The sequence below is a fragment of the Rhamphochromis sp. 'chilingali' genome, assembly GCF_963969265.1.
Source record: "Rhamphochromis sp. 'chilingali' genome assembly, chromosome: 19".
In the NCBI taxonomy this organism is placed as follows: Eukaryota; Metazoa; Chordata; class Actinopteri; order Cichliformes; family Cichlidae; genus Rhamphochromis; species Rhamphochromis sp. 'chilingali'.
The window spans coordinates 11497206-11569294 of record NC_137946.1 but is presented as its reverse complement, the minus strand read 5'-3'; positions in this window follow the sequence as shown (position 1 = coordinate 11569294).

The following is a 72089-nucleotide window of genomic DNA, read 5'->3' as shown; positions in this document are numbered from 1 at the left end:
TCACTCAACCTTCAGAGGCTCAGCCAGCATCCACAGGTAGTTATGAGGTGTTTTTGTTTTTAGCCCAAAATGGACACAGAAATGAGTGCTGGAGGGTTTACCCGATTTCCTTCTTTGTCTGCTTAAGCCTGTGCGTCCCTTTCAGTAAGTGATTTGAATCCACCTGACATTCAGAAGGTCGTGGTAGAGCATATCGTACGAAGGCAAGATGTCAAACACATCCAGTCCCAGGTTAGACTCCGTACCTTCTCCGGTAAGGTTCCCAGACCTAACAACAAAACTGATTATGACACGTGGCGCACACAAATTAACCTGCTCCAAAATGACCCCAGCATGTCCCCGCTGCAAATATCCAGAAAGATCCATGAGAGCCTGCTCCCACCAGCAGCTGATATAGTTAAAATGTGTGACTCACAGGTGCTATAGCGTACGGCCACAGCTTCACTCTGAGCTCCATCTCCATAGAGTGCAGACAGTGATATCTGATACTCCTTAAGACACAGGACAACAGTTTATTGAGATGTTGTATTTTTTATTTCATAATATGTACTCCAACAACTCAATAGTTCTTCCCCACCTGCCTCAGGTCGCCTCCACTTAGGGAGATCCACTTAATGAGGTAAGAAACATCATCATCATCTGCAGCTTCCCAGCGCACCGTGATGTCACTGTCTGAGAAATTAGTTATCCTAAGGTCTGAAGGAGGAGGCACCTTCACTAGAAGAAAAGAATAATGTGTATGGGAATTTTTTAAAAATGGGAAAGCTACATCTTTATATCTTTCATTATTAATAACATTTACAGTACTGTGCAAAAGTCATGAGCCACACGCTGAAGTATTTCATTGGACATTATCTGTTTTTTCCAATCCTTTTTAATCCAGTTCTTGTACCTGACCATTTTCTGAGTAATGTTTTTTGTTTGTTTGTTTGTGTAAACACTTTGCACTGACCATTATTGGAGAATTAAAAAGCACCTAATTCAAGGAATATGTGTACACATAACAGAAAACTTGGGAAAGAACCAATTTGAAATCTTTAAGCACTTTGTTACTAGCGGCCTGTCACAAAAACACATTTTGTATAGTGTTTTTTTTTAATCTTGTTAATAAAATGTATACAAATGTGTGTGATTAATCACAATGTGTTAGTGTGTAATCACCCTGAGACATGCATGCCTGTCTGTAAGAGTCAGATCTAAAGCCACTTGTGATTTGGAGATGCAGCCTGCAGATTCTGTCCAGATTATCCCAGCTCTCTTCACTATATATCCAGGCTTCACTTATCAAATCTGTAAAATTCAAGGCTGGTCCTTAAAAGTTCCCAACAATGCAAAAACTGCATAGCCACACAAGTCCCAGCGTTTCCCACCGCAGCAGCTGTGAAACGAAAGAGGAGAAAGGATGAATGAGTGTTTGCTTATCGGCTCTCCGCTCTCCCCCAAGCTGGCGTTGTTCTTGGTAGCCATGACAACGGAGATAGTCCCAGCTTTGTAAATACAGGCCCCAACAGCCCAAAAAAGAAAAGAAAAAAAAAAAGGATTAGGATTCCCTGCGCAGACCAGGAATCCCCCTAGCAGACTGAAGACACAGATAGGACCTGAACTCAGTGAGTGTGTTCGAGCCGAGGCTCGAACCAGGGCCTGTCTGTGCTTCAAGTTGCCAGGGGCCGGCAAGTGTTCTGCGCCACCTGCCCGCCGTGGAAGCCGTACAAATTTGCTATATTTGACTTCTCTGAATATAAATTATTTTTGAAAAGGCAAAATAATAATTTTAATGTGAGGCAAAACATGTATGGTGCTCGATAAAGATGACACGCCGACTCACTTCTTCTTCTTTCTTTTTTTTGCAAAGTTTGTTTTCATATTAAACCAGTGTCAGTGACGTCATTCTATGCGACTACCACAGTAAAGGAAAAGCCTGGATCTGTACATCTTTTTCTTTTATTTTTGTTGTCTAAAACACAAAAATCGCGAAACAGTCAGCTCACAAAGTTGCAGGTTGGTGGCAATTTGGCAGAACAGCCAATGACTTAAAACATTTAAGTGCATATATCTTGCCACAAGACATGTGCGCTAAGCTAGCCAAATTAGTTTCTGTTAGCGAATCAAGTTCAAGCTCCTCACATATCATCATCCAGGGTACAGTCATATGCTCATGAGGAGATCCCACGCAGGTAACACTACGGCAGTGCAACAAGTTAAATATGCACACATTTTAAGCTATTTCCTAATATGTAACCATTATGATAAATGTTTGCCTGCAACCGACACAACCAACACAAATGTCATTGAAAAAAACAAAACCCTGTGATCACATGTTTCTGTTTTTCTAGAACAGAAGAAGCACAATTTAAAAAGCCAGTAGTAATAAATCTTTGTTGTTACTGCATGATTCGAATGAAGTACCTGAAGTCTGGCTGGAATAAGAAGTGGTCATCTGTGTACTGTGCTAGTGATCTGCATAATTCACCTCATCTGTTTGGATGGCAGAAGTCGGCTAACTACACAGCTAATTTCATCAGGCTGCTAATGAAACATCTAAAATGATAGATGGTTAACTACACAACGGAAGTAACAGCATTACAATCACTTGATTTAATTACATTTCCCCCCCAAACTTTTGATCCAAATTAGCAAAGTACTGCAGCCATCTGAACCTTCTAGGTGTTACATGTTACAGTGTTCCACTCTGGCCAGCTTTGAAAATGGAAAACTCTTTGCGTGGTTTACTCGGTTCTGTAAATAAGGCTCCTTTCATTTGTGAGACTGTATTCCACAGCCAGTTGTCTTCTCTCCCCTTTGGTCCGCCCTTACAAGGTGAAGGTGCTGCCCACCCATGATACCAGCAAGGTGCGTGCAAGTGGATCCGGCCTTAACACCACTGGAGCGCCCACCTCTCTGCCAGTGAAGGTCACCATTGATGCCAAAGATGCAGGTGAGGGACTGCTGGCAGTGCAGATCACTGTGAGTGCATGAACGTGGACCACACAATAATGTATTCAAAGCATTGATATTTAGGTAACAGTTTTTGTTTTCTCCTGAAGGACCCAGAGGGGAAGCCCAAGAAGCAGATATCTGTGACAGCCATGATGGGACCTACCTGGTGTTTTATGTGCCAGACATGACTGACAGATACACCACTCTCATTAAGTACGGAGGAGACAAGATCCCTTATTCACCCTACTGAATCACCGGAGATGCCAGCAAGTGCACTGTCACTGAATGTTGTCCAGTGGCCAGGTAGGACTCACTTCCTTGGTTGCTTATACACTTGTAGTTTTCTTTGAAAACGGCCCTTTAAGTCACTTGATCCATGACTTGAGCGAGCACTCTCCATTTGTTCATTTGATAGTTATTGTAGAAAAGATAAGAAATGATGCTTTAGTCTTTTTGTAAATTATAGTCAAACATACAATAAACTGAGGTATTCCCTTTGGTTAACAGAGCAATCCGATAATAAAAGTGGACAAAGCACATCGAGTTGCCACAAATATCTTTGTATATTACGCAGTGGGGCAAAAAATGAGGTGACCAAATACTTCTTTTCCACCATAATTTGCAAATCAGTTCTTTAAAACTCGGACAAGTTAGAGGTATACCTATGATGAAAATGACAGGCCTCTCTCATATTTTTAAGTGGGAGAACTTGCACAATTGGTGGCTGACTAAATACTTTTTTGCCCCACTGTATTTGATCCTGTCTCCCTCAATACTATTTAATATCTAAATGCTTGATTCATCATATTATAACAAATGTGCTGTTGTAGCTACTGACAGTGAGTTTGATTCCATTTTTTCCATCTACCAAAGAGAAATAATATCTCTTAGTGGCAGGTGGATCACACGTTGATTCTAACACTTTGCATATGACTGGGTAGGATGAGCATTTTATAAGCGCTTGTGTGGTTTTTGTTTATTTAAGGAAATACATCAGTTTCCCTTGTATTTTAAATTTGAGTGAAGATCCTAAATTGGCCCCCACTCTTCACTTTGAGAAAAGGCTAATCTGTCTTATCCCCACATGAGCACAGTCAGATATAATACAGGCTTTCACTCAGGAGCAGGAAGGCTAAAGGCTGTTTAATGTTTGATCTAACTGTGTCAGACATTTGCGTTCTCACGTGCATGGACAATATCTTGAAAACTTCAGAGCTGCAGTGCATGTGTAAAAGTGGTTAGAAAGCAGTGCTTTAACACAGGTTTTGTCTCTTTGCGTAGCTGCTCGGTCCATCCAGACTCCCCTCGATATACAACAGTGATGCCAGCAACTCAAATACAAGCTCTCTCCAAGTGATTCCTTCATCATCAACATCTGCATCCATGATCCATTAGCTCAACAGCAACATCTGTCAGCTGTGCATCCAACTCGGGGGAATCGCCTGCTGTGCTCAGCCAGTGGGCCGCAATTTCTGTGCCTTGTTGATGGCCTCGCTGTATCCTGTGCTGGAGAAAGCTGGTGAGGAGACACTGCTGGTGAGCCAGGCGGCGCTGAGCTCCATGTAGGACATCAGTAAGGCCTGTGGATACACTTCCCTCAAGGAACTGATCAATGAGAACTCTGACTACCTGCTTAATGACATATCACTCAACCTTCAGAGGCTCAGCCAGCATCCACAGGTAGTTATGAGGTGTTTTTGTTTTTAGCCCAGAATGGACACAGAAATGAGTGCTGGAGGGTTTACCCGATTTCCTTCTTTGTCTGCTTAAGCCTGTGCGTCCCTTTCAGTAAGTGATTTGAATCCACCTGACATTCAGAAGGTCGTGGTAGAGCATATCGTACGAAGGCAAGATGTCAAACACATCCAGTCCCAGGTTAGACTCCGTACCTTCTCCGGTAAGGTTCCCAGACCTAACAACAAAACTGATTATGACACGTGGCGCACACAAATTAACCTGCTCCAAAATGACCCCAGCATGTCCCCGCTGCAAATATCCAGAAAGATCCATGAGAGCCTGCTCCCACCAGCAGCTGATATAGTTAAAATGTGTGACTCACAGGTGCTATAGCGTACGGCCACAGCTTCACTCTGAGCTCCATCTCCATAGAGTGCAGACAGTGATATCTGATACTCCTTAAGACACAGGACAACAGTTTATTGAGATGTTGTATTTTTTATTTCATAATATGTACTCCAACAACTCAATAGTTCTTCCCCACCTGCCTCAGGTCGCCTCCACTTAGGGAGATCCACTTAATGAGGTAAGAAACATCATCATCATCTGCAGCTTCCCAGCGCACCGTGATGTCACTGTCTGAGAAATTAGTTATCCTAAGGTCTGAAGGAGGAGGCACCTTCACTAGAAGAAAAGAATAATGTGTATGGGAATTTTTTAAAAATGGGAAAGCTACATCTTTATATCTTTCATTATTAATAACATTTACAGTACTGTGCAAAAGTCATGAGCCACACGCTGAAGTATTTCATTGGACATTATCTGTTTTTTCCAATCCTTTTTAATCCAGTTCTTGTACCTGACCATTTTCTGAGTAATGTTTTTTGTTTGTTTGTTTGTGTAAACACTTTGCACTGACCATTATTGGAGAATTAAAAAGCACCTAATTCAAGGAATATGTGTACACATAACAGAAAACTTGGGAAAGAACCAATTTGAAATCTTTAAGCACTTTGTTACTAGCGGCCTGTCACAAAAACACATTTTGTATAGTGTTTTTTTTTAATCTTGTTAATAAAATGTATACAAATGTGTGTGATTAATCACAATGTGTTAGTGTGTAATCACCCTGAGACATGCATGCCTGTCTGTAAGAGTCAGATCTAAAGCCACTTGTGATTTGGAGATGCAGCCTGCAGATTCTGTCCAGATTATCCCAGCTCTCTTCACTATATATCCAGGCTTCACTTATCAAATCTGTAAAATTCAAGGCTGGTCCTTAAAAGTTCCCAACAATGCAAAAACTGCATAGCCACACAAGTCCCAGCGTTTCCCACCGCAGCAGCTGTGAAACGAAAGAGGAGAAAGGATGAATGAGTGTTTGCTTATCGGCTCTCCGCTCTCCCCCAAGCTGGCGTTGTTCTTGGTAGCCATGACAACGGAGATAGTCCCAGCTTTGTAAATACAGGCCCCAACAGCCCAAAAAAGAAAAGAAAAAAAAAAGGATTAGGATTCCCTGCGCAGACCAGGAATCCCCCTAGCAGACTGAAGACACAGATAGGACCTGAACTCAGTGAGTGTGTTCGAGCCGAGGCTCGAACCAGGGCCTGTCTGTGCTTCAAGTTGCCAGGGGCCGGCAAGTGTTCTGCGCCACCTGCCCGCCGTGGAAGCCGTACAAATTTGCTATATTTGACTTCTCTGAATATAAATTATTTTTGAAAAGGCAAAATAATAATTTTAATGTGAGGCAAAACATGTATGGTGCTCGATAAAGATGACACGCCGACTCACTTCTTCTTCTTTCTTTTTTTTGCAAAGTTTGTTTTCATATTAAACCAGTGTCAGTGACGTCATTCTATGCGACTACCACAGTAAAGGAAAAGCCTGGATCTGTACATCTTTTTCTTTTATTTTTGTTGTCTAAAACACAAAAATCGCGAAACAGTCAGCTCACAAAGTTGCAGGTTGGTGGCAATTTGGCAGAACAGCCAATGACTTAAAACATTTAAGTGCATATATCTTGCCACAAGACATGTGCGCTAAGCTAGCCAAATTAGTTTCTGTTAGCGAATCAAGTTCAAGCTCCTCACATATCATCATCCAGGGTACAGTCATATGCTCATGAGGAGATCCCACGCAGGTAACACTACGGCAGTGCAACAAGTTAAATATGCACACATTTTAAGCTATTTCCTAATATGTAACCATTATGATAAATGTTTGCCTGCAACCGACACAACCAACACAAATGTCATTGAAAAAAACAAAACCCTGTGATCACATGTTTCTGTTTTTCTAGAACAGAAGAAGCACAATTTAAAAAGCCAGTAGTAATAAATCTTTGTTGTTACTGCATGATTCGAATGAAGTACCTGAAGTCTGGCTGGAATAAGAAGTGGTAATCTGTGTACTGTGCTAGTGATCTGCATAATTCACCTCATCTGTTTGGATGGCAGAAGTCGGCTAACTACACAGCTAATTTCATCAGGCTGCTAATGAAACATCTAAAATGATAGATGGTTAACTACACAACGGAAGTAACAGCATTACAATCACTTGATTTAATTACATTTCCCCCCCAAACTTTTGATCCAAATTAGCAAAGTACTGCAGCCATCTGAACCTTCTAGGTGTTACATGTTACAGTGTTCCACTCTGGCCAGCTTTGAAAATGGAAAACTCTTTGCGTGGTTTACTCGGTTCTGTAAATAAGGCTCCTTTCATTTGTGAGACTGTATTCCACAGCCAGTTGTCTTCTCTCCCCTTTGGTCCGCCCTTACAAGGTGAAGGTGCTGCCCACCCATGATACCAGCAAGGTGCGTGCAAGTGGATCCGGCCTTAACACCACTGGAGCGCCCACCTCTCTGCCAGTGAAGGTCACCATTGATGCCAAAGATGCAGGTGAGGGACTGCTGGCAGTGCAGATCACTGTGAGTGCATGAACGTGGACCACACAATAATGTATTCAAAGCATTGATATTTAGGTAACAGTTTTTGTTTTCTCCTGAAGGACCCAGAGGGGAAGCCCAAGAAGCAGATATCTGTGACAGCTATGATGGGACCTACCTGGTGTTTTATGTGCCAGACATGACTGACAGATACACCACTCTCATTAAGTACGGAGGAGACAAGATCCCTTATTCACCCTACTGAATCACCGGAGATGCCAGCAAGTGCACTGTCACTGAATGTTGTCCAGTGGCCAGGTAGGACTCACTTCCTTGGTTGCTTATACACTTGTAGTTTTCTTTGAAAACGGCCCTTTAAGTCACTTGATCCATGACTTGAGCGAGCACTCTCCATTTGTTCATTTGATAGTTATTGTAGAAAAGATAAGAAATGATGCTTTAGTCTTTTTGTAAATTATAGTCAAACATACAATAAACTGAGGTATTCCCTTTGGTTAACAGAGCAATCCGATAATAAAAGTGGACAAAGCACATCGAGTTGCCACAAATATCTTTGTATATTACGCAGTGGGGCAAAAAATGAGGTGACCAAATACTTCTTTTCCACCATAATTTGCAAATCAGTTCTTTAAAACTCGGACAAGTTAGAGGTATACCTATGATGAAAATGACAGGCCTCTCTCATATTTTTAAGTGGGAGAACTTGCACAATTGGTGGCTGACTAAATACTTTTTTGCCCCACTGTATTTGATCCTGTCTCCCTCAATACTATTTAATATCTAAATGCTTGATTCATCATATTATAACAAATGTGCTGTTGTAGCTACTGACAGTGAGTTTGATTCCATTTTTTCCATCTACCAAAGAGAAATAATATCTCTTAGTGGCAGGTGGATCACACGTTGATTCTAACACTTTGCATATGACTGGGTAGGATGAGCATTTTATAAGCGCTTGTGTGGTTTTTGTTTATTTAAGGAAATACATCAGTTTCCCTTGTATTTTAAATTTGAGTGAAGATCCTAAATTGGCCCCCACTCTTCACTTTGAGAAAAGGCTAATCTGTCTTATCCCCACATGAGCACAGTCAGATATAATACAGGCTTTCACTCAGGAGCAGGAAGGCTAAAGGCTGTTTAATGTTTGATCTAACTGTGTCAGACATTTGCGTTCTCACGTGCATGGACAATATCTTGAAAACTTCAGAGCTGCAGTGCATGTGTAAAAGTGGTTAGAAAGCAGTGCTTTAACACAGGTTTTGTCTCTTTGCGTAGCTGCTCGGTCCATCCAGACTCCCCTCGATATACAACAGTGATGCCAGCAACTCAAATACAAGCTCTCTCCAAGTGATTCCTTCATCATCAACATCTGCATCCATGATCCATTAGCTCAACAGCAACATCTGTCAGCTGTGCATCCAACTCGGGGGAATCGCCTGCTGTGCTCAGCCAGTGGGCCGCAATTTCTGTGCCTTGTTGATGGCCTCGCTGTATCCTGTGCTGGAGAAAGCTGGTGAGGAGACACTGCTGGTGAGCCAGGCGGCGCTGAGCTCCATGTAGGACATCAGTAAGGCCTGTGGATACACTTCCCTCAAGGAACTGATCAATGAGAACTCTGACTACCTGCTTAATGACATATCACTCAACCTTCAGAGGCTCAGCCAGCATCCACAGGTAGTTATGAGGTGTTTTTGTTTTTAGCCCAAAATGGACACAGAAATGAGTGCTGGAGGGTTTACCCGATTTCCTTCTTTGTCTGCTTAAGCCTGTGCGTCCCTTTCAGTAAGTGATTTGAATCCACCTGACATTCAGAAGGTCGTGGTAGAGCATATCGTACGAAGGCAAGATGTCAAACACATCCAGTCCCAGGTTAGACTCCGTACCTTCTCCGGTAAGGTTCCCAGACCTAACAACAAAACTGATTATGACACGTGGCGCACACAAATTAACCTGCTCCAAAATGACCCCAGCATGTCCCCGCTGCAAATATCCAGAAAGATCCATGAGAGCCTGCTCCCACCAGCAGCTGATATAGTTAAAATGTGTGACTCACAGGTGCTATAGCGTACGGCCACAGCTTCACTCTGAGCTCCATCTCCATAGAGTGCAGACAGTGATATCTGATACTCCTTAAGACACAGGACAACAGTTTATTGAGATGTTGTATTTTTTATTTCATAATATGTACTCCAACAACTCAATAGTTCTTCCCCACCTGCCTCAGGTCGCCTCCACTTAGGGAGATCCACTTAATGAGGTAAGAAACATCATCATCATCTGCAGCTTCCCAGCGCACCGTGATGTCACTGTCTGAGAAATTAGTTATCCTAAGGTCTGAAGGAGGAGGCACCTTCACTAGAAGAAAAGAATAATGTGTATGGGAATTTTTTAAAAATGGGAAAGCTACATCTTTATATCTTTCATTATTAATAACATTTACAGTACTGTGCAAAAGTCATGAGCCACACGCTGAAGTATTTCATTGGACATTATCTGTTTTTTCCAATCCTTTTTAATCCAGTTCTTGTACCTGACCATTTTCTGAGTAATGTTTTTTGTTTGTTTGTTTGTGTAAACACTTTGCACTGACCATTATTGGAGAATTAAAAAGCACCTAATTCAAGGAATATGTGTACACATAACAGAAAACTTGGGAAAGAACCAATTTGAAATCTTTAAGCACTTTGTTACTAGCGGCCTGTCACAAAAACACATTTTGTATAGTGTTTTTTTTTAATCTTGTTAATAAAATGTATACAAATGTGTGTGATTAATCACAATGTGTTAGTGTGTAATCACCCTGAGACATGCATGCCTGTCTGTAAGAGTCAGATCTAAAGCCACTTGTGATTTGGAGATGCAGCCTGCAGATTCTGTCCAGATTATCCCAGCTCTCTTCACTATATATCCAGGCTTCACTTATCAAATCTGTAAAATTCAAGGCTGGTCCTTAAAAGTTCCCAACAATGCAAAAACTGCATAGCCACACAAGTCCCAGCGTTTCCCACCGCAGCAGCTGTGAAACGAAAGAGGAGAAAGGATGAATGAGTGTTTGCTTATCGGCTCTCCGCTCTCCCCCAAGCTGGCGTTGTTCTTGGTAGCCATGACAACGGAGATAGTCCCAGCTTTGTAAATACAGGCCCCAACAGCCCAAAAAAGAAAAGAAAAAAAAAAGGATTAGGATTCCCTGCGCAGACCAGGAATCCCCCTAGCAGACTGAAGACACAGATAGGACCTGAACTCAGTGAGTGTGTTCGAGCCGAGGCTCGAACCAGGGCCTGTCTGTGCTTCAAGTTGCCAGGGGCCGGCAAGTGTTCTGCGCCACCTGCCCGCCGTGGAAGCCGTACAAATTTGCTATATTTGACTTCTCTGAATATAAATTATTTTTGAAAAGGCAAAATAATAATTTTAATGTGAGGCAAAACATGTATGGTGCTCGATAAAGATGACACGCCGACTCACTTCTTCTTCTTTCTTTTTTTTGCAAAGTTTGTTTTCATATTAAACCAGTGTCAGTGACGTCATTCTATGCGACTACCACAGTAAAGGAAAAGCCTGGATCTGTACATCTTTTTCTTTTATTTTTGTTGTCTAAAACACAAAAATCGCGAAACAGTCAGCTCACAAAGTTGCAGGTTGGTGGCAATTTGGCAGAACAGCCAATGACTTAAAACATTTAAGTGCATATATCTTGCCACAAGACATGTGCGCTAAGCTAGCCAAATTAGTTTCTGTTAGCGAATCAAGTTCAAGCTCCTCACATATCATCATCCAGGGTACAGTCATATGCTCATGAGGAGATCCCACGCAGGTAACACTACGGCAGTGCAACAAGTTAAATATGCACACATTTTAAGCTATTTCCTAATATGTAACCATTATGATAAATGTTTGCCTGCAACCGACACAACCAACACAAATGTCATTGAAAAAAACAAAACCCTGTGATCACATGTTTCTGTTTTTCTAGAACAGAAGAAGCACAATTTAAAAAGCCAGTAGTAATAAATCTTTGTTGTTACTGCATGATTCGAATGAAGTACCTGAAGTCTGGCTGGAATAAGAAGTGGTAATCTGTGTACTGTGCTAGTGATCTGCATAATTCACCTCATCTGTTTGGATGGCAGAAGTCGGCTAACTACACAGCTAATTTCATCAGGCTGCTAATGAAACATCTAAAATGATAGATGGTTAACTACACAACGGAAGTAACAGCATTACAATCACTTGATTTAATTACATTTCCCCCCCAAACTTTTGATCCAAATTAGCAAAGTACTGCAGCCATCTGAACCTTCTAGGTGTTACATGTTACAGTGTTCCACTCTGGCCAGCTTTGAAAATGGAAAACTCTTTGCGTGGTTTACTCGGTTCTGTAAATAAGGCTCCTTTCATTTGTGAGACTGTATTCCACAGCCAGTTGTCTTCTCTCCCCTTTGGTCCGCCCTTACAAGGTGAAGGTGCTGCCCACCCATGATACCAGCAAGGTGCGTGCAAGTGGATCCGGCCTTAACACCACTGGAGCGCCCACCTCTCTGCCAGTGAAGGTCACCATTGATGCCAAAGATGCAGGTGAGGGACTGCTGGCAGTGCAGATCACTGTGAGTGCATGAACGTGGACCACACAATAATGTATTCAAAGCATTGATATTTAGGTAACAGTTTTTGTTTTCTCCTGAAGGACCCAGAGGGGAAGCCCAAGAAGCAGATATCTGTGACAGCCATGATGGGACCTACCTGGTGTTTTATGTGCCAGACATGACTGACAGATACACCACTCTCATTAAGTACGGAGGAGACAAGATCCCTTATTCACCCTACTGAATCACCGGAGATGCCAGCAAGTGCACTGTCACTGAATGTTGTCCAGTGGCCAGGTAGGACTCACTTCCTTGGTTGCTTATACACTTGTAGTTTTCTTTGAAAACGGCCCTTTAAGTCACTTGATCCATGACTTGAGCGAGCACTCTCCATTTGTTCATTTGATAGTTATTGTAGAAAAGATAAGAAATGATGCTTTAGTCTTTTTGTAAATTATAGTCAAACATACAATAAACTGAGGTATTCCCTTTGGTTAACAGAGCAATCCGATAATAAAAGTGGACAAAGCACATCGAGTTGCCACAAATATCTTTGTATATTACGCAGTGGGGCAAAAAATGAGGTGACCAAATACTTCTTTTCCACCATAATTTGCAAATCAGTTCTTTAAAACTCGGACAAGTTAGAGGTATACCTATGATGAAAATGACAGGCCTCTCTCATATTTTTAAGTGGGAGAACTTGCACAATTGGTGGCTGACTAAATACTTTTTTGCCCCACTGTATTTGATCCTGTCTCCCTCAATACTATTTAATATCTAAATGCTTGATTCATCATATTATAACAAATGTGCTGTTGTAGCTACTGACAGTGAGTTTGATTCCATTTTTTCCATCTACCAAAGAGAAATAATATCTCTTAGTGGCAGGTGGATCACACGTTGATTCTAACACTTTGCATATGACTGGGTAGGATGAGCATTTTATAAGCGCTTGTGTGGTTTTTGTTTATTTAAGGAAATACATCAGTTTCCCTTGTATTTTAAATTTGAGTGAAGATCCTAAATTGGCCCCCACTCTTCACTTTGAGAAAAGGCTAATCTGTCTTATCCCCACATGAGCACAGTCAGATATAATACAGGCTTTCACTCAGGAGCAGGAAGGCTAAAGGCTGTTTAATGTTTGATCTAACTGTGTCAGACATTTGCGTTCTCACGTGCATGGACAATATCTTGAAAACTTCAGAGCTGCAGTGCATGTGTAAAAGTGGTTAGAAAGCAGTGCTTTAACACAGGTTTTGTCTCTTTGCGTAGCTGCTCGGTCCATCCAGACTCCCCTCGATATACAACAGTGATGCCAGCAACTCAAATACAAGCTCTCTCCAAGTGATTCCTTCATCATCAACATCTGCATCCATGATCCATTAGCTCAACAGCAACATCTGTCAGCTGTGCATCCAACTCGGGGGAATCGCCTGCTGTGCTCAGCCAGTGGGCCGCAATTTCTGTGCCTTGTTGATGGCCTCGCTGTATCCTGTGCTGGAGAAAGCTGGTGAGGAGACACTGCTGGTGAGCCAGGCGGCGCTGAGCTCCATGTAGGACATCAGTAAGGCCTGTGGATACACTTCCCTCAAGGAACTGATCAATGAGAACTCTGACTACCTGCTTAATGACATATCACTCAACCTTCAGAGGCTCAGCCAGCATCCACAGGTAGTTATGAGGTGTTTTTGTTTTTAGCCCAAAATGGACACAGAAATGAGTGCTGGAGGGTTTACCCGATTTCCTTCTTTGTCTGCTTAAGCCTGTGCGTCCCTTTCAGTAAGTGATTTGAATCCACCTGACATTCAGAAGGTCGTGGTAGAGCATATCGTACGAAGGCAAGATGTCAAACACATCCAGTCCCAGGTTAGACTCCGTACCTTCTCCGGTAAGGTTCCCAGACCTAACAACAAAACTGATTATGACACGTGGCGCACACAAATTAACCTGCTCCAAAATGACCCCAGCATGTCCCCGCTGCAAATATCCAGAAAGATCCATGAGAGCCTGCTCCCACCAGCAGCTGATATAGTTAAAATGTGTGACTCACAGGTGCTATAGCGTACGGCCACAGCTTCACTCTGAGCTCCATCTCCATAGAGTGCAGACAGTGATATCTGATACTCCTTAAGACACAGGACAACAGTTTATTGAGATGTTGTATTTTTTATTTCATAATATGTACTCCAACAACTCAATAGTTCTTCCCCACCTGCCTCAGGTCGCCTCCACTTAGGGAGATCCACTTAATGAGGTAAGAAACATCATCATCATCTGCAGCTTCCCAGCGCACCGTGATGTCACTGTCTGAGAAATTAGTTATCCTAAGGTCTGAAGGAGGAGGCACCTTCACTAGAAGAAAAGAATAATGTGTATGGGAATTTTTTAAAAATGGGAAAGCTACATCTTTATATCTTTCATTATTAATAACATTTACAGTACTGTGCAAAAGTCATGAGCCACACGCTGAAGTATTTCATTGGACATTATCTGTTTTTTCCAATCCTTTTTAATCCAGTTCTTGTACCTGACCATTTTCTGAGTAATGTTTTTTGTTTGTTTGTTTGTGTAAACACTTTGCACTGACCATTATTGGAGAATTAAAAAGCACCTAATTCAAGGAATATGTGTACACATAACAGAAAACTTGGGAAAGAACCAATTTGAAATCTTTAAGCACTTTGTTACTAGCGGCCTGTCACAAAAACACATTTTGTATAGTGTTTTTTTTTAATCTTGTTAATAAAATGTATACAAATGTGTGTGATTAATCACAATGTGTTAGTGTGTAATCACCCTGAGACATGCATGCCTGTCTGTAAGAGTCAGATCTAAAGCCACTTGTGATTTGGAGATGCAGCCTGCAGATTCTGTCCAGATTATCCCAGCTCTCTTCACTATATATCCAGGCTTCACTTATCAAATCTGTAAAATTCAAGGCTGGTCCTTAAAAGTTCCCAACAATGCAAAAACTGCATAGCCACACAAGTCCCAGCGTTTCCCACCGCAGCAGCTGTGAAACGAAAGAGGAGAAAGGATGAATGAGTGTTTGCTTATCGGCTCTCCGCTCTCCCCCAAGCTGGCGTTGTTCTTGGTAGCCATGACAACGGAGATAGTCCCAGCTTTGTAAATACAGGCCCCAACAGCCCAAAAAAGAAAAGAAAAAAAAAAGGATTAGGATTCCCTGCGCAGACCAGGAATCCCCCTAGCAGACTGAAGACACAGATAGGACCTGAACTCAGTGAGTGTGTTCGAGCCGAGGCTCGAACCAGGGCCTGTCTGTGCTTCAAGTTGCCAGGGGCCGGCAAGTGTTCTGCGCCACCTGCCCGCCGTGGAAGCCGTACAAATTTGCTATATTTGACTTCTCTGAATATAAATTATTTTTGAAAAGGCAAAATAATAATTTTAATGTGAGGCAAAACATGTATGGTGCTCGATAAAGATGACACGCCGACTCACTTCTTCTTCTTTCTTTTTTTTGCAAAGTTTGTTTTCATATTAAACCAGTGTCAGTGACGTCATTCTATGCGACTACCACAGTAAAGGAAAAGCCTGGATCTGTACATCTTTTTCTTTTATTTTTGTTGTCTAAAACACAAAAATCGCGAAACAGTCAGCTCACAAAGTTGCAGGTTGGTGGCAATTTGGCAGAACAGCCAATGACTTAAAACATTTAAGTGCATATATCTTGCCACAAGACATGTGCGCTAAGCTAGCCAAATTAGTTTCTGTTAGCGAATCAAGTTCAAGCTCCTCACATATCATCATCCAGGGTACAGTCATATGCTCATGAGGAGATCCCACGCAGGTAACACTACGGCAGTGCAACAAGTTAAATATGCACACATTTTAAGCTATTTCCTAATATGTAACCATTATGATAAATGTTTGCCTGCAACCGACACAACCAACACAAATGTCATTGAAAAAAACAAAACCCTGTGATCACATGTTTCTGTTTTTCTAGAACAGAAGAAGCACAATTTAAAAAGCCAGTAGTAATAAATCTTTGTTGTTACTGCATGATTCGAATGAAGTACCTGAAGTCTGGCTGGAATAAGAAGTGGTAATCTGTGTACTGTGCTAGTGATCTGCATAATTCACCTCATCTGTTTGGATGGCAGAAGTCGGCTAACTACACAGCTAATTTCATCAGGCTGCTAATGAAACATCTAAAATGATAGATGGTTAACTACACAACGGAAGTAACAGCATTACAATCACTTGATTTAATTACATTTCCCCCCCAAACTTTTGATCCAAATTAGCAAAGTACTGCAGCCATCTGAACCTTCTAGGTGTTACATGTTACAGTGTTCCACTCTGGCCAGCTTTGAAAATGGAAAACTCTTTGCGTGGTTTACTCGGTTCTGTAAATAAGGCTCCTTTCATTTGTGAGACTGTATTCCACAGCCAGTTGTCTTCTCTCCCCTTTGGTCCGCCCTTACAAGGTGAAGGTGCTGCCCACCCATGATACCAGCAAGGTGCGTGCAAGTGGATCCGGCCTTAACACCACTGGAGCGCCCACCTCTCTGCCAGTGAAGGTCACCATTGATGCCAAAGATGCAGGTGAGGGACTGCTGGCAGTGCAGATCACTGTGAGTGCATGAACGTGGACCACACAATAATGTATTCAAAGCATTGATATTTAGGTAACAGTTTTTGTTTTCTCCTGAAGGACCCAGAGGGGAAGCCCAAGAAGCAGATATCTGTGACAGCCATGATGGGACCTACCTGGTGTTTTATGTGCCAGACATGACTGACAGATACACCACTCTCATTAAGTACGGAGGAGACAAGATCCCTTATTCACCCTACTGAATCACCGGAGATGCCAGCAAGTGCACTGTCACTGAATGTTGTCCAGTGGCCAGGTAGGACTCACTTCCTTGGTTGCTTATACACTTGTAGTTTTCTTTGAAAACGGCCCTTTAAGTCACTTGATCCATGACTTGAGCGAGCACTCTCCATTTGTTCATTTGATAGTTATTGTAGAAAAGATAAGAAATGATGCTTTAGTCTTTTTGTAAATTATAGTCAAACATACAATAAACTGAGGTATTCCCTTTGGTTAACAGAGCAATCCGATAATAAAAGTGGACAAAGCACATCGAGTTGCCACAAATATCTTTGTATATTACGCAGTGGGGCAAAAAATGAGGTGACCAAATACTTCTTTTCCACCATAATTTGCAAATCAGTTCTTTAAAACTCGGACAAGTTAGAGGTATACCTATGATGAAAATGACAGGCCTCTCTCATATTTTTAAGTGGGAGAACTTGCACAATTGGTGGCTGACTAAATACTTTTTTGCCCCACTGTATTTGATCCTGTCTCCCTCAATACTATTTAATATCTAAATGCTTGATTCATCATATTATAACAAATGTGCTGTTGTAGCTACTGACAGTGAGTTTGATTCCATTTTTTCCATCTACCAAAGAGAAATAATATCTCTTAGTGGCAGGTGGATCACACGTTGATTCTAACACTTTGCATATGACTGGGTAGGATGAGCATTTTATAAGCGCTTGTGTGGTTTTTGTTTATTTAAGGAAATACATCAGTTTCCCTTGTATTTTAAATTTGAGTGAAGATCCTAAATTGGCCCCCACTCTTCACTTTGAGAAAAGGCTAATCTGTCTTATCCCCACATGAGCACAGTCAGATATAATACAGGCTTTCACTCAGGAGCAGGAAGGCTAAAGGCTGTTTAATGTTTGATCTAACTGTGTCAGACATTTGCGTTCTCACGTGCATGGACAATATCTTGAAAACTTCAGAGCTGCAGTGCATGTGTAAAAGTGGTTAGAAAGCAGTGCTTTAACACAGGTTTTGTCTCTTTGCGTAGCTGCTCGGTCCATCCAGACTCCCCTCGATATACAACAGTGATGCCAGCAACTCAAATACAAGCTCTCTCCAAGTGATTCCTTCATCATCAACATCTGCATCCATGATCCATTAGCTCAACAGCAACATCTGTCAGCTGTGCATCCAACTCGGGGGAATCGCCTGCTGTGCTCAGCCAGTGGGCCGCAATTTCTGTGCCTTGTTGATGGCCTCGCTGTATCCTGTGCTGGAGAAAGCTGGTGAGGAGACACTGCTGGTGAGCCAGGCGGCGCTGAGCTCCATGTAGGACATCAGTAAGGCCTGTGGATACACTTCCCTCAAGGAACTGATCAATGAGAACTCTGACTACCTGCTTAATGACATATCACTCAACCTTCAGAGGCTCAGCCAGCATCCACAGGTAGTTATGAGGTGTTTTTGTTTTTAGCCCAAAATGGACACAGAAATGAGTGCTGGAGGGTTTACCCGATTTCCTTCTTTGTCTGCTTAAGCCTGTGCGTCCCTTTCAGTAAGTGATTTGAATCCACCTGACATTCAGAAGGTCGTGGTAGAGCATATCGTACGAAGGCAAGATGTCAAACACATCCAGTCCCAGGTTAGACTCCGTACCTTCTCCGGTAAGGTTCCCAGACCTAACAACAAAACTGATTATGACACGTGGCGCACACAAATTAACCTGCTCCAAAATGACCCCAGCATGTCCCCGCTGCAAATATCCAGAAAGATCCATGAGAGCCTGCTCCCACCAGCAGCTGATATAGTTAAAATGTGTGACTCACAGGTGCTATAGCGTACGGCCACAGCTTCACTCTGAGCTCCATCTCCATAGAGTGCAGACAGTGATATCTGATACTCCTTAAGACACAGGACAACAGTTTATTGAGATGTTGTATTTTTTATTTCATAATATGTACTCCAACAACTCAATAGTTCTTCCCCACCTGCCTCAGGTCGCCTCCACTTAGGGAGATCCACTTAATGAGGTAAGAAACATCATCATCATCTGCAGCTTCCCAGCGCACCGTGATGTCACTGTCTGAGAAATTAGTTATCCTAAGGTCTGAAGGAGGAGGCACCTTCACTAGAAGAAAAGAATAATGTGTATGGGAATTTTTTAAAAATGGGAAAGCTACATCTTTATATCTTTCATTATTAATAACATTTACAGTACTGTGCAAAAGTCATGAGCCACACGCTGAAGTATTTCATTGGACATTATCTGTTTTTTCCAATCCTTTTTAATCCAGTTCTTGTACCTGACCATTTTCTGAGTAATGTTTTTTGTTTGTTTGTTTGTGTAAACACTTTGCACTGACCATTATTGGAGAATTAAAAAGCACCTAATTCAAGGAATATGTGTACACATAACAGAAAACTTGGGAAAGAACCAATTTGAAATCTTTAAGCACTTTGTTACTAGCGGCCTGTCACAAAAACACATTTTGTATAGTGTTTTTTTTTAATCTTGTTAATAAAATGTATACAAATGTGTGTGATTAATCACAATGTGTTAGTGTGTAATCACCCTGAGACATGCATGCCTGTCTGTAAGAGTCAGATCTAAAGCCACTTGTGATTTGGAGATGCAGCCTGCAGATTCTGTCCAGATTATCCCAGCTCTCTTCACTATATATCCAGGCTTCACTTATCAAATCTGTAAAATTCAAGGCTGGTCCTTAAAAGTTCCCAACAATGCAAAAACTGCATAGCCACACAAGTCCCAGCGTTTCCCACCGCAGCAGCTGTGAAACGAAAGAGGAGAAAGGATGAATGAGTGTTTGCTTATCGGCTCTCCGCTCTCCCCCAAGCTGGCGTTGTTCTTGGTAGCCATGACAACGGAGATAGTCCCAGCTTTGTAAATACAGGCCCCAACAGCCCAAAAAAGAAAAGAAAAAAAAAAAGGATTAGGATTCCCTGCGCAGACCAGGAATCCCCCTAGCAGACTGAAGACACAGATAGGACCTGAACTCAGTGAGTGTGTTCGAGCCGAGGCTCGAACCAGGGCCTGTCTGTGCTTCAAGTTGCCAGGGGCCGGCAAGTGTTCTGCGCCACCTGCCGGCCGTGGAAGCCGTACAAATTTGCTATATTTGACTTCTCTGAATATAAATTATTTTTGAAAAGGCAAAATAATAATTTTAATGTGAGGCAAAACATGTATGGTGCTCGATAAAGATGACACGCCGACTCACTTCTTCTTCTTTCTTTTTTTTGCAAAGTTTGTTTTCATATTAAACCAGTGTCAGTGACGTCATTCTATGCGACTACCACAGTAAAGGAAAAGCCTGGATCTGTACATCTTTTTCTTTTATTTTTGTTGTCTAAAACACAAAAATCGCGAAACAGTCAGCTCACAAAGTTGCAGGTTGGTGGCAATTTGGCAGAACAGCCAATGACTTAAAACATTTAAGTGCATATATCTTGCCACAAGACATGTGCGCTAAGCTAGCCAAATTAGTTTCTGTTAGCGAATCAAGTTCAAGCTCCTCACATATCATCATCCAGGGTACAGTCATATGCTCATGAGGAGATCCCACGCAGGTAACACTACGGCAGTGCAACAAGTTAAATATGCACACATTTTAAGCTATTTCCTAATATGTAACCATTATGATAAATGTTTGCCTGCAACCGACACAACCAACACAAATGTCATTGAAAAAAACAAAACCCTGTGATCACATGTTTCTGTTTTTCTAGAACAGAAGAAGCACAATTTAAAAAGCCAGTAGTAATAAATCTTTGTTGTTACTGCATGATTCGAATGAAGTACCTGAAGTCTGGCTGGAATAAGAAGTGGTCATCTGTGTACTGTGCTAGTGATCTGCATAATTCACCTCATCTGTTTGGATGGCAGAAGTCGGCTAACTACACAGCTAATTTCATCAGGCTGCTAATGAAACATCTAAAATGATAGATGGTTAACTACACAACGGAAGTAACAGCATTACAATCACTTGATTTAATTACATTTCCCCCCCAAACTTTTGATCCAAATTAGCAAAGTACTGCAGCCATCTGAACCTTCTAGGTGTTACATGTTACAGTGTTCCACTCTGGCCAGCTTTGAAAATGGAAAACTCTTTGCGTGGTTTACTCGGTTCTGTAAATAAGGCTCCTTTCATTTGTGAGACTGTATTCCACAGCCAGTTGTCTTCTCTCCCCTTTGGTCCGCCCTTACAAGGTGAAGGTGCTGCCCACCCATGATACCAGCAAGGTGCGTGCAAGTGGATCCGGCCTTAACACCACTGGAGCGCCCACCTCTCTGCCAGTGAAGGTCACCATTGATGCCAAAGATGCAGGTGAGGGACTGCTGGCAGTGCAGATCACTGTGAGTGCATGAACGTGGACCACACAATAATGTATTCAAAGCATTGATATTTAGGTAACAGTTTTTGTTTTCTCCTGAAGGACCCAGAGGGGAAGCCCAAGAAGCAGATATCTGTGACAGCCATGATGGGACCTACCTGGTGTTTTATGTGCCAGACATGACTGACAGATACACCACTCTCATTAAGTACGGAGGAGACAAGATCCCTTATTCACCCTACTGAATCACCGGAGATGCCAGCAAGTGCACTGTCACTGAATGTTGTCCAGTGGCCAGGTAGGACTCACTTCCTTGGTTGCTTATACACTTGTAGTTTTCTTTGAAAACGGCCCTTTAAGTCACTTGATCCATGACTTGAGCGAGCACTCTCCATTTGTTCATTTGATAGTTATTGTAGAAAAGATAAGAAATGATGCTTTAGTCTTTTTGTAAATTATAGTCAAACATACAATAAACTGAGGTATTCCCTTTGGTTAACAGAGCAATCCGATAATAAAAGTGGACAAAGCACATCGAGTTGCCACAAATATCTTTGTATATTACGCAGTGGGGCAAAAAATGAGGTGACCAAATACTTCTTTTCCACCATAATTTGCAAATCAGTTCTTTAAAACTCGGACAAGTTAGAGGTATACCTATGATGAAAATGACAGGCCTCTCTCATATTTTTAAGTGGGAGAACTTGCACAATTGGTGGCTGACTAAATACTTTTTTGCCCCACTGTATTTGATCCTGTCTCCCTCAATACTATTTAATATCTAAATGCTTGATTCATCATATTATAACAAATGTGCTGTTGTAGCTACTGACAGTGAGTTTGATTCCATTTTTTCCATCTACCAAAGAGAAATAATATCTCTTAGTGGCAGGTGGATCACACGTTGATTCTAACACTTTGCATATGACTGGGTAGGATGAGCATTTTATAAGCGCTTGTGTGGTTTTTGTTTATTTAAGGAAATACATCAGTTTCCCTTGTATTTTAAATTTGAGTGAAGATCCTAAATTGGCCCCCACTCTTCACTTTGAGAAAAGGCTAATCTGTCTTATCCCCACATGAGCACAGTCAGATATAATACAGGCTTTCACTCAGGAGCAGGAAGGCTAAAGGCTGTTTAATGTTTGATCTAACTGTGTCAGACATTTGCGTTCTCACGTGCATGGACAATATCTTGAAAACTTCAGAGCTGCAGTGCATGTGTAAAAGTGGTTAGAAAGCAGTGCTTTAACACAGGTTTTGTCTCTTTGCGTAGCTGCTCGGTCCATCCAGACTCCCCTCGATATACAACAGTGATGCCAGCAACTCAAATACAAGCTCTCTCCAAGTGATTCCTTCATCATCAACATCTGCATCCATGATCCATTAGCTCAACAGCAACATCTGTCAGCTGTGCATCCAACTCGGGGGAATCGCCTGCTGTGCTCAGCCAGTGGGCCGCAATTTCTGTGCCTTGTTGATGGCCTCGCTGTATCCTGTGCTGGAGAAAGCTGGTGAGGAGACACTGCTGGTGAGCCAGGCGGCGCTGAGCTCCATGTAGGACATCAGTAAGGCCTGTGGATACACTTCCCTCAAGGAACTGATCAATGAGAACTCTGACTACCTGCTTAATGACATATCACTCAACCTTCAGAGGCTCAGCCAGCATCCACAGGTAGTTATGAGGTGTTTTTGTTTTTAGCCCAAAATGGACACAGAAATGAGTGCTGGAGGGTTTACCCGATTTCCTTCTTTGTCTGCTTAAGCCTGTGCGTCCCTTTCAGTAAGTGATTTGAATCCACCTGACATTCAGAAGGTCGTGGTAGAGCATATCGTACGAAGGCAAGATGTCAAACACATCCAGTCCCAGGTTAGACTCCGTACCTTCTCCGGTAAGGTTCCCAGACCTAACAACAAAACTGATTATGACACGTGGCGCACACAAATTAACCTGCTCCAAAATGACCCCAGCATGTCCCCGCTGCAAATATCCAGAAAGATCCATGAGAGCCTGCTCCCACCAGCAGCTGATATAGTTAAAATGTGTGACTCACAGGTGCTATAGCGTACGGCCACAGCTTCACTCTGAGCTCCATCTCCATAGAGTGCAGACAGTGATATCTGATACTCCTTAAGACACAGGACAACAGTTTATTGAGATGTTGTATTTTTTATTTCATAATATGTACTCCAACAACTCAATAGTTCTTCCCCACCTGCCTCAGGTCGCCTCCACTTAGGGAGATCCACTTAATGAGGTAAGAAACATCATCATCATCTGCAGCTTCCCAGCGCACCGTGATGTCACTGTCTGAGAAATTAGTTATCCTAAGGTCTGAAGGAGGAGGCACCTTCACTAGAAGAAAAGAATAATGTGTATGGGAATTTTTTAAAAATGGGAAAGCTACATCTTTATATCTTTCATTATTAATAACATTTACAGTACTGTGCAAAAGTCATGAGCCACACGCTGAAGTATTTCATTGGACATTATCTGTTTTTTCCAATCCTTTTTAATCCAGTTCTTGTACCTGACCATTTTCTGAGTAATGTTTTTTGTTTGTTTGTTTGTGTAAACACTTTGCACTGACCATTATTGGAGAATTAAAAAGCACCTAATTCAAGGAATATGTGTACACATAACAGAAAACTTGGGAAAGAACCAATTTGAAATCTTTAAGCACTTTGTTACTAGCGGCCTGTCACAAAAACACATTTTGTATAGTGTTTTTTTTTAATCTTGTTAATAAAATGTATACAAATGTGTGTGATTAATCACAATGTGTTAGTGTGTAATCACCCTGAGACATGCATGCCTGTCTGTAAGAGTCAGATCTAAAGCCACTTGTGATTTGGAGATGCAGCCTGCAGATTCTGTCCAGATTATCCCAGCTCTCTTCACTATATATCCAGGCTTCACTTATCAAATCTGTAAAATTCAAGGCTGGTCCTTAAAAGTTCCCAACAATGCAAAAACTGCATAGCCACACAAGTCCCAGCGTTTCCCACCGCAGCAGCTGTGAAACGAAAGAGGAGAAAGGATGAATGAGTGTTTGCTTATCGGCTCTCCGCTCTCCCCCAAGCTGGCGTTGTTCTTGGTAGCCATGACAACGGAGATAGTCCCAGCTTTGTAAATACAGGCCCCAACAGCCCAAAAAAGAAAAGAAAAAAAAAAAGGATTAGGATTCCCTGCGCAGACCAGGAATCCCCCTAGCAGACTGAAGACACAGATAGGACCTGAACTCAGTGAGTGTGTTCGAGCCGAGGCTCGAACCAGGGCCTGTCTGTGCTTCAAGTTGCCAGGGGCCGGCAAGTGTTCTGCGCCACCTGCCGGCCGTGGAAGCCGTACAAATTTGCTATATTTGACTTCTCTGAATATAAATTATTTTTGAAAAGGCAAAATAATAATTTTAATGTGAGGCAAAACATGTATGGTGCTCGATAAAGATGACACGCCGACTCACTTCTTCTTCTTTCTTTTTTTTGCAAAGTTTGTTTTCATATTAAACCAGTGTCAGTGACGTCATTCTATGCGACTACCACAGTAAAGGAAAAGCCTGGATCTGTACATCTTTTTCTTTTATTTTTGTTGTCTAAAACACAAAAATCGCGAAACAGTCAGCTCACAAAGTTGCAGGTTGGTGGCAATTTGGCAGAACAGCCAATGACTTAAAACATTTAAGTGCATATATCTTGCCACAAGACATGTGCGCTAAGCTAGCCAAATTAGTTTCTGTTAGCGAATCAAGTTCAAGCTCCTCACATATCATCATCCAGGGTACAGTCATATGCTCATGAGGAGATCCCACGCAGGTAACACTACGGCAGTGCAACAAGTTAAATATGCACACATTTTAAGCTATTCCCTAATATGTAACCATTATGATAAATGTTTGCCTGCAACCGACACAACCAACACAAATGTCATTGAAAAAAACAAAACCCTGTGATCACATGTTTCTGTTTTTCTAGAACAGAAGAAGCACAATTTAAAAAGCCAGTAGTAATAAATCTTTGTTGTTACTGCATGATTCGAATGAAGTACCTGAAGTCTGGCTGGAATAAGAAGTGGTCATCTGTGTACTGTGCTAGTGATCTGCATAATTCACCTCATCTGTTTGGATGGCAGAAGTCGGCTAACTACACAGCTAATTTCATCAGGCTGCTAATGAAACATCTAAAATGATAGATGGTTAACTACACAACGGAAGTAACAGCATTACAATCACTTGATTTAATTACATTTCCCCCCCAAACTTTTGATCCAAATTAGCAAAGTACTGCAGCCATCTGAACCTTCTAGGTGTTACATGTTACAGTGTTCCACTCTGGCCAGCTTTGAAAATGGAAAACTCTTTGCGTGGTTTACTCGGTTCTGTAAATAAGGCTCCTTTCATTTGTGAGACTGTATTCCACAGCCAGTTGTCTTCTCTCCCCTTTGGTCCGCCCTTACAAGGTGAAGGTGCTGCCCACCCATGATACCAGCAAGGTGCGTGCAAGTGGATCCGGCCTTAACACCACTGGAGCGCCCACCTCTCTGCCAGTGAAGGTCACCATTGATGCCAAAGATGCAGGTGAGGGACTGCTGGCAGTGCAGATCACTGTGAGTGCATGAACGTGGACCACACAATAATGTATTCAAAGCATTGATATTTAGGTAACAGTTTTTGTTTTCTCCTGAAGGACCCAGAGGGGAAGCCCAAGAAGCAGATATCTGTGACAGCCATGATGGGACCTACCTGGTGTTTTATGTGCCAGACATGACTGACAGATACACCACTCTCATTAAGTACGGAGGAGACAAGATCCCTTATTCACCCTACTGAATCACCGGAGATGCCAGCAAGTGCACTGTCACTGAATGTTGTCCAGTGGCCAGGTAGGACTCACTTCCTTGGTTGCTTATACACTTGTAGTTTTCTTTGAAAACGGCCCTTTAAGTCACTTGATCCATGACTTGAGCGAGCACTCTCCATTTGTTCATTTGATAGTTATTGTAGAAAAGATAAGAAATGATGCTTTAGTCTTTTTGTAAATTATAGTCAAACATACAATAAACTGAGGTATTCCCTTTGGTTAACAGAGCAATCCGATAATAAAAGTGGACAAAGCACATCGAGTTGCCACAAATATCTTTGTATATTACGCAGTGGGGCAAAAAATGAGGTGACCAAATACTTCTTTTCCACCATAATTTGCAAATCAGTTCTTTAAAACTCGGACAAGTTAGAGGTATACCTATGATGAAAATGACAGGCCTCTCTCATATTTTTAAGTGGGAGAACTTGCACAATTGGTGGCTGACTAAATACTTTTTTGCCCCACTGTATTTGATCCTGTCTCCCTCAATACTATTTAATATCTAAATGCTTGATTCATCATATTATAACAAATGTGCTGTTGTAGCTACTGACAGTGAGTTTGATTCCATTTTTTCCATCTACCAAAGAGAAATAATATCTCTTAGTGGCAGGTGGATCACACGTTGATTCTAACACTTTGCATATGACTGGGTAGGATGAGCATTTTATAAGCGCTTGTGTGGTTTTTGTTTATTTAAGGAAATACATCAGTTTCCCTTGTATTTTAAATTTGAGTGAAGATCCTAAATTGGCCCCCACTCTTCACTTTGAGAAAAGGCTAATCTGTCTTATCCCCACATGAGCACAGTCAGATATAATACAGGCTTTCACTCAGGAGCAGGAAGGCTAAAGGCTGTTTAATGTTTGATCTAACTGTGTCAGACATTTGCGTTCTCACGTGCATGGACAATATCTTGAAAACTTCAGAGCTGCAGTGCATGTGTAAAAGTGGTTAGAAAGCAGTGCTTTAACACAGGTTTTGTCTCTTTGCGTAGCTGCTCGGTCCATCCAGACTCCCCTCGATATACAACAGTGATGCCAGCAACTCAAATACAAGCTCTCTCCAAGTGATTCCTTCATCATCAACATCTGCATCCATGATCCATTAGCTCAACAGCAACATCTGTCAGCTGTGCATCCAACTCGGGGGAATCGCCTGCTGTGCTCAGCCAGTGGGCCGCAATTTCTGTGCCTTGTTGATGGCCTCGCTGTATCCTGTGCTGGAGAAAGCTGGTGAGGAGACACTGCTGGTGAGCCAGGCGGCGCTGAGCTCCATGTAGGACATCAGTAAGGCCTGTGGATACACTTCCCTCAAGGAACTGATCAATGAGAACTCTGACTACCTGCTTAATGACATATCACTCAACCTTCAGAGGCTCAGCCAGCATCCACAGGTAGTTATGAGGTGTTTTTGTTTTTAGCCCAAAATGGACACAGAAATGAGTGCTGGAGGGTTTACCCGATTTCCTTCTTTGTCTGCTTAAGCCTGTGCGTCCCTTTCAGTAAGTGATTTGAATCCACCTGACATTCAGAAGGTCGTGGTAGAGCATATCGTACGAAGGCAAGATGTCAAACACATCCAGTCCCAGGTTAGACTCCGTACCTTCTCCGGTAAGGTTCCCAGACCTAACAACAAAACTGATTATGACACGTGGCGCACACAAATTAACCTGCTCCAAAATGACCCCAGCATGTCCCCACTGCAAATATCCAGAAAGATCCATGAGAGCCTGCTCCCACCAGCAGCTGATATAGTTAAAATGTGTGACTCACAGGTGCTATAGCGTACGGCCACAGCTTCACTCTGAGCTCCATCTCCATAGAGTGCAGACAGTGATATCTGATACTCCTTAAGACACAGGACAACAGTTTATTGAGATGTTGTATTTTTTATTTCATAATATGTACTCCAACAACTCAATAGTTCTTCCCCACCTGCCTCAGGTCGCCTCCACTTAGGGAGATCCACTTAATGAGGTAAGAAACATCATCATCATCTGCAGCTTCCCAGCGCACCGTGATGTCACTGTCTGAGAAATTAGTTATCCTAAGGTCTGAAGGAGGAGGCACCTTCACTAGAAGAAAAGAATAATGTGTATGGGAATTTTTTAAAAATGGGAAAGCTACATCTTTATATCTTTCATTATTAATAACATTTACAGTACTGTGCAAAAGTCATGAGCCACACGCTGAAGTATTTCATTGGACATTATCTGTTTTTTCCAATCCTTTTTAATCCAGTTCTTGTACCTGACCATTTTCTGAGTAATGTTTTTTGTTTGTTTGTTTGTGTAAACACTTTGCACTGACCATTATTGGAGAATTAAAAAGCACCTAATTCAAGGAATATGTGTACACATAACAGAAAACTTGGGAAAGAACCAATTTGAAATCTTTAAGCACTTTGTTACTAGCGGCCTGTCACAAAAACACATTTTGTATAGTGTTTTTTTTTAATCTTGTTAATAAAATGTATACAAATGTGTGTGATTAATCACAATGTGTTAGTGTGTAATCACCCTGAGACATGCATGCCTGTCTGTAAGAGTCAGATCTAAAGCCACTTGTGATTTGGAGATGCAGCCTGCAGATTCTGTCCAGATTATCCCAGCTCTCTTCACTATATATCCAGGCTTCACTTATCAAATCTGTAAAATTCAAGGCTGGTCCTTAAAAGTTCCCAACAATGCAAAAACTGCATAGCCACACAAGTCCCAGCGTTTCCCACCGCAGCAGCTGTGAAACGAAAGAGGAGAAAGGATGAATGAGTGTTTGCTTATCGGCTCTCCGCTCTCCCCCAAGCTGGCGTTGTTCTTGGTAGCCATGACAACGGAGATAGTCCCAGCTTTGTAAATACAGGCCCCAACAGCCCAAAAAAGAAAAGAAAAAAAAAAAGGATTAGGATTCCCTGCGCAGACCAGGAATCCCCCTAGCAGACTGAAGACACAGATAGGACCTGAACTCAGTGAGTGTGTTCGAGCCGAGGCTCGAACCAGGGCCTGTCTGTGCTTCAAGTTGCCAGGGGCCGGCAAGTGTTCTGCGCCACCTGCCGGCCGTGGAAGCCGTACAAATTTGCTATATTTGACTTCTCTGAATATAAATTATTTTTGAAAAGGCAAAATAATAATTTTAATGTGAGGCAAAACATGTATGGTGCTCGATAAAGATGACACGCCGACTCACTTCTTCTTCTTTCTTTTTTTTGCAAAGTTTGTTTTCATATTAAACCAGTGTCAGTGACGTCATTCTATGCGACTACCACAGTAAAGGAAAAGCCTGGATCTGTACATCTTTTTCTTTTATTTTTGTTGTCTAAAACACAAAAATCGCGAAACAGTCAGCTCACAAAGTTGCAGGTTGGTGGCAATTTGGCAGAACAGCCAATGACTTAAAACATTTAAGTGCATATATCTTGCCACAAGACATGTGCGCTAAGCTAGCCAAATTAGTTTCTGTTAGCGAATCAAGTTCAAGCTCCTCACATATCATCATCCAGGGTACAGTCATATGCTCATGAGGAGATCCCACGCAGGTAACACTACGGCAGTGCAACAAGTTAAATATGCACACATTTTAAGCTATTTCCTAATATGTAACCATTATGATAAATGTTTGCCTGCAACCGACACAACCAACACAAATGTCATTGAAAAAAACAAAACCCTGTGATCACATGTTTCTGTTTTTCTAGAACAGAAGAAGCACAATTTAAAAAGCCAGTAGTAATAAATCTTTGTTGTTACTGCATGATTCGAATGAAGTACCTGAAGTCTGGCTGGAATAAGAAGTGGTAATCTGTGTACTGTGCTAGTGATCTGCATAATTCACCTCATCTGTTTGGATGGCAGAAGTCGGCTAACTACACAGCTAATTTCATCAGGCTGCTAATGAAACATCTAAAATGATAGATGGTTAACTACACAACGGAAGTAACAGCATTACAATCACTTGATTTAATTACATTTCCCCCCCAAACTTTTGATCCAAATTAGCAAAGTACTGCAGCCATCTGAACCTTCTAGGTGTTACATGTTACAGTGTTCCACTCTGGCCAGCTTTGAAAATGGAAAACTCTTTGCGTGGTTTACTCGGTTCTGTAAATAAGGCTCCTTTCATTTGTGAGACTGTATTCCACAGCCAGTTGTCTTCTCTCCCCTTTGGTCCGCCCTTACAAGGTGAAGGTGCTGCCCACCCATGATACCAGCAAGGTGCGTGCAAGTGGATCCGGCCTTAACACCACTGGAGCGCCCACCTCTCTGCCAGTGAAGGTCACCATTGATGCCAAAGATGCAGGTGAGGGACTGCTGGCAGTGCAGATCACTGTGAGTGCATGAACGTGGACCACACAATAATGTATTCAAAGCATTGATATTTAGGTAACAGTTTTTGTTTTCTCCTGAAGGACCCAGAGGGGAAGCCCAAGAAGCAGATATCTGTGACAGCCATGATGGGACCTACCTGGTGTTTTATGTGCCAGACATGACTGACAGATACACCACTCTCATTAAGTACGGAGGAGACAAGATCCCTTATTCACCCTACTGAATCACCGGAGATGCCAGCAAGTGCACTGTCACTGAATGTTGTCCAGTGGCCAGGTAGGACTCACTTCCTTGGTTGCTTATACACTTGTAGTTTTCTTTGAAAACGGCCCTTTAAGTCACTTGATCCATGACTTGAGCGAGCACTCTCCATTTGTTCATTTGATAGTTATTGTAGAAAAGATAAGAAATGATGCTTTAGTCTTTTTGTAAATTATAGTCAAACATACAATAAACTGAGGTATTCCCTTTGGTTAACAGCAATCCGATAATAAAAGTGGACAAAGCACATCGAGTTGCCACAAATATCTTTGTATATTACGCAGTGGGGCAAAAAATGAGGTGACCAAATACTTCTTTTCCACCATAATTTGCAAATCAGGCAAATCGGACAAGTTAGAGGTATACCTATGATGAAAATGACAGGCCTCTCTCATATTTTTAAGTGGGAGAACTTGCACAATTGGTGGCTGACTAAATACTTTTTTGCCCCACTGTATTTGATCCTGTCTCCCTCAATACTATTTAATATCTAAATGCTTGATTCATCATATTATAACAAATGTGCTGTTGTAGCTACTGACAGTGAGTTTGATTCCATTTTTTCCATCTACCAAAGAGAAATAATATCTCTTAGTGGCAGGTGGATCACACGTTGATTCTAACACTTTGCATATGACTGGGTAGGATGAGCATTTTATAAGCGCTTGTGTGGTTTTTGTTTATTTAAGGAAATACATCAGTTTCCCTTGTATTTTAAATTTGAGTGAAGATCCTAAATTGGCCCCCACTCTTCACTTTGAGAAAAGGCTAATCTGTCTTATCCCCACATGAGCACAGTCAGATATAATACAGGCTTTCACTCAGGAGCAGGAAGGCTAAAGGCTGTTTAATGTTTGATCTAACTGTGTCAGACATTTGCGTTCTCACGTGCATGGACAATATCTTGAAAACTTCAGAGCTGCAGTGCATGTGTAAAAGTGGTTAGAAAGCAGTGCTTTAACACAGGTTTTGTCTCTTTGCGTAGCTGCTCGGTCCATCCAGACTCCCCTCGATATACAACAGTGATGCCAGCAACTCAAATACAAGCTCTCTCCAAGTGATTCCTTCATCATCAACATCTGCATCCATGATCCATTAGCTCAACAGCAACATCTGTCAGCTGTGCATCCAACTCGGGGGAATCGCCTGCTGTGCTCAGCCAGTGGGCCGCAATTTCTGTGCCTTGTTGATGGCCTCGCTGTATCCTGTGCTGGAGAAAGCTGGTGAGGAGACACTGCTGGTGAGCCAGGCGGCGCTGAGCTCCATGTAGGACATCAGTAAGGCCTGTGGATACACTTCCCTCAAGGAACTGATCAATGAGAACTCTGACTACCTGCTTAATGACATATCACTCAACCTTCAGAGGCTCAGCCAGCATCCACAGGTAGTTATGAGGTGTTTTTGTTTTTAGCCCAAAATGGACACAGAAATGAGTGCTGGAGGGTTTACCCGATTTCCTTCTTTGTCTGCTTAAGCCTGTGCGTCCCTTTCAGTAAGTGATTTGAATCCACCTGACATTCAGAAGGTCGTGGTAGAGCATATCGTACGAAGGCAAGATGTCAAACACATCCAGTCCCAGGTTAGACTCCGTACCTTCTCCGGTAAGGTTCCCAGACCTAACAACAAAACTGATTATGACACGTGGCGCACACAAATTAACCTGCTCCAAAATGACCCCAGCATGTCCCCGCTGCAAATATCCAGAAAGATCCATGAGAGCCTGCTCCCACCAGCAGCTGATATAGTTAAAATGTGTGACTCACAGGTGCTATAGCGTACGGCCACAGCTTCACTCTGAGCTCCATCTCCATAGAGTGCAGACAGTGATATCTGATACTCCTTAAGACACAGGACAACAGTTTATTGAGATGTTGTATTTTTTATTTCATAATATGTACTCCAACAACTCAATAGTTCTTCCCCACCTGCCTCAGGTCGCCTCCACTTAGGGAGATCCACTTAATGAGGTAAGAAACATCATCATCATCTGCAGCTTCCCAGCGCACCGTGATGTCACTGTCTGAGAAATTAGTTATCCTAAGGTCTGAAGGAGGAGGCACCTTCACTAGAAGAAAAGAATAATGTGTATGGGAATTTTTTAAAAATGGGAAAGCTACATCTTTATATCTTTCATTATTAATAACATTTACAGTACTGTGCAAAAGTCATGAGCCACACGCTGAAGTATTTCATTGGACATTATCTGTTTTTTCCAATCCTTTTTAATCCAGTTCTTGTACCTGACCATTTTCTGAGTAATGTTTTTTGTTTGTTTGTTTGTGTAAACACTTTGCACTGACCATTATTGGAGAATTAAAAAGCACCTAATTCAAGGAATATGTGTACACATAACAGAAAACTTGGGAAAGAACCAATTTGAAATCTTTAAGCACTTTGTTACTAGCGGCCTGTCACAAAAACACATTTTGTATAGTGTTTTTTTTTAATCTTGTTAATAAAATGTATACAAATGTGTGTGATTAATCACAATGTGTTAGTGTGTAATCACCCTGAGACATGCATGCCTGTCTGTAAGAGTCAGATCTAAAGCCACTTGTGATTTGGAGATGCAGCCTGCAGATTCTGTCCAGATTATCCCAGCTCTCTTCACTATATATCCAGGCTTCACTTATCAAATCTGTAAAATTCAAGGCTGGTCCTTAAAAGTTCCCAACAATGCAAAAACTGCATAGCCACACAAGTCCCAGCGTTTCCCACCGCAGCAGCTGTGAAACGAAAGAGGAGAAAGGATGAATGAGTGTTTGCTTATCGGCTCTCCGCTCTCCCCCAAGCTGGCGTTGTTCTTGGTAGCCATGACAACGGAGATAGTCCCAGCTTTGTAAATACAGGCCCCAACAGCCCAAAAAAGAAAAGAAAAAAAAAAGGATTAGGATTCCCTGCGCAGACCAGGAATCCCCCTAGCAGACTGAAGACACAGATAGGACCTGAACTCAGTGAGTGTGTTCGAGCCGAGGCTCGAACCAGGGCCTGTCTGTGCTTCAAGTTGCCAGGGGCCGGCAAGTGTTCTGCGCCACCTGCCCGCCGTGGAAGCCGTACAAATTTGCTATATTTGACTTCTCTGAATATAAATTATTTTTGAAAAGGCAAAATAATAATTTTAATGTGAGGCAAAACATGTATGGTGCTCGATAAAGATGACACGCCGACTCACTTCTTCTTCTTTCTTTTTTTTGCAAAGTTTGTTTTCATATTAAACCAGTGTCAGTGACGTCATTCTATGCGACTACCACAGTAAAGGAAAAGCCTGGATCTGTACATCTTTTTCTTTTATTTTTGTTGTCTAAAACACAAAAATCGCGAAACAGTCAGCTCACAAAGTTGCAGGTTGGTGGCAATTTGGCAGAACAGCCAATGACTTAAAACATTTAAGTGCATATATCTTGCCACAAGACATGTGCGCTAAGCTAGCCAAATTAGTTTCTGTTAGCGAATCAAGTTCAAGCTCCTCACATATCATCATCCAGGGTACAGTCATATGCTCATGAGGAGATCCCACGCAGGTAACACTACGGCAGTGCAACAAGTTAAATATGCACACATTTTAAGCTATTTCCTAATATGTAACCATTATGATAAATGTTTGCCTGCAACCGACACAACCAACACAAATGTCATTGAAAAAAACAAAACCCTGTGATCACATGTTTCTGTTTTTCTAGAACAGAAGAAGCACAATTTAAAAAGCCAGTAGTAATAAATCTTTGTTGTTACTGCATGATTCGAATGAAGTACCTGAAGTCTGGCTGGAATAAGAAGTGGTCATCTGTGTACTGTGCTAGTGATCTGCATAATTCACCTCATCTGTTTGGATGGCAGAAGTCGGCTAACTACACAGCTAATTTCATCAGGCTGCTAATGAAACATCTAAAATGATAGATGGTTAACTACACAACGGAAGTAACAGCATTACAATCACTTGATTTAATTACATTTCCCCCCCAAACTTTTGATCCAAATTAGCAAAGTACTGCAGCCATCTGAACCTTCTAGGTGTTACATGTTACAGTGTTCCACTCTGGCCAGCTTTGAAAATGGAAAACTCTTTGCGTGGTTTACTCGGTTCTGTAAATAAGGCTCCTTTCATTTGTGAGACTGTATTCCACAGCCAGTTGTCTTCTCTCCCCTTTGGTCCGCCCTTACAAGGTGAAGGTGCTGCCCACCCATGATACCAGCAAGGTGCGTGCAAGTGGATCCGGCCTTAACACCACTGGAGCGCCCACCTCTCTGCCAGTGAAGGTCACCATTGATGCCAAAGATGCAGGTGAGGGACTGCTGGCAGTGCAGATCACTGTGAGTGCATGAACGTGGACCACACAATAATGTATTCAAAGCATTGATATTTAGGTAACAGTTTTTGTTTTCTCCTGAAGGACCCAGAGGGGAAGCCCAAGAAGCAGATATCTGTGACAGCCATGATGGGACCTACCTGGTGTTTTATGTGCCAGACATGACTGACAGATACACCACTCTCATTAAGTACGGAGGAGACAAGATCCCTTATTCACCCTACTGAATCACCGGAGATGCCAGCAAGTGCACTGTCACTGAATGTTGTCCAGTGGCCAGGTAGGACTCACTTCCTTGGTTGCTTATACACTTGTAGTTTTCTTTGAAAACGGCCCTTTAAGTCACTTGATCCATGACTTGAGCGAGCACTCTCCATTTGTTCATTTGATAGTTATTGTAGAAAAGATAAGAAATGATGCTTTAGTCTTTTTGTAAATTATAGTCAAACATACAATAAACTGAGGTATTCCCTTTGGTTAACAGCAATCCGATAATAAAAGTGGACAAAGCACATCGAGTTGCCACAAATATCTTTGTATATTACGCAGTGGGGCAAAAAATGAGGTGACCAAATACTTCTTTTCCACCATAATTTGCAAATCAGGCAAATCGGACAAGTTAGAGGTATACCTATGATGAAAATGACAGGCCTCTCTCATATTTTTAAGTGGGAGAACTTGCACAATTGGTGGCTGACTAAATACTTTTTTGCCCCACTGTATTTGATCCTGTCTCCCTCAATACTATTTAATATCTAAATGCTTGATTCATCATATTATAACAAATGTGCTGTTGTAGCTACTGACAGTGAGTTTGATTCCATTTTTTCCATCTACCAAAGAGAAATAATATCTCTTAGTGGCAGGTGGATCACACGTTGATTCTAACACTTTGCATATGACTGGGTAGGATGAGCATTTTATAAGCGCTTGTGTGGTTTTTGTTTATTTAAGGAAATACATCAGTTTCCCTTGTATTTTAAATTTGAGTGAAGATCCTAAATTGGCCCCCACTCTTCACTTTGAGAAAAGGCTAATCTGTCTTATCCCCACATGAGCACAGTCAGATATAATACAGGCTTTCACTCAGGAGCAGGAAGGCTAAAGGCTGTTTAATGTTTGATCTAACTGTGTCAGACATTTGCGTTCTCACGTGCATGGACAATATCTTGAAAACTTCAGAGCTGCAGTGCATGTGTAAAAGTGGTTAGAAAGCAGTGCTTTAACACAGGTTTTGTCTCTTTGCGTAGCTGCTCGGTCCATCCAGACTCCCCTCGATATACAACAGTGATGCCAGCAACTCAAATACAAGCTCTCTCCAAGTGATTCCTTCATCATCAACATCTGCATCCATGATCCATTAGCTCAACAGCAACATCTGTCAGCTGTGCATCCAACTCGGGGGAATCGCCTGCTGTGCTCAGCCAGTGGGCCGCAATTTCTGTGCCTTGTTGATGGCCTCGCTGTATCCTGTGCTGGAGAAAGCTGGTGAGGAGACACTGCTGGTGAGCCAGGCGGCGCTGAGCTCCATGTAGGACATCAGTAAGGCCTGTGGATACACTTCCCTCAAGGAACTGATCAATGAGAACTCTGACTACCTGCTTAATGACATATCACTCAACCTTCAGAGGCTCAGCCAGCATCCACAGGTAGTTATGAGGTGTTTTTGTTTTTAGCCCAAAATGGACACAGAAATGAGTGCTGGAGGGTTTACCCGATTTCCTTCTTTGTCTGCTTAAGCCTGTGCGTCCCTTTCAGTAAGTGATTTGAATCCACCTGACATTCAGAAGGTCGTGGTAGAGCATATCGTACGAAGGCAAGATGTCAAACACATCCAGTCCCAGGTTAGACTCCGTACCTTCTCCGGTAAGGTTCCCAGACCTAACAACAAAACTGATTATGACACGTGGCGCACACAAATTAACCTGCTCCAAAATGACCCCAGCATGTCCCCGCTGCAAATATCCAGAAAGATCCATGAGAGCCTGCTCCCACCAGCAGCTGATATAGTTAAAATGTGTGACTCACAGGTGCTATAGCGTACGGCCACAGCTTCACTCTGAGCTCCATCTCCATAGAGTGCAGACAGTGATATCTGATACTCCTTAAGACACAGGACAACAGTTTATTGAGATGTTGTATTTTTTATTTCATAATATGTACTCCAACAACTCAATAGTTCTTCCCCACCTGCCTCAGGTCGCCTCCACTTAGGGAGATCCACTTAATGAGGTAAGAAACATCATCATCATCTGCAGCTTCCCAGCGCACCGTGATGTCACTGTCTGAGAAATTAGTTATCCTAAGGTCTGAAGGAGGAGGCACCTTCACTAGAAGAAAAGAATAATGTGTATGGGAATTTTTTAAAAATGGGAAAGCTACATCTTTATATCTTTCATTATTAATAACATTTACAGTACTGTGCAAAAGTCATGAGCCACACGCTGAAGTATTTCATTGGACATTATCTGTTTTTTCCAATCCTTTTTAATCCAGTTCTTGTACCTGACCATTTTCTGAGTAATGTTTTTTGTTTGTTTGTTTGTGTAAACACTTTGCACTGACCATTATTGGAGAATTAAAAAGCACCTAATTCAAGGAATATGTGTACACATAACAGAAAACTTGGGAAAGAACCAATTTGAAATCTTTAAGCACTTTGTTACTAGCGGCCTGTCACAAAAACACATTTTGTATAGTGTTTTTTTTTAATCTTGTTAATAAAATGTATACAAATGTGTGTGATTAATCACAATGTGTTAGTGTGTAATCACCCTGAGACATGCATGCCTGTCTGTAAGAGTCAGATCTAAAGCCACTTGTGATTTGGAGATGCAGCCTGCAGATTCTGTCCAGATTATCCCAGCTCTCTTCACTATATATCCAGGCTTCACTTATCAAATCTGTAAAATTCAAGGCTGGTCCTTAAAAGTTCCCAACAATGCAAAAACTGCATAGCCACACAAGTCCCAGCGTTTCCCACCGCAGCAGCTGTGAAACGAAAGAGGAGAAAGGATGAATGAGTGTTTGCTTATCGGCTCTCCGCTCTCCCCCAAGCTGGCGTTGTTCTTGGTAGCCATGACAACGGAGATAGTCCCAGCTTTGTAAATACAGGCCCCAACAGCCCAAAAAAGAAAAGAAAAAAAAAAAGGATTAGGATTCCCTGCGCAGACCAGGAATCCCCCTAGCAGACTGAAGACACAGATAGGACCTGAACTCAGTGAGTGTGTTCGAGCCGAGGCTCGAACCAGGGCCTGTCTGTGCTTCAAGTTGCCAGGGGCCGGCAAGTGTTCTGCGCCACCTGCCGGCCGTGGAAGCCGTACAAATTTGCTATATTTGACTTCTCTGAATATAAATTATTTTTGAAAAGGCAAAATAATAATTTTAATGTGAGGCAAAACATGTATGGTGCTCGATAAAGATGACACGCCGACTCACTTCTTCTTCTTTCTTTTTTTTGCAAAGTTTGTTTTCATATTAAACCAGTGTCAGTGACGTCATTCTATGCGACTACCACAGTAAAGGAAAAGCCTGGATCTGTACATCTTTTTCTTTTATTTTTGTTGTCTAAAACACAAAAATCGCGAAACAGTCAGCTCACAAAGTTGCAGGTTGGTGGCAATTTGGCAGAACAGCCAATGACTTAAAACATTTAAGTGCATATATCTTGCCACAAGACATGTGCGCTAAGCTAGCCAAATTAGTTTCTGTTAGCGAATCAAGTTCAAGCTCCTCACATATCATCATCCAGGGTACAGTCATATGCTCATGAGGAGATCCCACGCAGGTAACACTACGGCAGTGCAACAAGTTAAATATGCACACATTTTAAGCTATTTCCTAATATGTAACCATTATGATCAATGTTTGCCTGCAACCGACACAACCAACACAAATGTCATTGAAAAAAACAAAACCCTGTGATCACATGTTTCTGTTTTTCTAGAACAGAAGAAGCACAATTTAAAAAGCCAGTAGTAATAAATCTTTGTTGTTACTGCATGATTCGAATGAAGTACCTGAAGTCTGGCTGGAATAAGAAGTGGTCATCTGTGTACTGTGCTAGTGATCTGCATAATTCACCTCATCTGTTTGGATGGCAGAAGTCGGCTAACTACACAGCTAATTTCATCAGGCTGCTAATGAAACATCTAAAATGATAGATGGTTAACTACACAACGGAAGTAACAGCATTACAATCACTTGATTTAATTACATTTCCCCCCCAAACTTTTGATCCAAATTAGCAAAGTACTGCAGCCATCTGAACCTTCTAGGTGTTACATGTTACAGTGTTCCACTCTGGCCAGCTTTGAAAATGGAAAACTCTTTGCGTGGTTTACTCGGTTCTGTAAATAAGGCTCCTTTCATTTGTGAGACTGTATTCCACAGCCAGTTGTCTTCTCTCCCCTTTGGTCCGCCCTTACAAGGTGAAGGTGCTGCCCACCCATGATACCAGCAAGGTGCGTGCAAGTGGATCCGGCCTTAACACCACTGGAGCGCCCACCTCTCTGCCAGTGAAGGTCACCATTGATGCCAAAGATGCAGGTGAGGGACTGCTGGCAGTGCAGATCACTGTGAGTGCATGAACGTGGACCACACAATAATGTATTCAAAGCATTGATATTTAGGTAACAGTTTTTGTTTTCTCCTGAAGGACCCAGAGGGGAAGCCCAAGAAGCAGATATCTGTGACAGCCATGATGGGACCTACCTGGTGTTTTATGTGCCAGACATGACTGACAGATACACCACTCTCATTAAGTACGGAGGAGACAAGATCCCTTATTCACCCTACTGAATCACCGGAGATGCCAGCAAGTGCACTGTCACTGAATGTTGTCCAGTGGCCAGGTAGGACTCACTTCCTTGGTTGCTTATACACTTGTAGTTTTCTTTGAAAACGGCCCTTTAAGTCACTTGATCCATGACTTGAGCGAGCACTCTCCATTTGTTCATTTGATAGTTATTGTAGAAAAGATAAGAAATGATGCTTTAGTCTTTTTGTAAATTATAGTCAAACATACAATAAACTGAGGTATTCCCTTTGGTTAACAGAGCAATCCGATAATAAAAGTGGACAAAGCACATCGAGTTGCCACAAATATCTTTGTATATTACGCAGTGGGGCAAAAAATGAGGTGACCAAATACTTCTTTTCCACCATAATTTGCAAATCAGTTCTTTAAAACTCGGACAAGTTAGAGGTATACCTATGATGAAAATGACAGGCCTCTCTCATATTTTTAAGTGGGAGAACTTGCACAATTGGTGGCTGACTAAATACTTTTTTGCCCCACTGTATTTGATCCTGTCTCCCTCAATACTATTTAATATCTAAATGCTTGATTCATCATATTATAACAAATGTGCTGTTGTAGCTACTGACAGTGAGTTTGATTCCATTTTTTCCATCTACCAAAGAGAAATAATATCTCTTAGTGGCAGGTGGATCACACGTTGATTCTAACACTTTGCATATGACTGGGTAGGATGAGCATTTTATAAGCGCTTGTGTGGTTTTTGTTTATTTAAGGAAATACATCAGTTTCCCTTGTATTTTAAATTTGAGTGAAGATCCTAAATTGGCCCCCACTCTTCACTTTGAGAAAAGGCTAATCTGTCTTATCCCCACATGAGCACAGTCAGATATAATACAGGCTTTCACTCAGGAGCAGGAAGGCTAAAGGCTGTTTAATGTTTGATCTAACTGTGTCAGACATTTGCGTTCTCACGTGCATGGACAATATCTTGAAAACTTCAGAGCTGCAGTGCATGTGTAAAAGTGGTTAGAAAGCAGTGCTTTAACACAGGTTTTGTCTCTTTGCGTAGCTGCTCGGTCCATCCAGACTCCCCTCGATATACAACAGTGATGCCAGCAACTCAAATACAAGCTCTCTCCAAGTGATTCCTTCATCATCAACATCTGCATCCATGATCCATTAGCTCAACAGCAACATCTGTCAGCTGTGCATCCAACTCGGGGGAATCGCCTGCTGTGCTCAGCCAGTGGGCCGCAATTTCTGTGCCTTGTTGATGGCCTCGCTGTATCCTGTGCTGGAGAAAGCTGGTGAGGAGACACTGCTGGTGAGCCAGGCGGCGCTGAGCTCCATGTAGGACATCAGTAAGGCCTGTGGATACACTTCCCTCAAGGAACTGATCAATGAGAACTCTGACTACCTGCTTAATGACATATCACTCAACCTTCAGAGGCTCAGCCAGCATCCACAGGTAGTTATGAGGTGTTTTTGTTTTTAGCCCAAAATGGACACAGAAATGAGTGCTGGAGGGTTTACCCGATTTCCTTCTTTGTCTGCTTAAGCCTGTGCGTCCCTTTCAGTAAGTGATTTGAATCCACCTGACATTCAGAAGGTCGTGGTAGAGCATATCGTACGAAGGCAAGATGTCAAACACATCCAGTCCCAGGTTAGACTCCGTACCTTCTCCGGTAAGGTTCCCAGACCTAACAACAAAACTGATTATGACACGTGGCGCACACAAATTAACCTGCTCCAAAATGACCCCAGCATGTCCCCACTGCAAATATCCAGAAAGATCCATGAGAGCCTGCTCCCACCAGCAGCTGATATAGTTAAAATGTGTGACTCACAGGTGCTATAGCGTACGGCCACAGCTTCACTCTGAGCTCCATCTCCATAGAGTGCAGACAGTGATATCTGATACTCCTTAAGACACAGGACAACAGTTTATTGAGATGTTGTATTTTTTATTTCATAATATGTACTCCAACAACTCAATAGTTCTTCCCCACCTGCCTCAGGTCGCCTCCACTTAGGGAGATCCACTTAATGAGGTAAGAAACATCATCATCATCTGCAGCTTCCCAGCGCACCGTGATGTCACTGTCTGAGAAATTAGTTATCCTAAGGTCTGAAGGAGGAGGCACCTTCACTAGAAGAAAAGAATAATGTGTATGGGAATTTTTTAAAAATGGGAAAGCTACATCTTTATATCTTTCATTATTAATAACATTTACAGTACTGTGCAAAAGTCATGAGCCACACGCTGAAGTATTTCATTGGACATTATCTGTTTTTTCCAATCCTTTTTAATCCAGTTCTTGTACCTGACCATTTTCTGAGTAATGTTTTTTGTTTGTTTGTTTGTGTAAACACTTTGCACTGACCATTATTGGAGAATTAAAAAGCACCTAATTCAAGGAATATGTGTACACATAACAGAAAACTTGGGAAAGAACCAATTTGAAATCTTTAAGCACTTTGTTACTAGCGGCCTGTCACAAAAACACATTTTGTATAGTGTTTTTTTTTAATCTTGTTAATAAAATGTATACAAATGTGTGTGATTAATCACAATGTGTTAGTGTGTAATCACCCTGAGACATGCATGCCTGTCTGTAAGAGTCAGATCTAAAGCCACTTGTGATTTGGAGATGCAGCCTGCAGATTCTGTCCAGATTATCCCAGCTCTCTTCACTATATATCCAGGCTTCACTTATCAAATCTGTAAAATTCAAGGCTGGTCCTTAAAAGTTCCCAACAATGCAAAAACTGCATAGCCACACAAGTCCCAGCGTTTCCCACCGCAGCAGCTGTGAAACGAAAGAGGAGAAAGGATGAATGAGTGTTTGCTTATCGGCTCTCCGCTCTCCCCCAAGCTGGCGTTGTTCTTGGTAGCCATGACAACGGAGATAGTCCCAGCTTTGTAAATACAGGCCCCAACAGCCCAAAAAAGAAAAGAAAAAAAAAAGGATTGGGATTCCCTGCGCAGACCAGGAATCCCCCTAGCAGACTGAAGACACAGAGAGGATTTGAAGTCAGTGAGTGTGTGAGTGAGTGTGTAAGTGTTCGAGCCTCGACTCGAACCAGCGCCTGTCTGTGCTTCAAGTTGCCAGGGGCCGGCAAGTGTTCTGCGCCACCTGCCCGCCGTGGAAGCCGTACAAATTTGCTATATTTGACTTCTCTGAATATAAATTATTTTTGAAAAGGCAAAATAATAATTTTAATGTGAGGCAAAACATGTATGGTGCTCGATAAAGATGACACGCCGACTCACTTCTTCTTCTTTCTTTTTTTTGCAAAGTTTGTTTTCATATTAAACCAGTGTCAGTGACGTCATTCTATGCGACTACCACAGTAAAGGAAAAGCCTGGATCTGTACATCTTTTTCTTTTATTTTTGTTGTCTAAAACACAAAAATCGCGAAACAGTCAGCTCACAAAGTTGCAGGTTGGTGGCAATTTGGCAGAACAGCCAATGACTTAAAACATTTAAGTGCATATATCTTGCCACAAGACATGTGCGCTAAGCTAGCCAAATTAGTTTCTGTTAGCGAATCAAGTTCAAGCTCCTCACATATCATCATCCAGGGTACAGTCATATGCTCATGAGGAGATCCCACGCAGGTAACACTACGGCAGTGCAACAAGTTAAATATGCACACATTTTAAGCTATTTCCTAATATGTAACCATTATGATAAATGTTTGCCTGCAACCGACACAACCAACACAAATGTCATTGAAAAAAACAAAACCCTGTGATCACATGTTTCTGTTTTTCTAGAACAGAAGAAGCACAATTTAAAAAGCCAGTAGTAATAAATCTTTGTTGTTACTGCATGATTCGAATGAAGTACCTGAAGTCTGGCTGGAATAAGAAGTGGTCATCTGTGTACTGTGCTAGTGATCTGCATAATTCACCTCATCTGTTTGGATGGCAGAAGTCGGCTAACTACACAGCTAATTTCATCAGGCTGCTAATGAAACATCTAAAATGATAGATGGTTAACTACACAACGGAAGTAACAGCATTACAATCACTTGATTTAATTACATTTCCCCCCCAAACTTTTGATCCAAATTAGCAAAGTACTGCAGCCATCTGAACCTTCTAGGTGTTACATGTTACAGTGTTCCACTCTGGCCAGCTTTGAAAATGGAAAACTCTTTGCGTGGTTTACTCGGTTCTGTAAATAAGGCTCCTTTCATTTGTGAGACTGTATTCCACAGCCAGTTGTCTTCTCTCCCCTTTGGTCCGCCCTTACAAGGTGAAGGTGCTGCCCACCCATGATACCAGCAAGGTGCGTGCAAGTGGATCCGGCCTTAACACCACTGGAGCGCCCACCTCTCTGCCAGTGAAGGTCACCATTGATGCCAAAGATGCAGGTGAGGGACTGCTGGCAGTGCAGATCACTGTGAGTGCATGAACGTGGACCACACAATAATGTATTCAAAGCATTGATATTTAGGTAACAGTTTTTGTTTTCTCCTGAAGGACCCAGAGGGGAAGCCCAAGAAGCAGATATCTGTGACAGCCATGATGGGACCTACCTGGTGTTTTATGTGCCAGACATGACTGACAGATACACCACTCTCATTAAGTACGGAGGAGACAAGATCCCTTATTCACCCTACTGAATCACCGGAGATGCCAGCAAGTGCACTGTCACTGAATGTTGTCCAGTGGCCAGGTAGGACTCACTTCCTTGGTTGCTTATACACTTTTAGTTTTCTTTGAAAACGGCCCTTTAAGTCACTTGATCCATGACTTGAGCGAGCACTCTCCATTTGTTCATTTGATAGTTATTGTAGAAAAGATAAGAAATGATGCTTTAGTCTTTTTGTAAATTATAGTCAAACATACAATAAACTGAGGTATTCCCTTTGGTTAACAGAGCAATCCGATAATAAAAGTGGACAAAGCACATCGAGTTGCCACAAATATCTTTGTATATTACGCAGTGGGGCAAAAAATGAGGTGACCAAATACTTCTTTTCCACCATAATTTGCAAATCAGGCAAATCGGACAAGTTAGAGGTATACCTATGATGAAAATGACAGGCCTCTCTCATATTTTTAAGTGGGAGAACTTGCACAATTGGTGGCTGACTAAATACTTTTTTGCCCCACTGTATTTGATCCTGTCTCCCTCAATACTATTTAATATCTAAATGCTTGATTCATCATATTATAACAAATGTGCTGTTGTAGCTACTGACAGTGAGTTTGATTCCATTTTTTCCATCTACCAAAGAGAAATAATATCTCTTAGTGGCAGGTGGATCACACGTTGATTCTAACACTTTGCATATGACTGGGTAGGATGAGCATTTTATAAGCGCTTGTGTGGTTTTTGTTTATTTAAGGAAATACATCAGTTTCCCTTGTATTTTAAATTTGAGTGAAGATCCTAAATTGGCCCCCACTCTTCACTTTGAGAAAAGGCTAATCTGTCTTATCCCCACATGAGCACAGTCAGATATAATACAGGCTTTCACTCAGGAGCAGGAAGGCTAAAGGCTGTTTAATGTTTGATCTAACTGTGTCAGACATTTGCGTTCTCACGTGCATGGACAATATCTTGAAAACTTCAGAGCTGCAGTGCATGTGTAAAAGTGGTTAGAAAGCAGTGCTTTAACACAGGTTTTGTCTCTTTGCGTAGCTGCTCGGTCCATCCAGACTCCCCTCGATATACAACAGTGATGCCAGCAACTCAAATACAAGCTCTCTCCAAGTGATTCCTTCATCATCAACATCTGCATCCATGATCCATTAGCTCAACAGCAACATCTGTCAGCTGTGCATCCAACTCGGGGGAATCGCCTGCTGTGCTCAGCCAGTGGGCCGCAATTTCTGTGCCTTGTTGATGGCCTCGCTGTATCCTGTGCTGGAGAAAGCTGGTGAGGAGACACTGCTGGTGAGCCAGGCGGCGCTGAGCTCCATGTAGGACATCAGTAAGGCCTGTGGATACACTTCCCTCAAGGAACTGATCAATGAGAACTCTGACTACCTGCTTAATGACATATCACTCAACCTTCAGAGGCTCAGCCAGCATCCACAGGTAGTTATGAGGTGTTTTTGTTTTTAGCCCAAAATGGACACAGAAATGAGTGCTGGAGGGTTTACCCGATTTCCTTCTTTGTCTGCTTAAGCCTGTGCGTCCCTTTCAGTAAGTGATTTGAATCCACCTGACATTCAGAAGGTCGTGGTAGAGCATATCGTACGAAGGCAAGATGTCAAACACATCCAGTCCCAGGTTAGACTCCGTACCTTCTCCGGTAAGGTTCCCAGACCTAACAACAAAACTGATTATGACACGTGGCGCACACAAATTAACCTGCTCCAAAATGACCCCAGCATGTCCCCGCTGCAAATATCCAGAAAGATCCATGAGAGCCTGCTCCCACCAGCAGCTGATATAGTTAAAATGTGTGACTCACAGGTGCTATAGCGTACGGCCACAGCTTCACTCTGAGCTCCATCTCCATAGAGTGCAGACAGTGATATCTGATACTCCTTAAGACACAGGACAACAGTTTATTGAGATGTTGTATTTTTTATTTCATAATATGTACTCCAACAACTCAATAGTTCTTCCCCACCTGCCTCAGGTCGCCTCCACTTAGGGAGATCCACTTAATGAGGTAAGAAACATCATCATCATCTGCAGCTTCCCAGCGCACCGTGATGTCACTGTCTGAGAAATTAGTTATCCTAAGGTCTGAAGGAGGAGGCACCTTCACTAGAAGAAAAGAATAATGTGTATGGGAATTTTTTAAAAATGGGAAAGCTACATCTTTATATCTTTCATTATTAATAACATTTACAGTACTGTGCAAAAGTCATGAGCCACACGCTGAAGTATTTCATTGGACATTATCTGTTTTTTCCAATCCTTTTTAATCCAGTTCTTGTACCTGACCATTTTCTGAGTAATGTTTTTTGTTTGTTTGTTTGTGTAAACACTTTGCACTGACCATTATTGGAGAATTAAAAAGCACCTAATTCAAGGAATATGTGTACACATAACAGAAAACTTGGGAAAGAACCAATTTGAAATCTTTAAGCACTTTGTTACTAGCGGCCTGTCACAAAAACACATTTTGTATAGTGTTTTTTTTTAATCTTGTTAATAAAATGTATACAAATGTGTGTGATTAATCACAATGTGTTAGTGTGTAATCACCCTGAGACATGCATGCCTGTCTGTAAGAGTCAGATCTAAAGCCACTTGTGATTTGGAGATGCAGCCTGCAGATTCTGTCCAGATTATCCCAGCTCTCTTCACTATATATCCAGGCTTCACTTATCAAATCTGTAAAATTCAAGGCTGGTCCTTAAAAGTTCCCAACAATGCAAAAACTGCATAGCCACACAAGTCCCAGCGTTTCCCACCGCAGCAGCTGTGAAACGAAAGAGGAGAAAGGATGAATGAGTGTTTGCTTATCGGCTCTCCGCTCTCCCCCAAGCTGGCGTTGTTCTTGGTAGCCATGACAACGGAGATAGTCCCAGCTTTGTAAATACAGGCCCCAACAGCCCAAAAAAGAAAAGAAAAAAAAAAAGGATTAGGATTCCCTGCGCAGACCAGGAATCCCCCTAGCAGACTGAAGACACAGATAGGACCTGAAGTGAGTGTGTTCGAGCCGAGGCTCGAACCAGGGCCTGTCTGTGCTTCAAGTTGCCAGGGGCCGGCAAGTGTTCTGCGCCACCTGCCGGCCGTGGAAGCCGTACAAATTTGCTATATTTGACTTCTCTGAATATAAATTATTTTTGAAAAGGCAAAATAATAATTTTAATGTGAGGCAAAACATGTATGGTGCTCGATAAAGATGACACGCCGACTCACTTCTTCTTCTTTCTTTTTTTTGCAAAGTTTGTTTTCATATTAAACCAGTGTCAGTGACGTCATTCTATGCGACTACCACAGTAAAGGAAAAGCCTGGATCTGTACATCTTTTTCTTTTATTTTTGTTGTCTAAAACACAAAAATCGCGAAACAGTCAGCTCACAAAGTTGCAGGTTGGTGGCAATTTGGCAGAACAGCCAATGACTTAAAACATTTAAGTGCATATATCTTGCCACAAGACATGTGCGCTAAGCTAGCCAAATTAGTTTCTGTTAGCGAATCAAGTTCAAGCTCCTCACATATCATCATCCAGGGTACAGTCATATGCTCATGAGGAGATCCCACGCAGGTAACACTACGGCAGTGCAACAAGTTAAATATGCACACATTTTAAGCTATTTCCTAATATGTAACCATTATGATAAATGTTTGCCTGCAACCGACACAACCAACACAAATGTCATTGAAAAAAACAAAACCCTGTGATCACATGTTTCTGTTTTTCTAGAACAGAAGAAGCACAATTTAAAAAGCCAGTAGTAATAAATCTTTGTTGTTACTGCATGATTCGAATGAAGTACCTGAAGTCTGGCTGGAATAAGAAGTGGTCATCTGTGTACTGTGCTAGTGATCTGCATAATTCACCTCATCTGTTTGGATGGCAGAAGTCGGCTAACTACACAGCTAATTTCATCAGGCTGCTAATGAAACATCTAAAATGATAGATGGTTAACTACACAACGGAAGTAACAGCATTACAATCACTTGATTTAATTACATTTCCCCCCCAAACTTTTGATCCAAATTAGCAAAGTACTGCAGCCATCTGAACCTTCTAGGTGTTACATGTTACAGTGTTCCACTCTGGCCAGCTTTGAAAATGGAAAACTCTTTGCGTGGTTTACTCGGTTCTGTAAATAAGGCTCCTTTCATTTGTGAGACTGTATTCCACAGCCAGTTGTCTTCTCTCCCCTTTGGTCCGCCCTTACAAGGTGAAGGTGCTGCCCACCCATGATACCAGCAAGGTGCGTGCAAGTGGATCCGGCCTTAACACCACTGGAGCGCCCACCTCTCTGCCAGTGAAGGTCACCATTGATGCCAAAGATGCAGGTGAGGGACTGCTGGCAGTGCAGATCACTGTGAGTGCATGAACGTGGACCACACAATAATGTATTCAAAGCATTGATATTTAGGTAACAGTTTTTGTTTTCTCCTGAAGGACCCAGAGGGGAAGCCCAAGAAGCAGATATCTGTGACAGCCATGATGGGACCTACCTGGTGTTTTATGTGCCAGACATGACTGACAGATACACCACTCTCATTAAGTACGGAGGAGACAAGATCCCTTATTCACCCTACTGAATCACCGGAGATGCCAGCAAGTGCACTGTCACTGAATGTTGTCCAGTGGCCAGGTAGGACTCACTTCCTTGGTTGCTTATACACTTGTAGTTTTCTTTGAAAACGGCCCTTTAAGTCACTTGATCCATGACTTGAGCGAGCACTCTCCATTTGTTCATTTGATAGTTATTGTAGAAAAGATAAGAAATGATGCTTTAGTCTTTTTGTAAATTATAGTCAAACATACAATAAACTGAGGTATTCCCTTTGGTTAACAGAGCAATCCGATAATAAAAGTGGACAAAGCACATCGAGTTGCCACAAATATCTTTGTATATTACGCAGTGGGGCAAAAAGTGAGGTGACCAAATACTTCTTTTCCACCATAATTTGCAAATCAGTTCTTTAAAACTCGGACAAGTTAGAGGTATACCTATGATGAAAATGACAGGCCTCTCTCATATTTTTAAGTGGGAGAACTTGCACAATTGGTGGCTGACTAAATACTTTTTTGCCCCACTGTATTTGATCCTGTCTCCCTCAATACTATTTAATATCTAAATGCTTGATTCATCATATTATAACAAATGTGCTGTTGTAGCTACTGACAGTGAGTTTGATTCCATTTTTTCCATCTACCAAAGAGAAATAATATCTCTTAGTGGCAGGTGGATCACACGTTGATTCTAACACTTTGCATATGACTGGGTAGGATGAGCATTTTATAAGCGCTTGTGTGGTTTTTGTTTATTTAAGGAAATACATCAGTTTCCCTTGTATTTTAAATTTGAGTGAAGATCCTAAATTGGCCCCCACTCTTCACTTTGAGAAAAGGCTAATCTGTCTTATCCCCACATGAGCACAGTCAGATATAATACAGGCTTTCACTCAGGAGCAGGAAGGCTAAAGGCTGTTTAATGTTTGATCTAACTGTGTCAGACATTTGCGTTCTCACGTGCATGGACAATATCTTGAAAACTTCAGAGCTGCAGTGCATGTGTAAAAGTGGTTAGAAAGCAGTGCTTTAACACAGGTTTTGTCTCTTTGCGTAGCTGCTCGGTCCATCCAGACTCCCCTCGATATACAACAGTGATGCCAGCAACTCAAATACAAGCTCTCTCCAAGTGATTCCTTCATCATCAACATCTGCATCCATGATCCATTAGCTCAACAGCAACATCTGTCAGCTGTGCATCCAACTCGGGGGAATCGCCTGCTGTGCTCAGCCAGTGGGCCGCAATTTCTGTGCCTTGTTGATGGCCTCGCTGTATCCTGTGCTGGAGAAAGCTGGTGAGGAGACACTGCTGGTGAGCCAGGCGGCGCTGAGCTCCATGTAGGACATCAGTAAGGCCTGTGGATACACTTCCCTCAAGGAACTGATCAATGAGAACTCTGACTACCTGCTTAATGACATATCACTCAACCTTCAGAGGCTCAGCCAGCATCCACAGGTAGTTATGAGGTGTTTTTGTTTTTAGCCCAGAATGGACACAGAAATGAGTGCTGGAGGGTTTACCCGATTTCCTTCTTTGTCTGCTTAAGCCTGTGCGTCCCTTTCAGTAAGTGATTTGAATCCACCTGACATTCAGAAGGTCGTGGTAGAGCATATCGTACGAAGGCAAGATGTCAAACACATCCAGTCCCAGGTTAGACTCCGTACCTTCTCCGGTAAGGTTCCCAGACCTAACAACAAAACTGATTATGACACGTGGCGCACACAAATTAACCTGCTCCAAAATGACCCCAGCATGTCCCCGCTGCAAATATCCAGAAAGATCCATGAGAGCCTGCTCCCACCAGCAGCTGATATAGTTAAAATGTGTGACTCACAGGTGCTATAGCGTACGGCCACAGCTTCACTCTGAGCTCCATCTCCATAGAGTGCAGACAGTGATATCTGATACTCCTTAAGACACAGGACAACAGTTTATTGAGATGTTGTATTTTTTATTTCATAATATGTACTCCAACAACTCAATAGTTCTTCCCCACCTGCCTCAGGTCGCCTCCACTTAGGGAGATCCACTTAATGAGGTAAGAAACATCATCATCATCTGCAGCTTCCCAGCGCACCGTGATGTCACTGTCTGAGAAATTAGTTATCCTAAGGTCTGAAGGAGGAGGCACCTTCACTAGAAGAAAAGAATAATGTGTATGGGAATTTTTTAAAAATGGGAAAGCTACATCTTTATATCTTTCATTATTAATAACATTTACAGTACTGTGCAAAAGTCATGAGCCACACGCTGAAGTATTTCATTGGACATTATCTGTTTTTTCCAATCCTTTTTAATCCAGTTCTTGTACCTGACCATTTTCTGAGTAATGTTTTTTGTTTGTTTGTTTGTGTAAACACTTTGCACTGACCATTATTGGAGAATTAAAAAGCACCTAATTCAAGGAATATGTGTACACATAACAGAAAACTTGGGAAAGAACCAATTTGAAATCTTTAAGCACTTTGTTACTAGCGGCCTGTCACAAAAACACATTTTGTATAGTGTTTTTTTTTAATCTTGTTAATAAAATGTATACAAATGTGTGTGATTAATCACAATGTGTTAGTGTGTAATCACCCTGAGACATGCATGCCTGTCTGTAAGAGTCAGATCTAAAGCCACTTGTGATTTGGAGATGCAGCCTGCAGATTCTGTCCAGATTATCCCAGCTCTCTTCACTATATATCCAGGCTTCACTTATCAAATCTGTAAAATTCAAGGCTGGTCCTTAAAAGTTCCCAACAATGCAAAAACTGCATAGCCACACAAGTCCCAGCGTTTCCCACCGCAGCAGCTGTGAAACGAAAGAGGAGAAAGGATGAATGAGTGTTTGCTTATCGGCTCTCCGCTCTCCCCCAAGCTGGCGTTGTTCTTGGTAGCCATGACAACGGAGATAGTCCCAGCTTTGTAAATACAGGCCCCAACAGCCCAAAAAAGAAAAGAAAAAAAAAAGGATTAGGATTCCCTGCGCAGACCAGGAATCCCCCTAGCAGACTGAAGACACAGATAGGACCTGACCTCAGTGAGTGTGTTCGAGCCGAGGCTCGAACCAGGGCCTGTCTGTGCTTCAAGTTGCCAGGGGCCGGCAAGTGTTCTGCGCCACCTGCCCGCCGTGGAAGCCGTACAAATTTGCTATATTTGACTTCTCTGAATATAAATTATTTTTGAAAAGGCAAAATAATAATTTTAATGTGAGGCAAAACATGTATGGTGCTCGATAAAGATGACACGCCGACTCACTTCTTCTTCTTTCTTTTTTTTGCAAAGTTTGTTTTCATATTAAACCAGTGTCAGTGACGTCATTCTATGCGACTACCACAGTAAAGGAAAAGCCTGGATCTGTACATCTTTTTCTTTTATTTTTGTTGTCTAAAACACAAAAATCGCGAAACAGTCAGCTCACAAAGTTGCAGGTTGGTGGCAATTTGGCAGAACAGCCAATGACTTAAAACATTTAAGTGCATATATCTTGCCACAAGACATGTGCGCTAAGCTAGCCAAATTAGTTTCTGTTAGCGAATCAAGTTCAAGCTCCTCACATATCATCATCCAGGGTACAGTCATATGCTCATGAGGAGATCCCACGCAGGTAACACTACGGCAGTGCAACAAGTTAAATATGCACACATTTTAAGCTATTTCCTAATATGTAACCATTATGATAAATGTTTGCCTGCAACCGACACAACCAACACAAATGTCATTGAAAAAAACAAAACCCTGTGATCACATGTTTCTGTTTTTCTAGAACAGAAGAAGCACAATTTAAAAAGCCAGTAGTAATAAATCTTTGTTGTTACTGCATGATTCGAATGAAGTACCTGAAGTCTGGCTGGAATAAGAAGTGGTAATCTGTGTACTGTGCTAGTGATCTGCATAATTCACCTCATCTGTTTGGATGGCAGAAGTCGGCTAACTACACAGCTAATTTCATCAGGCTGCTAATGAAACATCTAAAATGATAGATGGTTAACTACACAACGGAAGTAACAGCATTACAATCACTTGATTTAATTACATTTCCCCCCCAAACTTTTGATCCAAATTAGCAAAGTACTGCAGCCATCTGAACCTTCTAGGTGTTACATGTTACAGTGTTCCACTCTGGCCAGCTTTGAAAATGGAAAACTCTTTGCGTGGTTTACTCGGTTCTGTAAATAAGGCTCCTTTCATTTGTGAGACTGTATTCCACAGCCAGTTGTCTTCTCTCCCCTTTGGTCCGCCCTTACAAGGTGAAGGTGCTGCCCACCCATGATACCAGCAAGGTGCGTGCAAGTGGATCCGGCCTTAACACCACTGGAGCGCCCACCTCTCTGCCAGTGAAGGTCACCATTGATGCCAAAGATGCAGGTGAGGGACTGCTGGCAGTGCAGATCACTGTGAGTGCATGAACGTGGACCACACAATAATGTATTCAAAGCATTGATATTTAGGTGACAGTTTTTGTTTTCTCCTGAAGGACCCAGAGGGGAAGCCCAAGAAGCAGATATCTGTGACAGCCATGATGGGACCTACCTGGTGTTTTATGTGCCAGACATGACTGACAGATACACCACTCTCATTAAGTACGGAGGAGACAAGATCCCTTATTCACCCTACTGAATCAGGGCTCTGCCCACCGGAGATGCCAGCAAGTGCACTGTCACTGAATGTTGTCCAGTGGCCAGGTAGGACTCACTTCCTTGGTTGCTTATACACTTGTAGTTTTCTTTGAAAACGGCCCTTTAAGTCACTTGATCCATGACTTGAGCGAGCACTCTCCATTTGTTCATTTGATAGTTATTGTAGAAAAGATAAGAAATGATGCTTTAGTCTTTTTGTAAATTATAGTCAAACATACAATAAACTGAGGTATTCCCTTTGGTTAACAGAGCAATCCGATAATAAAAGTGGACAAAGCACATCGAGTTGCCACAAATATCTTTGTATATTACGCAGTGGGGCAAAAAGTGAGGTGACCAAATACTTCTTTTCCACCATAATTTGCAAATCAGTTCTTTAAAACTCGGACAAGTTAGAGGTATACCTATGATGAAAATGACAGGCCTCTCTCATATTTTTAAGTGGGAGAACTTGCACAATTGGTGGCTGACTAAATACTTTTTTGCCCCACTGTATTTGATCCTGTCTCCCTCAATACTATTTAATATCTAAATGCTTGATTCATCATATTATAACAAATGTGCTGTTGTAGCTACTGACAGTGAGTTTGATTCCATTTTTTCCATCTACCAAAGAGAAATAATATCTCTTAGTGGCAGGTGGATCACACGTTGATTCTAACACTTTGCATATGACTGGGTAGGATGAGCATTTTATAAGCGCTTGTGTGGTTTTTGTTTATTTAAGGAAATACATCAGTTTCCCTTGTATTTTAAATTTGAGTGAAGATCCTAAATTGGCCCCCACTCTTCACTTTGAGAAAAGGCTAATCTGTCTTATCCCCACATGAGCACAGTCAGATATAATACAGGCTTTCACTCAGGAGCAGGAAGGCTAAAGGCTGTTTAATGTTTGATCTAACTGTGTCAGACATTTGCGTTCTCACGTGCATGGACAATATCTTGAAAACTTCAGAGCTGCAGTGCATGTGTAAAAGTGGTTAGAAAGCAGTGCTTTAACACAGGTTTTGTCTCTTTGCGTAGCTGCTCGGTCCATCCAGACTCCCCTCGATATACAACAGTGATGCCAGCAACTCAAATACAAGCTCTCTCCAAGTGATTCCTTCATCATCAACATCTGCATCCATGATCCATTAGCTCAACAGCAACATCTGTCAGCTGTGCATCCAACTCGGGGGAATCGCCTGCTGTGCTCAGCCAGTGGGCCGCAATTTCTGTGCCTTGTTGATGGCCTCGCTGTATCCTGTGCTGGAGAAAGCTGGTGAGGAGACACTGCTGGTGAGCCAGGCGGCGCTGAGCTCCATGTAGGACATCAGTAAGGCCTGTGGATACACTTCCCTCAAGGAACTGATCAATGAGAACTCTGACTACCTGCTTAATGACATATCACTCAACCTTCAGAGGCTCAGCCAGCATCCACAGGTAGTTATGAGGTGTTTTTGTTTTTAGCCCAGAATGGACACAGAAATGAGTGCTGGAGGGTTTACCCGATTTCCTTCTTTGTCTGCTTAAGCCTGTGCGTCCCTTTCAGTAAGTGATTTGAATCCACCTGACATTCAGAAGGTCGTGGTAGAGCATATCGTACGAAGGCAAGATGTCAAACACATCCAGTCCCAGGTTAGACTCCGTACCTTCTCCGGTAAGGTTCCCAGACCTAACAACAAAACTGATTATGACACGTGGCGCACACAAATTAACCTGCTCCAAAATGACCCCAGCATGTCCCCGCTGCAAATATCCAGAAAGATCCATGAGAGCCTGCTCCCACCAGCAGCTGATATAGTTAAAATGTGTGACTCACAGGTGCTATAGCGTACGGCCACAGCTTCACTCTGAGCTCCATCTCCATAGAGTGCAGACAGTGATATCTGATACTCCTTAAGACACAGGACAACAGTTTATTGAGATGTTGTATTTTTTATTTCATAATATGTACTCCAACAACTCAATAGTTCTTCCCCACCTGCCTCAGGTCGCCTCCACTTAGGGAGATCCACTTAATGAGGTAAGAAACATCATCATCATCTGCAGCTTCCCAGCGCACCGTGATGTCACTGTCTGAGAAATTAGTTATCCTAAGGTCTGAAGGAGGAGGCACCTTCACTAGAAGAAAAGAATAATGTGTATGGGAATTTTTTAAAAATGGGAAAGCTACATCTTTATATCTTTCATTATTAATAACATTTACAGTACTGTGCAAAAGTCATGAGCCACACGCTGAAGTATTTCATTGGACATTATCTGTTTTTTCCAATCCTTTTTAATCCAGTTCTTGTACCTGACCATTTTCTGAGTAATGTTTTTTGTTTGTTTGTTTGTGTAAACACTTTGCACTGACCATTATTGGAGAATTAAAAAGCACCTAATTCAAGGAATATGTGTACACATAACAGAAAACTTGGGAAAGAACCAATTTGAAATCTTTAAGCACTTTGTTACTAGCGGCCTGTCACAAAAACACATTTTGTATAGTGTTTTTTTTTAATCTTGTTAATAAAATGTATACAAATGTGTGTGATTAATCACAATGTGTTAGTGTGTAATCACCCTGAGACATGCATGCCTGTCTGTAAGAGTCAGATCTAAAGCCACTTGTGATTTGGAGATGCAGCCTGCAGATTCTGTCCAGATTATCCCAGCTCTCTTCACTATATATCCAGGCTTCACTTATCAAATCTGTAAAATTCAAGGCTGGTCCTTAAAAGTTCCCAACAATGCAAAAACTGCATAGCCACACAAGTCCCAGCGTTTCCCACCGCAGCAGCTGTGAAACGAAAGAGGAGAAAGGATGAATGAGTGTTTGCTTATCGGCTCTCCGCTCTCCCCCAAGCTGGCGTTGTTCTTGGTAGCCATGACAACGGAGATAGTCCCAGCTTTGTAAATACAGGCCCCAACAGCCCAAAAAAGAAAAGAAAAAAAAAAAGGATTAGGATTCCCTGCGCAGACCAGGAATCCCCCTAGCAGACTGAAGACACAGATAGGACCTGAAGTGAGTGTGTTCGAGCCGAGGCTCGAACCAGGGCCTGTCTGTGCTTCAAGTTGCCAGGGGCCGGCAAGTGTTCTGCGCCACCTGCCGGCCGTGGAAGCCGTACAAATTTGCTATATTTGACTTCTCTGAATATAAATTATTTTTGAAAAGGCAAAATAATAATTTTAATGTGAGGCAAAACATGTATGGTGCTCGATAAAGATGACACGCCGACTCACTTCTTCTTCTTTCTTTTTTTTGCAAAGTTTGTTTTCATATTAAACCAGTGTCAGTGACGTCATTCTATGCGACTACCACAGTAAAGGAAAAGCCTGGATCTGTACATCTTTTTCTTTTATTTTTGTTGTCTAAAACACAAAAATCGCGAAACAGTCAGCTCACAAAGTTGCAGGTTGGTGGCAATTTGGCAGAACAGCCAATGACTTAAAACATTTAAGTGCATATATCTTGCCACAAGACATGTGCGCTAAGCTAGCCAAATTAGTTTCTGTTAGCGAATCAAGTTCAAGCTCCTCACATATCATCATCCAGGGTACAGTCATATGCTCATGAGGAGATCCCACGCAGGTAACACTACGGCAGTGCAACAAGTTAAATATGCACACATTTTAAGCTATTTCCTAATATGTAACCATTATGATCAATGTTTGCCTGCAACCGACACAACCAACACAAATGTCATTGAAAAAAACAAAACCCTGTGATCACATGTTTCTGTTTTTCTAGAACAGAAGAAGCACAATTTAAAAAGCCAGTAGTAATAAATCTTTGTTGTTACTGCATGATTCGAATGAAGTACCTGAAGTCTGGCTGGAATAAGAAGTGGTAATCTGTGTACTGTGCTAGTGATCTGCATAATTCACCTCATCTGTTTGGATGGCAGAAGTCGGCTAACTACACAGCTAATTTCATCAGGCTGCTAATGAAACATCTAAAATGATAGATGGTTAACTACACAACGGAAGTAACAGCATTACAATCACTTGATTTAATTACATTTCCCCCCCAAACTTTTGATCCAAATTAGCAAAGTACTGCAGCCATCTGAACCTTCTAGGTGTTACATGTTACAGTGTTCCACTCTGGCCAGCTTTGAAAATGGAAAACTCTTTGCGTGGTTTACTCGGTTCTGTAAATAAGGCTCCTTTCATTTGTGAGACTGTATTCCACAGCCAGTTGTCTTCTCTCCCCTTTGGTCCGCCCTTACAAGGTGAAGGTGCTGCCCACCCATGATACCAGCAAGGTGCGTGCAAGTGGATCCGGCCTTAACACCACTGGAGCGCCCACCTCTCTGCCAGTGAAGGTCACCATTGATGCCAAAGATGCAGGTGAGGGACTGCTGGCAGTGCAGATCACTGTGAGTGCATGAACGTGGACCACACAATAATGTATTCAAAGCATTGATATTTAGGTGACAGTTTTTGTTTTCTCCTGAAGGACCCAGAGGGGAAGCCCAAGAAGCAGATATCTGTGACAGCCATGATGGGACCTACCTGGTGTTTTATGTGCCAGACATGACTGACAGATACACCACTCTCATTAAGTACGGAGGAGACAAGATCCCTTATTCACCCTACTGAATCACCGGAGATGCCAGCAAGTGCACTGTCACTGAATGTTGTCCAGTGGCCAGGTAGGACTCACTTCCTTGGTTGCTTATACACTTGTAGTTTTCTTTGAAAACGGCCCTTTAAGTCACTTGATCCATGACTTGAGCGAGCACTCTCCATTTGTTCATTTGATAGTTATTGTAGAAAAGATAAGAAATGATGCTTTAGTCTTTTTGTAAATTATAGTCAAACATACAATAAACTGAGGTATTCCCTTTGGTTAACAGAGCAATCCGATAATAAAAGTGGACAAAGCACATCGAGTTGCCACAAATATCTTTGTATATTACGCAGTGGGGCAAAAAATGAGGTGACCAAATACTTCTTTTCCACCATAATTTGCAAATCAGTTCTTTAAAACTCGGACAAGTTAGAGGTATACCTATGATGAAAATGACAGGCCTCTCTCATATTTTTAAGTGGGAGAACTTGCACAATTGGTGGCTGACTAAATACTTTTTTGCCCCACTGTATTTGATCCTGTCTCCCTCAATACTATTTAATATCTAAATGCTTGATTCATCATATTATAACAAATGTGCTGTTGTAGCTACTGACAGTGAGTTTGATTCCATTTTTTCCATCTACCAAAGAGAAATAATATCTCTTAGTGGCAGGTGGATCACACGTTGATTCTAACACTTTGCATATGACTGGGTAGGATGAGCATTTTATAAGCGCTTGTGTGGTTTTTGTTTATTTAAGGAAATACATCAGTTTCCCTTGTATTTTAAATTTGAGTGAAGATCCTAAATTGGCCCCCACTCTTCACTTTGAGAAAAGGCTAATCTGTCTTATCCCCACATGAGCATAGTCAGATATAATACAGGCTTTCACTCAGGAGCAGGAAGGCTAAAGGCTGTTTAATGTTTGATCTAACTGTGTCAGACATTTGCGTTCTCACGTGCATGGACAATATCTTGAAAACTTCAGAGCTGCAGTGCATGTGTAAAAGTGGTTAGAAAGCAGTGCTTTAACACAGGTTTTGTCTCTTTGCGTAGCTGCTCGGTCCATCCAGACTCCCCTCGATATACAACAGTGATGCCAGCAACTCAAATACAAGCTCTCTCCAAGTGATTCCTTCATCATCAACATCTGCATCCATGATCCATTAGCTCAACAGCAACATCTGTCAGCTGTGCATCCAACTCGGGGGAATCGCCTGCTGTGCTCAGCCAGTGGGCCGCAATTTCTGTGCCTTGTTGATGGCCTCGCTGTATCCTGTGCTGGAGAAAGCTGGTGAGGAGACACTGCTGGTGAGCCAGGCGGCGCTGAGCTCCATGTAGGACATCAGTAAGGCCTGTGGATACACTTCCCTCAAGGAACTGATCAATGAGAACTCTGACTACCTGCTTAATGACATATCACTCAACCTTCAGAGGCTCAGCCAGCATCCACAGGTAGTTATGAGGTGTTTTTGTTTTTAGCCCAGAATGGACACAGAAATGAGTGCTGGAGGGTTTACCCGATTTCCTTCTTTGTCTGCTTAAGCCTGTGCGTCCCTTTCAGTAAGTGATTTGAATCCACCTGACATTCAGAAGGTCGTGGTAGAGCATATCGTACGAAGGCAAGATGTCAAACACATCCAGTCCCAGGTTAGACTCCGTACCTTCTCCGGTAAGGTTCCCAGACCTAACAACAAAACTGATTATGACACGTGGCGCACACAAATTAACCTGCTCCAAAATGACCCCAGCATGTCCCCGCTGCAAATATCCAGAAAGATCCATGAGAGCCTGCTCCCACCAGCAGCTGATATAGTTAAAATGTGTGACTCACAGGTGCTATAGCGTACGGCCACAGCTTCACTCTGAGCTCCATCTCCATAGAGTGCAGACAGTGATATCTGATACTCCTTAAGACACAGGACAACAGTTTATTGAGATGTTGTATTTTTTATTTCATAATATGTACTCCAACAACTCAATAGTTCTTCCCCACCTGCCTCAGGTCGCCTCCACTTAGGGAGATCCACTTAATGAGGTAAGAAACATCATCATCATCTGCAGCTTCCCAGCGCACCGTGATGTCACTGTCTGAGAAATTAGTTATCCTAAGGTCTGAAGGAGGAGGCACCTTCACTAGAAGAAAAGAATAATGTGTATGGGAATTTTTTAAAAATGGGAAAGCTACATCTTTATATCTTTCATTATTAATAACATTTACAGTACTGTGCAAAAGTCATGAGCCACACGCTGAAGTATTTCATTGGACATTATCTGTTTTTTCCAATCCTTTTTAATCCAGTTCTTGTACCTGACCATTTTCTGAGTAATGTTTTTTGTTTGTTTGTTTGTGTAAACACTTTGCACTGACCATTATTGGAGAATTAAAAAGCACCTAATTCAAGGAATATGTGTACACATAACAGAAAACTTGGGAAAGAACCAATTTGAAATCTTTAAGCACTTTGTTACTAGCGGCCTGTCACAAAAACACATTTTGTATAGTGTTTTTTTTTAATCTTGTTAATAAAATGTATACAAATGTGTGTGATTAATCACAATGTGTTAGTGTGTAATCACCCTGAGACATGCATGCCTGTCTGTAAGAGTCAGATCTAAAGCCACTTGTGATTTGGAGATGCAGCCTGCAGATTCTGTCCAGATTATCCCAGCTCTCTTCACTATATATCCAGGCTTCACTTATCAAATCTGTAAAATTCAAGGCTGGTCCTTAAAAGTTCCCAACAATGCAAAAACTGCATAGCCACACAAGTCCCAGCGTTTCCCACCGCAGCAGCTGTGAAACGAAAGAGGAGAAAGGATGAATGAGTGTTTGCTTATCGGCTCTCCGCTCTCCCCCAAGCTGGCGTTGTTCTTGGTAGCCATGACAACGGAGATAGTCCCAGCTTTGTAAATACAGGCCCCAACAGCCCAAAAAAGAAAAGAAAAAAAAAAGGATTAGGATTCCCTGCGCAGACCAGGAATCCCCCTAGCAGACTGAAGACACAGATAGGACCTGACCTCAGTGAGTGTGTTCGAGCCGAGGCTCGAACCAGGGCCTGTCTGTGCTTCAAGTTGCCAGGGGCCGGCAAGTGTTCTGCGCCACCTGCCCGCCGTGGAAGCCGTACAAATTTGCTATATTTGACTTCTCTGAATATAAATTATTTTTGAAAAGGCAAAATAATAATTTTAATGTGAGGCAAAACATGTATGGTGCTCGATAAAGATGACACGCCGACTCACTTCTTCTTCTTTCTTTTTTTTGCAAAGTTTGTTTTCATATTAAACCAGTGTCAGTGACGTCATTCTATGCGACTACCACAGTAAAGGAAAAGCCTGGATCTGTACATCTTTTTCTTTTATTTTTGTTGTCTAAAACACAAAAATCGCGAAACAGTCAGCTCACAAAGTTGCAGGTTGGTGGCAATTTGGCAGAACAGCCAATGACTTAAAACATTTAAGTGCATATATCTTGCCACAAGACATGTGCGCTAAGCTAGCCAAATTAGTTTCTGTTAGCGAATCAAGTTCAAGCTCCTCACATATCATCATCCAGGGTACAGTCATATGCTCATGAGGAGATCCCACGCAGGTAACACTACGGCAGTGCAACAAGTTAAATATGCACACATTTTAAGCTATTTCCTAATATGTAACCATTATGATCAATGTTTGCCTGCAACCGACACAACCAACACAAATGTCATTGAAAAAAACAAAACCCTGTGATCACATGTTTCTGTTTTTCTAGAACAGAAGAAGCACAATTTAAAAAGCCAGTAGTAATAAATCTTTGTTGTTACTGCATGATTCGAATGAAGTACCTGAAGTCTGGCTGGAATAAGAAGTGGTCATCTGTGTACTGTGCTAGTGATCTGCATAATTCACCTCATCTGTTTGGATGGCAGAAGTCGGCTAACTACACAGCTAATTTCATCAGGCTGCTAATGAAACATCTAAAATGATAGATGGTTAACTACACAACGGAAGTAACAGCATTACAATCACTTGATTTAATTACATTTCCCCCCCAAACTTTTGATCCAAATTAGCAAAGTACTGCAGCCATCTGAACCTTCTAGGTGTTACATGTTACAGTGTTCCACTCTGGCCAGCTTTGAAAATGGAAAACTCTTTGCGTGGTTTACTCGGTTCTGTAAATAAGGCTCCTTTCATTTGTGAGACTGTATTCCACAGCCAGTTGTCTTCTCTCCCCTTTGGTCCGCCCTTACAAGGTGAAGGTGCTGCCCACCCATGATACCAGCAAGGTGCGTGCAAGTGGATCCGGCCTTAACACCACTGGAGCGCCCACCTCTCTGCCAGTGAAGGTCACCATTGATGCCAAAGATGCAGGTGAGGGACTGCTGGCAGTGCAGATCACTGTGAGTGCATGAACGTGGACCACACAATAATGTATTCAAAGCATTGATATTTAGGTAACAGTTTTTGTTTTCTCCTGAAGGACCCAGAGGGGAAGCCCAAGAAGCAGATATCTGTGACAGCCATGATGGGACCTACCTGGTGTTTTATGTGCCAGACATGACTGACAGATACACCACTCTCATTAAGTACGGAGGAGACAAGATCCCTTATTCACCCTACTGAATCAGGGCTCTGCCCACCGGAGATGCCAGCAAGTGCACTGTCACTGAATGTTGTCCAGTGGCCAGGTAGGACTCACTTCCTTGGTTGCTTATACACTTGTAGTTTTCTTTGAAAACGGCCCTTTAAGTCACTTGATCCATGACTTGAGCGAGCACTCTCCATTTGTTCATTTGATAGTTATTGTAGAAAAGATAAGAAATGATGCTTTAGTCTTTTTGTAAATTATAGTCAAACATACAATAAACTGAGGTATTCCCTTTGGTTAACAGAGCAATCCGATAATAAAAGTGGACAAAGCACATCGAGTTGCCACAAATATCTTTGTATATTACGCAGTGGGGCAAAAAGTGAGGTGACCAAATACTTCTTTTCCACCATAATTTGCAAATCAGTTCTTTAAAACTCGGACAAATTAGAGGTATACCTATGATGAAAATGACAGGCCTCTCTCATATTTTTAAGTGGGAGAACTTGCACAATTGGTGGCTGACTAAATACTTTTTTGCCCCACTGTATTTGATCCTGTCTCCCTCAATACTATTTAATATCTAAATGCTTGATTCATCATATTATAACAAATGTGCTGTTGTAGCTACTGACAGTGAGTTTGATTCCATTTTTTCCATCTACCAAAGAGAAATAATATCTCTTAGTGGCAGGTGGATCACACGTTGATTCTAACACTTTGCATATGACTGGGTAGGATGAGCATTTTATAAGCGCTTGTGTGGTTTTTGTTTATTTAAGGAAATACATCAGTTTCCCTTGTATTTTAAATTTGAGTGAAGATCCTAAATTGGCCCCCACTCTTCACTTTGAGAAAAGGCTAATCTGTCTTATCCCCACATGAGCACAGTCAGATATAATACAGGCTTTCACTCAGGAGCAGGAAGGCTAAAGGCTGTTTAATGTTTGATCTAACTGTGTCAGACATTTGCGTTCTCACGTGCATGGACAATATCTTGAAAACTTCAGAGCTGCAGTGCATGTGTAAAAGTGGTTAGAAAGCAGTGCTTTAACACAGGTTTTGTCTCTTTGCGTAGCTGCTCGGTCCATCCAGACTCCCCTCGATATACAACAGTGATGCCAGCAACTCAAATACAAGCTCTCTCCAAGTGATTCCTTCATCATCAACATCTGCATCCATGATCCATTAGCTCAACAGCAACATCTGTCAGCTGTGCATCCAACTCGGGGGAATCGCCTGCTGTGCTCAGCCAGTGGGCCGCAATTTCTGTGCCTTGTTGATGGCCTCGCTGTATCCTGTGCTGGAGAAAGCTGGTGAGGAGACACTGCTGGTGAGCCAGGCGGCGCTGAGCTCCATGTAGGACATCAGTAAGGCCTGTGGATACACTTCCCTCAAGGAACTGATCAATGAGAACTCTGACTACCTGCTTAATGACATATCACTCAACCTTCAGAGGCTCAGCCAGCATCCACAGGTAGTTATGAGGTGTTTTTGTTTTTAGCCCAGAATGGACACAGAAATGAGTGCTGGAGGGTTTACCCGATTTCCTTCTTTGTCTGCTTAAGCCTGTGCGTCCCTTTCAGTAAGTGATTTGAATCCACCTGACATTCAGAAGGTCGTGGTAGAGCATATCGTACGAAGGCAAGATGTCAAACACATCCAGTCCCAGGTTAGACTCCGTACCTTCTCCGGTAAGGTTCCCAGACCTAACAACAAAACTGATTATGACACGTGGCGCACACAAATTAACCTGCTCCAAAATGACCCCAGCATGTCCCCGCTGCAAATATCCAGAAAGATCCATGAGAGCCTGCTCCCACCAGCAGCTGATATAGTTAAAATGTGTGACTCACAGGTGCTATAGCGTACGGCCACAGCTTCACTCTGAGCTCCATCTCCATAGAGTGCAGACAGTGATATCTGATACTCCTTAAGACACAGGACAACAGTTTATTGAGATGTTGTATTTTTTATTTCATAATATGTACTCCAACAACTCAATAGTTCTTCCCCACCTGCCTCAGGTCGCCTCCACTTAGGGAGATCCACTTAATGAGGTAAGAAACATCATCATCATCTGCAGCTTCCCAGCGCACCGTGATGTCACTGTCTGAGAAATTAGTTATCCTAAGGTCTGAAGGAGGAGGCACCTTCACTAGAAGAAAAGAATAATGTGTATGGGAATTTTTTAAAAATGGGAAAGCTACATCTTTATATCTTTCATTATTAATAACATTTACAGTACTGTGCAAAAGTCATGAGCCACACGCTGAAGTATTTCATTGGACATTATCTGTTTTTTCCAATCCTTTTTAATCCAGTTCTTGTACCTGACCATTTTCTGAGTAATGTTTTTTGTTTGTTTGTTTGTGTAAACACTTGTTTGTTTGTTTGTTTGTTTGTTTGTTTGTGTAAACACTTTGCACTGACCATTATTGGAGAATTAAAAAGCACCTAATTCAAGGAATATGTGTACACATAACAGAAAACTTGGGAAAGAACCAATTTGAAATCTTTAAGCACTTTGTTACTAGCGGCCTGTCACAAAAACACATTTTGTATAGTGTTTTTTTTTAATCTTGTTAATAAAATGTATACAAATGTGTGTGATTAATCACAATGTGTTAGTGTGTAATCACCCTGAGACATGCATGCCTGTCTGTAAGAGTCAGATCTAAAGCCACTTGTGATTTGGAGATGCAGCCTGCAGATTCTGTCCAGATTATCCCAGCTCTCTTCACTATATATCCAGGCTTCACTTATCAAATCTGTAAAATTCAAGGCTGGTCCTTAAAAGTTCCCAACAATGCAAAAACTGCATAGCAGTTTTTGCACAAGTCCCAGCGTTTCCCACTGCAGCAGCTGTGAAACGAAAGAGGAGAAAGGATGAATGAGTGTTTGCTTATCGGCTCTCCGCTCTCCCCCAAGCTGGCGTTGTTCTTGGTAGCCATGACAACGGAGATAGTCCCAGCTTTGTAAATACAGGCCCCAACAGCCCAAAAAAGAAAAGAAAAAAAAAAGGATTAGGATTCCCTGCGCAGACCAGGAATCCCCCTAGCAGACTGAAGACACAGATAGGACCTGAACTCAGTGAGTGTGTTCGAGCCGAGGCTCGAACCAGGGCCTGTCTGTGCTTCAAGTTGCCAGGGGCCGGCAAGTGTTCTGCGCCACCTGCCCGCCGTGGAAGCCGTACAAATTTGCTATATTTGACTTCTCTGAATATAAATTATTTTTGAAAAGGCAAAATAATAATTTTAATGTGAGGCAAAACATGTATGGTGCTCGATAAAGATGACACGCCGACTCACTTCTTCTTCTTTCTTTTTTTTGCAAAGTTTGTTTTCATATTAAACCAGTGTCAGTGACGTCATTCTATGCGACTACCACAGTAAAGGAAAAGCCTGGATCTGTACATCTTTTTCTTTTATTTTTGTTGTCTAAAACACAAAAATCGCGAAACAGTCAGCTCACAAAGTTGCAGGTTGGTGGCAATTTGGCAGAACAGCCAATGACTTAAAACATTTAAGTGCATATATCTTGCCACAAGACATGTGCGCTAAGCTAGCCAAATTAGTTTCTGTTAGCGAATCAAGTTCAAGCTCCTCACATATCATCATCCAGGGTACAGTCATATGCTCATGAGGAGATCCCACGCAGGTAACACTACGGCAGTGCAACAAGTTAAATATGCACACATTTTAAGCTATTTCCTAATATGTAACCATTATGATAAATGTTTGCCTGCAACCGACACAACCAACACAAATGTCATTGAAAAAAACAAAACCCTGTGATCACATGTTTCTGTTTTTCTAGAACAGAAGAAGCACAATTTAAAAAGCCAGTAGTAATAAATCTTTGTTGTTACTGCATGATTCGAATGAAGTACCTGAAGTCTGGCTGGAATAAGAAGTGGTAATCTGTGTACTGTGCTAGTGATCTGCATAATTCACCTCATCTGTTTGGATGGCAGAAGTCGGCTAACTACACAGCTAATTTCATCAGGCTGCTAATGAAACATCTAAAATGATAGATGGTTAACTACACAACGGAAGTAACAGCATTACAATCACTTGATTTAATTACATTTCCCCCCCAAACTTTTGATCCAAATTAGCAAAGTACTGCAGCCATCTGAACCTTCTAGGTGTTACATGTTACAGTGTTCCACTCTGGCCAGCTTTGAAAATGGAAAACTCTTTGCGTGGTTTACTCGGTTCTGTAAATAAGGCTCCTTTCATTTGTGAGACTGTATTCCACAGCCAGTTGTCTTCTCTCCCCTTTGGTCCGCCCTTACAAGGTGAAGGTGCTGCCCACCCATGATACCAGCAAGGTGCGTGCAAGTGGATCCGGCCTTAACACCACTGGAGTGCCCACCTCTCTGCCAGTGAAGGTCACCATTGATGCCAAAGATGCAGGTGAGGGACTGCTGGCAGTGCAGATCACTGTGAGTGCATGAACGTGGACCACACAATAATGTATTCAAAGCATTGATATTTAGGTAACAGTTTTTGTTTTCTCCTGAAGGACCCAGAGGGGAAGCCCAAGAAGCAGATATCTGTGACAGCCATGATGGGACCTACCTGGTGTTTTATGTGCCAGACATGACTGACAGATACACCACTCTCATTAAGTACGGAGGAGACAAGATCCCTTATTCACCCTACTGAATCACCAGAGATGCCAGCAAGTGCACTGTCACTGAATGTTGTCCAGTGGCCAGGTAGGACTCACTTCCTTGGTTGCTTATACACTTGTAGTTTTCTTTGAAAACGGCCCTTTAAGTCACTTGATCCATGACTTGAGCGAGCACTCTCCATTTGTTCATTTGATAGTTATTGTAGAAAAGATAAGAAATGATGCTTTAGTCTTTTTGTAAATTATAGTCAAACATACAATAAACTGAGGTATTCCCTTTGGTTAACAGAGCAATCCGATAATAAAAGTGGACAAAGCACATCGAGTTGCCACAAATATCTTTGTATATTACGCAGTGGGGCAAAAAATGAGGTGACCAAATACTTCTTTTCCACCATAATTTGCAAATCAGTTCTTTAAAACTCGGACAAGTTAGAGGTATACCTATGATGAAAATGACAGGCCTCTCTCATATTTTTAAGTGGGAGAACTTGCACAATTGGTGGCTGACTAAATACTTTTTTGCCCCACTGTATTTGATCCTGTCTCCCTCAATACTATTTAATATCTAAATGCTTGATTCATCATATTATAACAAATGTGCTGTTGTAGCTACTGACAGTGAGTTTGATTCCATTTTTTCCATCTACCAAAGAGAAATAATATCTCTTAGTGGCAGGTGGATCACACGTTGATTCTAACACTTTGCATATGACTGGGTAGGATGAGCATTTTATAAGCGCTTGTGTGGTTTTTGTTTATTTAAGGAAATACATCAGTTTCCCTTGTATTTTAAATTTGAGTGAAGATCCTAAATTGGCCCCCACTCTTCACTTTGAGAAAAGGCTAATCTGTCTTATCCCCACATGAGCACAGTCAGATATAATACAGGCTTTCACTCAGGAGCAGGAAGGCTAAAGGCTGTTTAATGTTTGATCTAACTGTGTCAGACATTTGCGTTCTCACGTGCATGGACAATATCTTGAAAACTTCAGAGCTGCAGTGCATGTGTAAAAGTGGTTAGAAAGCAGTGCTTTAACACAGGTTTTGTCTCTTTGCGTAGCTGCTCGGTCCATCCAGACTCCCCTCGATATACAACAGTGATGCCAGCAACTCAAATACAAGCTCTCTCCAAGTGATTCCTTCATCATCAACATCTGCATCCATGATCCATTAGCTCAACAGCAACATCTGTCAGCTGTGCATCCAACTCGGGGGAATCGCCTGCTGTGCTCAGCCAGTGGGCCGCAATTTCTGTGCCTTGTTGATGGCCTCGCTGTATCCTGTGCTGGAGAAAGCTGGTGAGGAGACACTGCTGGTGAGCCAGGCGGCGCTGAGCTCCATGTAGGACATCAGTAAGGCCTGTGGATACACTTCCCTCAAGGAACTGATCAATGAGAACTCTGACTACCTGCTTAATGACATATCACTCAACCTTCAGAGGCTCAGCCAGCATCCACAGGTAGTTATGAGGTGTTTTTGTTTTTAGCCCAAAATGGACACAGAAATGAGTGCTGGAGGGTTTACCCGATTTCCTTCTTTGTCTGCTTAAGCCTGTGCGTCCCTTTCAGTAAGTGATTTGAATCCACCTGACATTCAGAAGGTCGTGGTAGAGCATATCGTACGAAGGCAAGATGTCAAACACATCCAGTCCCAGGTTAGACTCCGTACCTTCTCCGGTAAGGTTCCCAGACCTAACAACAAAACTGATTATGACACGTGGCGCACACAAATTAACCTGCTCCAAAATGACCCCAGCATGTCCCCGCTGCAAATATCCAGAAAGATCCATGAGAGCCTGCTCCCACCAGCAGCTGATATAGTTAAAATGTGTGACTCACAGGTGCTATAGCGTACGGCCACAGCTTCACTCTGAGCTCCATCTCCATAGAGTGCAGACAGTGATATCTGATACTCCTTAAGACACAGGACAACAGTTTATTGAGATGTTGTATTTTTTATTTCATAATATGTACTCCAACAACTCAATAGTTCTTCCCCACCTGCCTCAGGTCGCCTCCACTTAGGGAGATCCACTTAATGAGGTAAGAAACATCATCATCATCTGCAGCTTCCCAGCGCACCGTGATGTCACTGTCTGAGAAATTAGTTATCCTAAGGTCTGAAGGAGGAGGCACCTTCACTAGAAGAAAAGAATAATGTGTATGGGAATTTTTTAAAAATGGGAAAGCTACATCTTTATATCTTTCATTATTAATAACATTTACAGTACTGTGCAAAAGTCATGAGCCACACGCTGAAGTATTTCATTGGACATTATCTGTTTTTTCCAATCCTTTTTAATCCAGTTCTTGTACCTGACCATTTTCTGAGTAATGTTTTTTGTTTGTTTGTTTGTGTAAACACTTTGCACTGACCATTATTGGAGAATTAAAAAGCACCTAATTCAAGGAATATGTGTACACATAACAGAAAACTTGGGAAAGAACCAATTTGAAATCTTTAAGCACTTTGTTACTAGCGGCCTGTCACAAAAACACATTTTGTATAGTGTTTTTTTTTAATCTTGTTAATAAAATGTATACAAATGTGTGTGATTAATCACAATGTGTTAGTGTGTAATCACCCTGAGACATGCATGCCTGTCTGTAAGAGTCAGATCTAAAGCCACTTGTGATTTGGAGATGCAGCCTGCAGATTCTGTCCAGATTATCCCAGCTCTCTTCACTATATATCCAGGCTTCACTTATCAAATCTGTAAAATTCAAGGCTGGTCCTTAAAAGTTCCCAACAATGCAAAAACTGCATAGCCACACAAGTCCCAGCGTTTCCCACCGCAGCAGCTGTGAAACGAAAGAGGAGAAAGGATGAATGAGTGTTTGCTTATCGGCTCTCCGCTCTCCCCCAAGCTGGCGTTGTTCTTGGTAGCCATGACAACGGAGATAGTCCCAGCTTTGTAAATACAGGCCCCAACAGCCCAAAAAAGAAAAGAAAAAAAAAAAGGATTAGGATTCCCTGCGCAGACCAGGAATCCCCCTAGCAGACTGAAGACACAGATAGGACCTGAAGTGAGTGTGTTCGAGCCGAGGCTCGAACCAGGGCCTGTCTGTGCTTCAAGTTGCCAGGGGCCGGCAAGTGTTCTGCGCCACCTGCCGGCCGTGGAAGCCGTACAAATTTGCTATATTTGACTTCTCTGAATATAAATTATTTTTGAAAAGGCAAAATAATAATTTTAATGTGAGGCAAAACATGTATGGTGCTCGATAAAGATGACACGCCGACTCACTTCTTCTTCTTTCTTTTTTTTGCAAAGTTTGTTTTCATATTAAACCAGTGTCAGTGACGTCATTCTATGCGACTACCACAGTAAAGGAAAAGCCTGGATCTGTACATCTTTTTCTTTTATTTTTGTTGTCTAAAACACAAAAATCGCGAAACAGTCAGCTCACAAAGTTGCAGGTTGGTGGCAATTTGGCAGAACAGCCAATGACTTAAAACATTTAAGTGCATATATCTTGCCACAAGACATGTGCGCTAAGCTAGCCAAATTAGTTTCTGTTAGCGAATCAAGTTCAAGCTCCTCACATATCATCATCCAGGGTACAGTCATATGCTCATGAGGAGATCCCACGCAGGTAACACTACGGCAGTGCAACAAGTTAAATATGCACACATTTTAAGCTATTTCCTAATATGTAACCATTATGATCAATGTTTGCCTGCAACCGACACAACCAACACAAATGTCATTGAAAAAAACAAAACCCTGTGATCACATGTTTCTGTTTTTCTAGAACAGAAGAAGCACAATTTAAAAAGCCAGTAGTAATAAATCTTTGTTGTTACTGCATGATTCGAATGAAGTACCTGAAGTCTGGCTGGAATAAGAAGTGGTAATCTGTGTACTGTGCTAGTGATCTGCATAATTCACCTCATCTGTTTGGATGGCAGAAGTCGGCTAACTACACAGCTAATTTCATCAGGCTGCTAATGAAACATCTAAAATGATAGATGGTTAACTACACAACGGAAGTAACAGCATTACAATCACTTGATTTAATTACATTTCCCCCCCAAACTTTTGATCCAAATTAGCAAAGTACTGCAGCCATCTGAACCTTCTAGGTGTTACATGTTACAGTGTTCCACTCTGGCCAGCTTTGAAAATGGAAAACTCTTTGCGTGGTTTACTCGGTTCTGTAAATAAGGCTCCTTTCATTTGTGAGACTGTATTCCACAGCCAGTTGTCTTCTCTCCCCTTTGGTCCGCCCTTACAAGGTGAAGGTGCTGCCCACCCATGATACCAGCAAGGTGCGTGCAAGTGGATCCGGCCTTAACACCACTGGAGCGCCCACCTCTCTGCCAGTGAAGGTCACCATTGATGCCAAAGATGCAGGTGAGGGACTGCTGGCAGTGCAGATCACTGTGAGTGCATGAACGTGGACCACACAATAATGTATTCAAAGCATTGATATTTAGGTGACAGTTTTTGTTTTCTCCTGAAGGACCCAGAGGGGAAGCCCAAGAAGCAGATATCTGTGACAGCCATGATGGGACCTACCTGGTGTTTTATGTGCCAGACATGACTGACAGATACACCACTCTCATTAAGTACGGAGGAGACAAGATCCCTTATTCACCCTACTGAATCACCGGAGATGCCAGCAAGTGCACTGTCACTGAATGTTGTCCAGTGGCCAGGTAGGACTCACTTCCTTGGTTGCTTATACACTTGTAGTTTTCTTTGAAAACGGCCCTTTAAGTCACTTGATCCATGACTTGAGCGAGC